The following is a 72,089-nucleotide window of genomic DNA, read 5'->3' on the forward strand; positions in this document are numbered from 1 at the left end:
TCTTGATGTTTGGCCGAATCATACTTCTTGCTAACACAAGAAGATGGTTCTTCTCTGAAGGCTTTGTTCGTGCGACGAATGAAGGATATGTTCGTGTGGATACCATAGAGGCGCGGACGCTTGAACGTGCTGAGATCTGGATCCAGAGAAAAAGGTTGCTGTCGGGATTGCGAAGGGCACGCAACAAAGGTATAATCCTATCATGTAGCTTAGTATATATTATGAATAGAAAATGTTTCTTTCCTTCGCATGGATCTGCTGGATAAGAGGATCTAGTATTTTTCCGCTGTGTTTTCACGTCTTTGGTGCGCTAGATCCCAATAGTTTAAAGCAAAACTTCTAAGGAGTTATGTATATTGTTGAAGTAAAGGTTCGAAAAAACTTCTTTAAAAAAAGTTTCAAAGTGGAATAACTTTTCAAAATATTCTAAAAGTATTTTTCAAAACATTTGACTAAAGTTTTTCAAAGTAAGTTTGTTAAGAATTTTTAAATAAATAAATTATATTTTTCTTCAAAAATCCAAAGTACTTTGAAAAATATAACTATGTAAGGCTAATTTTGAAGGTACTTTCAAAAAAATTGAGAAAAATTTTCAAAGCAAAAAACATAGAGAGATCAATTTTTGAAATCATTTTATATATAAATTCTGCCCCTTAATCTGATAGCATTAAGAAAGTAATCATTCAATTTTCAATATATCTAACCGTTAGTTACTGACTAGTAGTGTTCACTTAGTTAGTCAAGTTAAGCAAGATTTGATCCAACTCATTGTTTACAAAAAAGGATTGCTTAGCTTGATCACTGTAGTTTGCTATTTTACGCCCAGACTTATGTTGATGCACTAATATAAGCATCTGAAATTCAGGCAAGTGACCTATGCATCTCACACCATTCTATGTTTATGAATACACAATCAAGGTAGACCTAGTGTGTTTATGAGATGCTCGTTTCTTAGATCTATAGGTTCATGCTTTCTATGAGTTTGTTATAGACTAAGGCCAAAATAATTTTTCAACACTAGAGGAATGGAACATTTTTTTTTTTGAAAACATAAATAAATGATTTTCCTAGAATTTGCAAAATATTAGAAAAGTTTCCAAAGAAAATCCTAGCCTATCGTGCACATTCTGAGTTATCTTTGTAAACTGTTGAATTTAGATCCAGGTAGTGGTTTGATGAAGATGTCAGCTAAATTTGACTTGGGCTTAACAAGTTGAGTTCAATATCTCCTTTGGCAACGCGATCTCTAATAAAGTGATATTTTATTTCAATATGTTTGGTTCTTGAATGATGCACTAGATTTTTGGTTAAGTTAATTGAGCTGATGTTATCAATATGAATTTTTACATTTTTATATTCCAAGTTAAAGTTTTTTAATGTGTACATCATCTATAATAATTGTGCTACACACTCACCTATTGCTATATATTCGGCTTCAGTAGTAGATAAAGCAACACAGTGTTATTTTCTACTAAACCAACTGATAAGTGATGGTCCAAGTAATTGACATCCACCACTTATACTCTTACAATCTAATTTACAGCTGGCATAATCGGAGCCAGAGTAACCTATTAGTTCAAAATTGGGTGTTCTGGGGGTACCATATTCCTACAGTTATTGTACATTTTAAATATCTAAATATTATTTTTACATTAGTTAAGTGGGATTCCTTAGCACAGGTTTGATATCTAGCACGCATACTAATTACAAATAAAATATCAAGTTAACTTGCAGTTAGGTATAAAAGATTGTCTATGACGCTCCTATAGTATTTTAGGTCTATGGGTTTTCCATGTGGGTCACTATCTAAGATTATGTTAGTTGACATTGGTGTTTTTAATTCTTTAGTATTTTTCATTCCAAACTTTTTAAGTAATTATTTAATATATTTTTGTTGGTAAACATAATTTCCATACCTTTTGCCAAGGAATTACAGGTACCTACAGAAAGCATGAATTCCAAGTTCCTGACAACCCTACCTTCTGGGGAAGTCATGGAATCTAGTCAGTGGCTTCGGTCTGTACCAGTCAGAATTTCAGACCGAGAGCTATGTGTTAATCTGGTAGTCCTCGCTATGCAGGATTTCGATATCATTTTGGGTATGGATTTCCTCAACAAGTACAGTGCTTCAGTGGACTGCCGCAGAAGAAAAGTGATCTTTAGTCCAGAAGGTGAACCATCCTTTGAATTTACAGGAGTACCAAAGAGGAAGACCCAGAAATTCCTCTCTTCTCTCACAACTCACCAGATGTTAGCTAAAGGGTGTGCTGGTTTTCTTGCATTCATTGTGAGTACAGAGGAAGAAGAAAGACCTAAGCAGGAGGAAGTTCGGGTAGTCTGTGAGTATCCAGAGGTATTCCCAGAAGAGCTACCTGGACTACCTCCCAACAGAGAAGTGGAGTTTGAGATTGAACTGGTTCCTGGTACCGGTCCAATATCAAAAGCTCCATATCGCATGTCTCCAGCAGAGCTAAAAGAGTTACAAGAGCAACTTCAGGAGCTACTTGACAAGGGTTTCATACGCCCTAGTCACTCACCATGGGGAGCTCCTGTGTTGTTTGTCAAGAAGAAGGATGGATCTATGCGGATGTGCATAGATTATAGAGCTCTGAATCAAGTGACCATCAAGAACAGGTATCCACTGCCCAGGATCGATGATTTATTTGATCAATTGAAAGGGGCAACAGTGTTATCCAAGATAGATCTACGCTCTGGGTACCATCAGTTAAAAGTGAAGGAGAGTGATATACCCAGAACTGCTTTCAGAACCAGATATGGACACTATGAATTCGTGGTCATGCCTTTTGGTGTGACTAATGCACCTGCAGTCTTTATGGACTTGATGAATAGAGTGTTCAGTGAATACCTTGACAAGTTTGTCATTGTGTTCATCGACGACATTCTAATCTATTCCAGAACCCCAGAGGAGCATGACACGCACTTGAGAATAGTCCTGCAGACCCTTCAGCGAAAGCAGCTCTATGCTAAATTCTCAAAGTGCGAGTTCTGGTTAGAGCAGGTGGCATTTCTAGGTCACATTGTTTCAAAAGAAGGCATTCAGGTAGATCCAGCCAAAGTAGAAGCGGTCAGCAACTGGAAGAGACCCAAGAATGCCAGGGAGATCAGAAGCTTCCTTGGTTTAGCTGGGTACTACAGGAAATTTGTGGAGGACTTTTCCAGGATAGCCTCTCCCCTTACAGCCCTCACCAGGAAGGACAAGAAGTTTGAATGGTCAGATAAATGTGAGCAGAGTTTTCAAGAACTCAAGAGGAGACTGACCAGTGCTCCTATACTGACTGTTCCAGAGGGTGACAAGAGTTTTGACATCTACAGTGATGCTTCCAAGATGGGCTTAGGAGCTGTACTCATGCAGGAAGGAAAAGTTATAGCTTATGCTTCAAGACAACTCAAAGACTATGAGAAGAACTACCCCACTCATGATCTAGAGCTGGCAGCTGTAGTCTTTGCACTGAAACTCTGGCGACACTACTTGTATGGAGTCCAGTGCAGAATCTTCACAGACCATCAGAGTCTTAAGTACTTCTTCACTCAGAAGGACTTAAACATGAGACAGCGCAGGTGGTTAGAGTTGGTCAAAGATTATGACTGTGAAATCCTCTACCACCCAGGTAAAGCTAATAAAGTGGCAGATGCACTAAGCAGAAAGTCCAGGGCATCCTTGATGTCCTTATCATCATTAGCCCTGCCACTACAGAAGGAGTTGTCAGATTTCGGACTTGAAATTATTTATGGGCAACTTTCTGCATTGACCCTAGAGTCAACCCTGCTTGAGGATATACAGAAAAAGCAAAGTGAAGATCCAGATATCCAAAAGATCAAGCAAGGAATACAAGAAGAAGGAAATTCAGAATTTCGAGTATCAGACAGTGGAATTCTTTATCAGGGAAATCGCCTTTGTGTTCCCAATGATGAAGAGCTGAGAAAGAGAATTTTAGAAGAGGCCCATAGTACGCCATATTCTATGCATCCTGGTTCTACCAAGATGTACCAAGACGTGAAACAGAAATTCTGGTGGTCTGGACTCAAAAGAGATGTGGCTAAATATGTCAGTACCTGCCTGACATGTCAGAGAGTCAAAGCAGAACACCAGAGACCAGGAGGAGTTCTACAGCCTCTTCCTATACCAGAGTGGAAGTGGGAAGACATATCCATGGATTTCATAACAGGTCTCCCAAGAACCACAAATGGATACGATGCGATATGGGTGATAGTGGACAGATTGACCAAGTCTGCTCATTTCCTAGCCATCAAGGTGTCACACTCTATAGAGCAGTTAGCACAGCTATACGTTAAAGAGGTGATCAGACTTCACGGAGTTCCCAAATCTATTATTTCTGATAGAGATGGGCGCTTCACCTCTCACTTTTGGGAGTGTGTACAGACTGCACTAGGCACCAAGCTCAAGTTCAGCACAGCCTTCCATCCTCAGACTGATGGACAGACAGAGCGTGTAAATCAGATCCTAGAAGATATGCTGAGGGCTTGTGCACTGGATTTCAAAGGAAGTTGGTGTAAGTACCTATGCTTAGCTGAATTTGCCTACAACAACAGTTATCAAGCCACCATCAGGATGACACCATATGAGGCGTTGTATGGTAGAAAGTGCAGATCACCTATATGCTGGCAAGAAGCTGGAGAAAGAAGAGAAATGGAAGTGGAGCTGGGTATTCAGACTGAGATGATAGAAGAAACCACTCAGGTTATTCAGAAGATCAGACAGAGGATTGAGACTGCCCAGAGTAGACAGAAAAGTTATGCTGACACACGCCGTAAGCCACTGGAATTCCAAGTAGGAGATTCAGTCTTTCTCAAGGTTGCTCCTATGAAGGGAGTGATGAGATTTGGCAAGAAGGGCAAATTAAGTCCTCGCTTTGTAGGACCTTATCTGATTTCAGAAAGGATTGGTAAAGTAGCTTATAAGCTGGACTTACCACAGGACATGTCAGCAGTACACAATGTGTTTCATGTCTCTATGTTAAAGAAGTGTCTTCATGATCCTAGCCAAGTGATTGAACCTCAGTCAGTGCAGATCCAAGAGGATCTTAGTTATGAGAGTAGACCTACACAGATAGTGGACAGAGCAGTCAAGAGACTAAGAAATAAAGAAGTGCCACTAGTGAAGGTCGTCTGGCAGAACCAGAAGCACGAGGAAGTCACTTGGGAACGAGAGGACAGCATGAGGCAAAAATATCCAGAACTATTCTAAGTTCGAGGACGAACTTTTTATAAGGTATGGGGAATTGTAACGACCCAATTTTCCCTATTTTGAGTCCTGAATATCTTTAAAAATATTGGAAAATGCTTTTAAAATATTCTAGAGATTTTTAGGAATTTTTAGAGTATTTTTATGCAATTTTTTTAGTCCGTTTGGTATTTTTACCGAGTGGAGGAAGTTTGAAAAAAAAATAATAATAATAAGTTGAAGAAACTGGGTTTCGAACCCACAGCCTCGGGCCCAAGCAGAACCGGCCCGACCAATCGAGCTAAGCTCGTTTTGTTAACCTTATATGGAGTGAATAATATTTAAGGTATAGTATTTGATAAAATAACCCTAGGTTATAAAAAGAGGTTAAGTTAAGAGAGGAAAACCTAAAATTTTCTCTCGAAATTTCTCTTCTCTTCTCACGCGACGGCGCCGACTCCTGCTCGGGCGAAAACGCAGCACCTCCTAGGGCTCCGTTTCCGGCGGCCGGCGAGGATTTCTTTTCGGGAGTTGTTCACAGATTCGTGGTCTCCTCGTCAAGGAGAACACGCGGATAGGAAGGGATCGCCGAGACCTTCACTTCATCCAAACCCTAGAGCACTTTCCCTCCGGTTGTAAGTTCAAGAACCCAAGGTGAGTTGCTTCTCACCTGCAGTAGGAGTAGTTCCGATTCGTTTATGTTTTCTGGTTGTTTGAGTTTCCTGTGAAGCATGCTAGGGTTGCTGTTTTACTGCCGTGTACTCTAAGAAGTTAGACAAAATCCTTTTGTGAAGTTTGATCTGTAAAGAATTCTTCGATTAGACTTAACAAAGGCTTAATACTAGATTTTTGATCTCTAATCTATGAAGAACCAACTATAGTTTCTGTGGTTTCGGGTTGGTTTATAATGGTTGCTGCCATAATTGTTAAATCCGAATATGCTAGGTGGATTATGGGATCATTTTATGGTTGAGTAAGTCAGATTTGAGTTGTGCCATGTAATGGGTATAGATCAACCTTATTTGAGAGAGTCCTGTTGGTTTCTTTTAATGGCTTAATTTATTTCCTTAAGTTTAGAACCATGTTAGAACAGTTTGAAGTTAGAAGAGTAGTTAAGGAAATATTTTGCAATGAGCTAGGTTTTGGTTCCTTATATGCTTAATGTGCATGCTTAAAAGTATGATAACAGCAGCATTCTTTTAGTTGATAACTACATTAAAGCCTTAATCAGAATGCTCATGTTCCTTTACAAGTTTTATTAGTTTTGGCTTGGTTTTAATAAGCAATGAATATGAGATAGCTTGATTAAATTTTGGGCTTGTAGTTAGTTTTCTGTATTGCTGTTAGAAGTTTAAAAAAAAAGAGACCAAAGTCTTAATAGAATCCCTAATCTTTTTAAGAATTGGGATCAGTAGCATATCAAGTGCTCAAAGAAATGCCAAGGCATTTTATCAGAAGAAGTATTTAAAGTAAGATATAAAGAAAAGTATTTTATTTTTAAAAAGGGCATGTACCGGACACAAGGTCCAAGGGATGGGCTCCAAGTTGCCCTAGACATAAAGTCTAGAAGTGTCTTAATGGTTTTGGGATTAGCTACCTCAATTCTCATTAAGAAAGGCGCGCAAAGTGGTACAATGCCGGGCCCAAGTAAAGTTGAGTACTATTTTAAAGTATAAAAGTATTAAATTTGGAAACAAATAGAACAAGTTTCTTTTATCTAAATTGAAAGATTCTAACAAGATAAATTGTTGTTTCCTTTAGAGATGCATGATGTAGTTTCACTTCTATTTCATGTTGAGCATGTACCTCCTGTTTTCTTTTACGTATATGCAGTTCTTATCGGATTTTGTGAGTAGAAAGCACTCACTAAGCTTTTAGCTTATAGATGCTATTTTTCCTCCTACTGCAGATATGGATAAAAATAAAGGAAAGGCTAAAATGGCATAGAAGAAGGCGACAAGGAGACACTGGTGGTGTGTGTGTGGATGGCGGTGATGGAAGATTTGGGGACCTTGCTTTTAAATTTCTGCAAGTTAAATTATTTAGGTTTCTTCTTAAATAACTAGGAGAATTAATAAAAAAATTCAGATTCTTTATGCTCTCCCTGTTTTACTGTTTTGAAGTTGGTCAAATACTTTTGTTTTCTTGAGTTCTGGAACCATTCGGATGATTAAATGCATAGATGATGCTTGGTAAAATGCTTGGTTTTAAAATGCTCAGAAGTTCTCCTTATGCATGCTGGAAATTTTCACCTGCTGTGAGTTTTCTGCCGTGGAGAAATTTAATCTGTAGAGTTCTATATTTTTAGCCTGATTACATTACTGGACTTATTCAGATCGTTAAATGCTTTTGCTGATTACCCCTTTATACTCTGCTAGAAATGTAATCTATCATGAGGTTCGGTTTTGGATTGCATTGGTTAAACCTGGAAAAAAAAATGCCTCTGCCGAAATACTTATCTGCCTTTGGGATTCCTGTTGCATGCTGGAATTTGTTTCTGGGTTGCTGTAGTGAGGATATAAGATTAGTATTGCTATGTGCGTATTAGTATTTGACCACTTGTAGTATGCTGCCTTATGTGCTGCCAGTATTGATGCATGCTGTAGAGTATTAACATTTAAAGGTTTAAATCTGCTATGAAGTTTATTCTTGTTGAATGGAAATCTGCCTTTATTAATGAATCTGCTATTAAGTATTTAACGGAAGTAACAAGCAAGTTTCATTGCCTACATGCTACACTTGATTATGTTACACCTTTTTGCATGTTTAATTAGTAAGGAAAAAAAAAATCTTAAATGACAGCAGTTTAAAGTTCTAATAGACATGTGAATTTCTTGATATATAAATGGATAAAAGCATCTCTAGTGTTAATAGTGAGTAGCATTAGTTTTGTGAAGATAGTAGAATCGGTAGCGGTCACCCTCAGAGAAGTAGTAAGGAGGGTGGTTGTTACATTTGATTTAGATTTCTAAAAGATTATCTAGTTTGAACTTTTAGGTCTGGGTCACCTATAATTTGTTCAACTGGGTGATCTAAGCTAGTTCTTGTTGTTCTAGCATCAGTTTATGTTTGTTCATTTCATTGTGGTATATTTTGTTCAATTTCATATTCGTCAATTGGATTTTCACTTGCTCCCCCTAGATCAGTGCTAGCCCTTGTGAAATCAATTGGTTAGTATTACAGTTGAGTTGAGTTAGTTTCTTTAGTAATTTCATTGAATTTTACATTGGTTGTTTCCTTAATACTTAGGGTAGTTTTATTGTAAACTCTATATCCTCTATTGTTTAAGGAGTACCCTATAAAAATTTCATTTTATACTTTTGATGTGAATTTTTCTAAATGTTCTCTTATGTTTAGTATGTATATAGGGCATCCAAATACCTTAAAGTATTTAATGCTTGGTAATTTATTATAGTAGATTTTGAATGGAGTTTTATTATATTTTTTATTTATTGTTGTTCTATTTTGGACATAGTAGACTGTACTAATAGCTTCTACCCAAAAGTATTTTGGTAATTAATATTCATTAAGCATTGTTCTAGTGACTCTTGAAGAGTTTTATTTTTACTTTCTACTATTCCATTTTGTTGAGGTGTATAAGGACATGAGAATTCTTGATGGTACCCATTTTCTAGGTAAAATTTTGTAAACCTATGATTTTTAAATTTCCAACCGTTATCACTCCTAATTCTTTTGATTTTGAGTCTTTTTCATTTTCAACTTGTTTACAAAAGTTACTAAATATTTCAAATGTTTTGTCTTTATTTTTTAAGAATTTTGCCTAAGTAAATCTTGAGTAATCATCAATTATTACTAGACAATGTAGGTTTCCATTAATAGATTTAACCCCATGTGATTCAAATAAATCTAGATGTAATAACTCAAGTGGTGAGTTGGTTTGAATTTGATTAATTGGTTTATGAGTTAATTTGTTCTATTTTTATTGTTAACAAGCATTACAAATTGTTGAGTTTAAGTTAGGTAGTTTTAGTAGTCCTCTAACTAACCCATTTAGTTTAGTGAGGTTTCTAAAGTTAGTATGGGACATTCTTCTATACCATAACTAGGTTTCCTTTTTTTTGTGTCAGGTGACACTTATGTAAGGGCTTGGCTAGGTAAATTGTATAAATATTATTATTCCTAAGTCCTTTTAGTTTTATTGTAAGGTTTTTCATATGTTTAATCAAGCATTCATTGGATGTAAACCTAACCTTATATTCTGAGTCACACAATTGACTGACACTGAGCATGTTAAATTTAAAATTCTCAATAAGGAGTACTTTCTTAATAACGAAATTGGATTCTATCTTAATGTTACATATTCCAATTACCTTCAGTTTGTCGTTGTTTCCAAATGCTACTGTTCCTAGTCTTTTGAAGGTTAGCTTTGTGAACATTGTTTGATCGGCTATCATGTATCGGAAGCAACCACTGTCTAATATCCATTTAGATTCCTAAAATATTTAGGAGAAACAAAAAATTTAGCTTAAGTGTGAACTTATTTTAACTTGATTGATTTTATTTTAATTTGAACTTAATTTAATTTAATTTAATTTAAATTTTATCCTTATTCATCTCACCTAGTCTAAGTTTTTAGACAAAGGAATCCTATGATTTTGTGAGATTAGTTTAAGTTGAATTTTAGGGTTTGGTTTAAACTTGTGTTAAATTCAAGTTTAATTTTGGGTTCAACAAATAGACATTTTTCGGATAAACTTCTGGGCTATGGCGAGTCACCTGGACATTATTAGAATAATCATGCCTTCAAGATTTTTCAAATAATCCTATCCACTGAACTTAATAAAAAAACTTTGGTCTAACCAGCTAGGATTGGTAAGGAGTAGCTTCAGTTAGTTCCACTAAGCCAAATGCACCAAATTAAAGCTAAATCTTCCTAGACATGCATAAACAAAACTTCTCTAACGTACTATCATCCAAAACTTTTTCAGTATTATTTTTCAAGTTAAATTTTTGTCTCTATTTGATCTAATTCTACTTACCCATCTAGAAAAACTACTATTTTGGAGGTGCCAACTAATTTGGAGCCTCCCCTGAATTATTGAGTTTTTATGTTTTAGGTTTATGTTGTTTATTTTTATAGTTATAATAAACTTGATGGTAATTATTTGATTTATTTGAATTTGACTTGTCTAACTTCATTTTATTATTTGATTTATTTGATTTGATTCTTTAGTATTGAGTTAATGGATTTAGTTGGATTTGGTTTTAAATAATGAATTTCAGTTTTGGGTACATAGAATTTATTGAGCTCTACTTGCATGGTAAGGCACGCTTTCAGAATCCAAGCTTTAGTTTGTTTCTTATTTTGACTTATAAGTGATATAAATGTTTTATTTGTTGAGCTAGATTTGTATCCAAGCTTAGATTTATTATATATAGCTTTTTGGGATTTAAGAATTAAATCCAAGTTTTTAGATCTAGTGGTGAAGGTTTCTAACAATTCTTTAAGTTTGTTAATTTCATTCTTTAATATTGTATTTTCCTCACAACTTGATTTGGATTTGTACTTTCAATCTGTTCCTTAAGGTGTTGATTTTCCTCAAGGAGTGTTTCATTTTGTTTTTCATATTTAATTAATTTCTTATTTAAAAACATAATTATTCTAAAGAATTTTGAGGTTAGGATAGAAGATACCTCATTCAAACTTTCAGAAATGAGTGCAAACTCGTGACTTGATTCGTCTTCGGACTCATCGTCTTGTTCCGTCTCGCTTTCGTATTCTGGTATGGAAGTTATCAACGCGAGGTAGTCGTGATGTTCCCAATCTTTGAAGTCTGATTCTTCGGAGGACGCTTCATCCCATGTCACCTTCTCTTCTTCCTGTTGGTGCAATATCCCTAGGTCAAGGTTGACCTGGTTAACTAAGCTTGAGTTGACTCAAGCTTGAGTCTTGATGTTTGGATTTCGATATTTGACAATACATGGAGATTACAGATGTAATCGTCCGATTGGGGAGATTGTTGATACAATTTGAGGACTGACCAGTTAGTTGTGAAGAAGAGTCAAGTAGGTCAAAGGATTGACCGGATACTTGACTGATAAAGCCTTAATTGGAGGATAGGCAAAGGCAAGTCCTGGTGAGTGAAGCCAGACAGTTGGGAAATTCTAGTGAGTGAAGTCAGGTGAAAGACCTAGTGAGTGAAGCTAGGCAGTAGACCTAGTGAGTGAAGCTAGGCAGTTGGGAAATCCTAGTGAGTGAATCTAGGTGAAAGACCTAGTGAGTGAAGCTAGGCAAGTGAAAATCCCGGTGAGTGAAGTCGGGCAGTGGGAAAATCCTAGTGAGTGAAGCTAGGTGAAAGTCCTGATGAGTGAAGCCAGACAGATGGAAAGTCCTGGTGAGTGAAGCCAGACAGATGAAAAGTCCTAGTGAGTGAAGCTAGGCAGATGAAAAGACCTGGTGAGTGAATCCAGGCACATAGAGATCCTGGTGGGTCAAGGTTGACCGGACACCCGGTGCTGGGAAGCCCAAGTAGGTCAAAGGATTGATCAGATACTTGGCATGAGGAAATCCAGATGGGTCAAGGGTGACCGGACCTTTGGTGGAAGTCCAAGTAGGTCATGGAGGACCGGACATTTGGCACGAAATGGTAAGTCTAAGTGGGTCAAGGTTGACTGGACACTTGACACGAGGAGAAAAGTCCAAGTGGGTCAAAGGATTGACCGGACACTTGGTGAAGAAGTCCTAGTGGATCAAGATTGATCGGATGCTAGGCACGAGTAGTTCCAACAGGTCACGATTAACCGGATATTGGGTTTGGGAACCTTGGACTTAAGTTTAGGTAAGTCAAGGTTGGGGCAATCGATTAGCTGATCGATTGATTCAAGTCTCCCCAATCGATCAACCGATCGATTGGGATATGACCGTTGCACAGGATGCAGGTTTTAGACTGCTGGGATCGCGCTGATCTAACGTGACAATTGATTGGGAGTAAGCCCAATTGATTGGGAGCCTTAGAAGCACAAGGCATAAAGCTGTGGCAAGCCTTCATCTTCGCATCTCTTCTCCCGATTCACAGATGTTCTTCCTCGACACTCATTGCCAGTTCTTGGAAGCTCTTGGAGACAAGTGCAGGTGCACTTCTAAGGTTTATGAGGCATCAACAAGTAACAAGTGAGCAAGAAGAAGGTTTTTTATTTTTATTCTTGTATTTTTCTTCTTGCGTGTGTTGTATCTTGTTGTGTGAGTGTTGTACGAGGTTTCTCCACCTCCGGTAGTTACGTAGATGATATTTTGCTCATTGGCAACAATGTCAAAGTGTTCTCAGACGTAAGGGTATGGTTGTCCAAGCAATTTGATATGAAGGACTTGGGAGAATATGAACATATTCTTGGGATCAAAGTAATAAAGGATAGCAAGAAAAGAATATTGTGTTTATCCCAAGCTTCATACATCGATACTATCCTAGCTCGTTTTAGCATGCAAAACTCCAAGAAAGGTTTTCTACCTTTTCAGCATGGAGTACCTTTATTTAAAGAGATGTGTCTTAAAACATCAAAGGAGATAGAGGAGATGAAGGCAGTTCCTTATGCTTCGGTTGTAGGAAGCCTAATGTATGCAATGCTATATACGAGACCAGATATCTGTTTTGCCGTGAGCATGGTTAGCAGATATCAAAGTAATCCAGGACAGGGACATTGGACTACGGTAAAGTATATAGTAAAGTACCTAAGAATGACTAGAGATTATATGCTAATTTACCAGGCAGATGATTTGTTTCCTGTGGGTTACACGGATTCGAATTTTCAATCAGATAGGGACAGTAGTAAGTCAACCTCGGGGTATGTGTTTACTTTGAGAGGTAGAGCCATAATATGGAGGAGTGTTAAGTAGAAATGCGTTTCAGACTCCACCATGGAAGCTGAATATGTGGCAGCCTCTGAGGCTGTCAAAGAAGCAGTATGGCTTAGAAACTTCTTGATGGACTTAGATGTGATTCCTGGTTTGCCCAAAATTATCACAATTTATTGTGATAATAGTAGTGCAGTAGCAAACTCGAAGGAACCACGAGCCCATAAGGCAAGTAAACACATTGAGTGCAAGTACCACCTGATACGAGATATCGTAAAGCGAGGAGAAGTTGTTGTCACCAAGGTTACATCAGCAGATAACCTGGCAGATCCTTTCACTAAGGCCCTTCTGGTGAGAGCTTTTGATGGGTATGTTTAGGGAATGAGAATTAGATGTATGGCAACATATATGGCAGCATAGTCTTTTAGTATAAGTGGGAGATTATTAGGATGTATACTAAAAGTCTAGCTTTTTGTATGAACATTTATATTTTGAAATGAGTATCACTCTGGTCAAATGTTGCATGTTAATGCAATTGTCCATTTAATTTATATTATAGATAACATGATGTGTGGTGCACACAGAAGATCATGTTATCAGTTCCTTATAAATTATAAATAGTAGCTCACAACCGAGATGGATAAGGACAAACCATTAGAACGGTTGTAGTGTAATTTGGAATTAGTTTGTCTTGACAATATAATTACACTAATACACTATGTGTGTATTGAGCAAGATCATTTGTGGTTGTTCTTTTTATACTGACTACATAAAAGAATAAGACCTTTTGTTATTATGGATGTGCGTACTCTTAATCTCGATATAATAACAAACACATATACTTAGTATTGATTTCTTTAATTTATCAAAGGGTGAGATTTATTCAGCTAAATCATTAGGCCCGATAAGTTGGGAAATAATATTATTTATATGGTGTATTGTTGATTATAAAAGGAAATTGTATCCTAGTAATCTAAGTTGATGATGCCCCCTTGAGGAGCTCATAAGGATTATCATGTAAACCCTGTAGGTGGACTTAGTCCGACATGATAATAAGGTTGAGTGGTACTACTATTGGAGATAGATGTTAATTAAGTGAGTTGTCAGTAACCCATTTAATTAATGGACATACGATATTTTAAACACAGGGAGACTAATGCACTCATGATAAGAAGAAGCCCATATTGTAATATGGGATTGGTGCGGTACTTCAATAATAACTCTTTAGTGGTATGAATTATTATTGATGAACTTGAGTTGGGTATTCGGGTCGAACACAGGAAGCTCAAGTCCATTAGGAGGCCAAAACTAATTCCTCCTCTCGGTCCCTGTTGTAGCCTCTATAAAGTCTCGCATTCACCCATTTTGGTTTTGCTTCCTACCCAAGAAAGCGGTCGGCCACATCCTTGCTTGGTGCCCAAGCAATGGGCCGGTCAAGCCTTGCTTCCTACCCAAGAAAGGGGTCAGCCAAGCCTTGCTTGGGAAGGGGTTGACCAAACCAAAAGAAAAGAAAAGAAAAGGGGAGATTTTTTTTTCTCAACAGAATTAGAGATTTTTCTAAAAAGAATTACGTTGATTCTTTCTTAGAAATTTTCTAAAAAGAATTATATTAATTCTTACCTAAGAAATTTTTCTAAAAAAACTTATGTTAATTCTTTGCTAGATATTTTTCTAAAAAGAATTATGTTGATTCTTTCTTAGAAATTTTCTAAAAAGAATTATACTAATTCTTTCTTAAAAAAATTTTCTAAAAAGAATTATATTAATTCTTTTCTAGAGATTTTTTCTAAATAAAAATCTATTACTTTTTCTCTTTTTTTATTTGAGGCAAAGGGTTATAAAAGGAGAGGAAATTGTGCCATAAAAAAAACAATTCAATTAAGAATTGATAAGTTGTTCTCCACAACTAAAACCCCTCTCCTTTTCCTTAAGGTTGACGTCCCATCCTTTTCTTCTTCGTTTTCTTTCCTCTAGGGTTGGCGCCCCACTTCTTTTCTTCTTCCCTTTTCTTCCCTCTAGGGTCGGCGCTCCATCTTCTCTTGGTGGCCGGAGCTTAGAGGAAAAGGAAACGAAGAGACGAAGCACCTTGGTGGCCAATGGTTTGGAGGAGAAGAAGAAGAAGGAGGCGTTCCTTTCTTTACATCTTTTGGTAGTAGGCGGCTTGGAAACAAAAGGGGTTTGGGTGTTTTTGTCTTGGTAGATTGTCGCTCATACGACGTCTAAGAAGATGAGAGGAATACGACAGAAGATCAAGAGGTCTTTGTCTACAAATAAAAGGTACAACTAGTTATTTATTCCACAGCACAACTAGTTTTGTTTTCTTTGTATGGATCCTGAAATACCAACACAAAAGGCTAGCGATTTTGTACTTTCATTTTTGTGCTTCGATTTTATGTTTCGATATTGTGCTTTGATTGAGGTCTTTGTAGTTAAACCTAAGGTTACTGTGAGAAGTTTAAATATTCAATTCCATTGAAAGGCTTTGTCTAGGAAGTGGTGGATGATCCCATAACCAAGAAGGCCTAGTGTCTCGCCAACGACCTGGAAGCCAATCCTTGAAATAGATATTTAATCAACTTCTGTAATATGGTTTAACTTAAGAAGGACACAAGGGTTGAACTTGGAGTAAAAATGTTAAGTTTCATTTCCAATCCAAGTTTAACTTTGAAGAACGAACTTGGAGTAAAAATGTTAAGTTTCATTTTCAATCTAAGTTTAACTTCTGAAGAGCACATGGGTAGCTAGAAAAAGTTTTGTGCTTGTACAATTTTTTTTACAGGGAAAGCAGAACGGTATTCCGAGTAGCACCCAACACTTATAGTAAACCCTAGGTTTAACTACAGAGACCTCAATCGAAGCACAAGATCGCTAGCCTCTTATGTTGGTATTTCAGGATACATACAAAGAAAAACTAAACTAGTACACCGCGAAAAAAATTAACTAGTTATACCTTTCTTTGTATCTTAAAGACCTCTTGATCTTCTGCTGTATTCCTCTCCTCCTCTTGGACATTGTGTGGGCGACGATCTTCCAAGACAACACCACCCGAACCACTTATTTTCCTCCAAGATTTTCGGCCACCAAGACTCCTTCTCTTCTTCTTCTCCTCCAAGTATCTGGCCACAAGAAGATGGAGCCTCTTCTTGATGTCGCCGACCCTTGGTGAAGGAAACAAGGGGAGAAGAGAAAAAGAAGAGGGTCGGCCACAAGAGAATAGAAGAGAGTCTTAGGTTGTGTTCTCCCATAAGGCACCATCTGCCTCCCTTTTATAATCCTTGGTGAATGCAAAAAAAAGAAAATTTTAAAATTAAAACCTTCCTAGTATGTGTGGTCGGCCCTTATTTGGGCAACCAATTAAGGAAAAATTTTAAATTAAAATCTCTCTTTTAAACCATTATGGATGGCTACAAAAAAGGAAAGATTTTAAAATTAAAATATCTCTTTTAAATCTCTTTGTGGATGACTATAAAAGGAAAATTTTAAAAATTAAAATCTCTCTTTAAATCCCTTGGAGGATGGCTATAAAAGGAAAGATTTAAAAATTAAAATCTCTCTTTTAAATTCTTATGGTCGGCCCCTTGCTTGGGCACCAAGCAAGGCTTGGCCGGCCACCTCTTGGGCTCCAAGCAAAGCTTGGCCGACCCTTGCTTAGGAACCAAGCAAGGATGTGGTTGGCCCTATTACTTGGGTAAAAAGTGGACTTGGTTAGATACGAGGCTTTATACATAGAGGCTACAACAGGAACCTAGAGGAGGAATTGATTTTGGCCTCCTGAAGAGGTTGAGCTTCTTGTGTTTGACCCGAACACCCAACTCAAGTTCATCAATAATAACTCATATCACTAAAGAGTTATTATTGAACTACCGCACCAATCCCATATTACATTATGGGCTTCTTCTTATCATGAGTGTGTTAGTATCCCTGTGTTTAAGATATCAAATGTCCATTAATCAAATGAGTTACTGACAACCCACTTAATTAACATCTAGCTCCAAGAGTAGTACCACTCAACTTCATTGTCATGTCAGAACTAAGTCCACATGCAGGGTTTACATGACAATCCTTATGAGCTCCTCAAAGGGGCATCATCATCCTAATAAATAGGACACAGTTTTCTTCTATAATCAACAACACATCATATAAATAATATTATTTCCCAACTTATCGGGCCTATTGATTTAACGAATAAATCTCACCCTTTGATAAATTAAAGAAATAAATACTAAGTACATGTGCTTGTTATTATATCGGGATTAAGAGTGCGCACATCCATAATAACATAGGTTTTATTCTTTTATGCAGTCAGTATAAAAGGAACAACCTCAAATGGTCCTGCTCAATACACCCATAGTGTACTAGTGTAATTTTATAGTCAAAATTAACTAATATCAAATTACACTACAACCATTCCAATGGTTTGTCTCAATTCATCTTGGTTGTGAGCTACTATTTATAATTTATAAGGAACTGATAAAATGATCTTCTGTGTGACACCACACACCATGTTATGTACAATATAAATTAAATGGACAACTGCATTTAACTAAATGCAGACATTTGACCAATGTGATTCTCATTTCAAAATAAACATTTATACAAAAAGCTAGGCTTTTAGTATACATTCTAACAAGAGTGACATTTGCTCCTATACCTCTCACACGTCCACCATGTTTGTAAGAATTCAAGGCCTTCGTGAGAATATCTTCAAATGGTTTGGTAAAGGACATCTTACCATCCTTCTTTTGCACAATATAATCATCCTGTCATGCATCCAAATACAATAACTTTAAATATATACATATATCATATATGTACAAACAAGCAATTTATGTCTACTTTTTCTTACAATCTTATTCACTATTTGCTTCAACTCATCGCCAACAAATTCCTCTTCTTTGTTGAGTCGTCCTCTTTTCTAGAGAATGGCTCTGTTTATCTCATCGTCATCACATAAGTCACTAGACTGCATGCAAAAAACCTCATTTAGCCAACGTACTTAACACCAACTTCAACCAACCATAAGTAGGAATTTAATGTTTACTAAATACTTACTATTTCTTTAGACAAACCCGCATATCCTTTTCCAGAAAGTCGGTGAGGGTATAAGTTTACCTTGCCTCTTGCACTTTGTAGTTCACTTTTTTTCTATAAAGTGATAGATGAATTATAACCACAGTTAAATAATACACATATATCAACTAGAGTTTAAAAAGACCACATTAAAAAACTTACTATAAAGTTTTCAGACATCCGATTAATCACAAAACTACTACAATGTTCAAGTGAAATACAATGCCCTTGAGGTACCTTGTTCATAAGCTTTGGATTATTTCTATTTGGTTGGATGAATGTCCTAGTGAGGTGAGTTTTATACTGACGCCACTTTGAATTTGCAGAGCTCAAACATCCATTCCTCCATTTTGGGTCCAGTTTGTATGTCAACTACACAAACAAAAATTTTCAGTAAATAAATAAAAGAAAAGAAAAAATGCATCACATAAGAAAGTGTCATATTACTTACATTGATGGATTCCCATATCATGTTCTTAACTTCATCCGACACCTGCTTCCAAGAGTGGTAATTAATATTAACTTTTTCCCAAGCAAGGACGCCAATAAAACTCTGCAATTCAAAAACTTTTTGCCCCACTGTCTGTCCATACACATTAAATCTCATACTCTGTTTAACTCCCTGAACCCTTTGAACAACAAGCTTATTCATTTGAGTATGACCTCTCTTTGATCTTGTTGTTTGAGTCATCCCGTTTGATCCTACCTCTTGGCTATCCTCAGCACCCACATGATCTTAAGCAACAGACGTCATTTTACCTTTACCCTTATTGTCTTTTGCATTTTTTTTGTGAATTCTTATCTTGTTGAACTATCTCATCACTATGATCATGCGTTGATTTACCCTTTTTTCTAGTGGTCATAGTGTCCAAAAACCTGATCATAACAGTAGAAATTTGAAATAGTTAGCACAAGCATCAAGCATATGCAGAAATAGTTAGCACAACTATAGAGCATATCATTCAAAATCACAACAAAATAAACATTTGTATATTCAACAAAAAAACTACTAATAAACAATGAACCAAAATTTTATATGAAATATTTTAGTGTAACATTATTCAAGATCATAAACTTGATCAAGTAAATAGTCACATATATAAACCATAAATAAAGTTACCAAACTAAAAATTTTCATTATCAACCCAAATCCCATCACAATCTACACGAATACAGGGTGGTTAATTGTCATTAGTTTTGTCAATATCCATTGATGGCATCCCTTTTGTGAAGCATGGGTAGTAGATTGAAGTATCTCCCAACTTATCATCAGTGATACATTCAAAATAATCTCTATTTGGAGTTGAAAGTACAATAAACCATGTGGGATTTTAAGGGTCTTCTACATAAAATACTTACTTCGCTTGAGTGCCCAAGATAAATGGGTCAGATTTGAATCTCATTCTCTTGAGATTTACAAAGGTAAAACCATTATCATCTACTCTAATACCAGTGTTATTCTCTACCCAATTACACTTAAACATTGGAACTTGAGAATCATGGTAATTGAGCTCCCATATTTCTTGTATCATACCATAATACATCATGTCTCTTATAATTGGATTTTTATCCTTTGCACTTGCAACTCGCATTGTTTGTGCGAGCAAGATTACACTCGAGTTTTGAACAACTCGTACATTATCACGTTCTTTCATGTAATAAGTGACCCCATCAATCATATGACTAGAGTATTTTAGCACTTGCTTGCTAGGTCCATGTGCCAACAACTTCACTTTTTTTTTATAATTGATTGGAGGAAGAGGATGTTGTATTTGTAACCTATAATTCTCATAAGGGGGTTAAATTATTAAATTTATTAAAGTTAATATGTTCAAAAATAAACATGCTTTCGTATGTTCAATAATAAACATGCTAATATTTATGGTACTTACATGTTCATGGAACCAAGGAATAAAACTTTGGTGGTGCTTATCTTGTAACCACTTTACACCTTTAATAGGAAATTTTTGCTTCAAGTGTGTCATATGTTCCCTAATGAAAAAATTATAAAGAAATTAAGAGGATATTTTTCTTAACAATTTCATGAGATTATTACTAAACTAGAGCGCTTACACAATGTAAGAATCAACCTCAGCGTCATTTTCCAATACATAATGATGTAATTGTTCCCACTCCTCGTGACAACAGAAGTGCACCTTGGCACCTAACAAGGACTTAGTGAGTACTATTTCATGATATTTTGATGGAATCCCTATCATGTTCATATTATACAAAAATTCTGAGCAAAACTCTACAGCTTCAACAATATAACATTCAGTCATGCAACCTTCTAATCGATTTCTGTTCTGCACATAACCTTTCAATGTTCTCATGTATCTTTCAAATGGAAACATCTATCTATACCAAACTGGTCCACACAACTTGACCTCACACACGAGATGAACTGTTAAGTGAACCATTATATCAAAAAATGAAGGCAGAAAATACTTTTCAAGTAAACACAACGTTGTCACAATTTCTATTTGTACATTATCCAACTTTGAGACATCTATCACTTTGTTGCATAACACATTGAAGAAGAAACAAAACATTGTGATAGCATTTCTGACATGCTTGGGTAGAACACCACGGATGACAACTGAAAGTAACTGTTGCATTAAGGTATGACAGTCATGTGATTTAAGACCAACCAGTTTTAGGTCCTTCATTGAGACAATATTTTTAATATTAGAGGAGTAACCCATGGGAACCTTAATTCCGAACAATGAATTACAAAGTTTTCTTTTCTCATCCTTGCTTAATGTATAACATGCTGGGGCAAAAATGTCCTCTTCTCCCCTTTTTTAGTGCTAATTCTCTCCTAATTTTCATCTCCACTACGTTGTTTCTTGCTGCAATTTCATCTTTTGTTTTTCCTTGCATGTCAAGTAATGTACCAATTAGACTTTCGCACATGTTTTTCTCTATGTACATTACATCAAGAATATGTCGAACATGCAGATCTTTCCAATACTCAAGTTCAAAGAATATCGATTTCTTTTTCCAGTAGGAATTACCATCATTTTTCTTTGATTGAATATTTGCTCTCATTTTTCCCCATTGGCATGTAATTCCTTCAACCTTTTTTAAAACTTCATCGCCGCTTAGTGATTTTGGGGTTGTAATAAAGTCTTGTGTCCCATCAAATGCCTTATTCTGCCTTCGATAAGGATGATCTCCACAAAGAAATCGTCTATGGCCTGTAAATGATATTTTTTTTTACTATGTTTCAACCTTTTGCATAAGTTTTCTCAGCACAAATAGGACATGCTTAATATCGTTTTACAGTGCATCCTGATAGGTTTCCATATGCTAGAAAATCATTAATTGTCCACAATAGGACAGCTCTAAGCAAGAATCTTTCTTCTCAGTGTGCATCATATGCTTCAACACCAACTTCCCATAATTCTTTTAAATCATCAATCAAAGGTGCCAAGTACACATCAATGGCATTTCCCAATAGTTTAGGACCAGAAATCAACAACATGAGCATCATATATTTTCTCTTCAAACACAACCATAGAGAAAGATTATAGGTGATCATTATAACTGGCCAATAACTATATGTAGAAGTCATCAAATTATGAGGATTGATCCCATCAACTGTTATGGCCAATCTTAGATTTCTCATCTGAGAAGCAAAATCTGGCCAATTATGATCCACAAGTCTCCAACAAGGTGCATCAGCTAGATGTCGTATATAGGCATCACATACTCTTTTATCAGCATGCCAAGTTAACTCCTTAGATATTTCCTTACTCTGAAACATTCTTTGAAATCTAGGAAAAGGAGGGCAATACCATAAAATCTTTGCAGGGACTCCTTCAATTATCCTAAAATTCTTGGCCAACTTCCACCTTGACATCTCACAAATAGGACAATCGGTAAAATCCTCATACTCCTTCCAATATAGAACACAATCATTAGGACAAACATGTATTTTCTTATAAGTCATCCCCATCGCACAAAAGCTTTTCTTTGCATCATATAAAAATAAAGGCAATTCATTGTCACTAGGAAGCATTTCTCCAAATAAGACAAGTAGTTCAGTAAAACTATTATCACTCCAGCTGTATTTCGCCTTCAAGTTATATAACTGCACAATTGCATATAGCTTTGTAAATTTAGTACACCTAGGATATAGATGTTTCTCAGCATCCTCAAGTAATTTTATAAATTGATCTGGATTCTCTGAACTTTCATATGCAGCATGTACCATATCTATAGGTTTATTAGCAGCAAAATAGTTTTCACATTCTCTAGCTACATCATTCTCTTTATTTAAATCCCCTAATACAGGTTCTTCCCTATGCCATATCCGTTTTTTGTATGTTAAGTCTATACCATTGCAGTACACATATGCCCTTATGCTGTTAATATTATTGTTCCATAGATTACCACATTTTGTACAAGGACAAAGTATACTCATAAGATTAGCAACATGTTGCAACATAAATTGTAAAAAAAAACTCTAGTCCAAGTTCAAACTCATGTGATAATCTGTTCTTTGACATCTATGCTTTATTCGTTTTGTTGTACTAATGAATCAAAAATCAATCAAAATATCTAGACAATTACAACAATGAGCCATATTACATACTATTTCATATTGCCAGAATCAACAATTAACTTAGTATGACAAACAAAATTTGTACTTCATCATTATACCAATAAATAAATTTATCAATCATTCATGAATTATCAACAAAAGGCCCTATTTGAAACTATTCACATGCGTTCAAAAACTCTAAAATCATAAATATTAAAAAATTTTGGGAATTTGGTGATCAAGCATTCTTATGCTTGTAGATCGGAAGATCACATGATATGCTTATAAAATATAGTGGTCTATTAATTAACATGGTCATGAATCGATTTAACAAGAAGGTCAAAAGAAAATACTCACTTAATGATCCAAGCCTTTAAGTTGTATATGTAGCTTGTCTAAGAAGCCCAACACACAAATCCGGTAGAAACAACAACAAAAAAGAGGTAAATTTATAAGCCAGAAGACATGGTAGACAATAGCATGTTACAAGACAAGTTCACAACATAAGCATGTTATAAATTTTAAGATGCTATGTATAGTTATAGAATGGAAACAAAAGCATGTTATAAATTTCAAGATAAATTGCATGTAAGACAATAAAGATATCATGCCTATATAAAAGGAAAAATATTGGTAGTATCCACTTGATCCTGGTGGCTAATTCTTGAATTAAAAGAGCACAAAGAAAAGTGTCAAATTTTCTATATTTAAGCAATTGATTTACTCTGCAAATGAAAATACCATTATTGAATACCCAAATGGGGGATGCACCAATGTCCTCAGCAAGCTACAATAAACCATCAAGATAATAAGATAAGAACCTTAGGTGAATTATGGAATTTATTTCCTTTATATTGTAACTTCTAGTTGACCATCAAGAAATATCTTTAGCTTATGCTTCGTACAAACTAGCGGTGATAAACGTCTCAGGAACTCATATTTTTTATTAACACTAGGAATGCTTACAAAATCTCGACCATAAAATAGAATAGCATTAGTAATGAAATCTGAAGTTTTATTCACATCGTGAAAGTTTTCTATAACTCAACAAGGGTTCTGAGAATGACAAGAGAAGCAAACAACCAAATGCATGTCAGGCCCTAGGAAAGATGGACAACCCAAGTCAGAAAGTTTGCATCTTTAGGACTCAAGACATAGCAAGAAAACAAAATCCAAGTTAGAAAATCAAGAGAGAAAGCCACCTTTTGCAAGTCAATGCAGAAGCTAAGAAGTAAATGCAGTCAATATTCTTCTTTAGCGCTTCCTCCTCTGACGTCACATGCCAAATCCCTTTTCTCCCTCCATTAGACTTGATACTCTAATTCCCTCCCCTTACCAGAGAACAAGCACTGACGGATCGCAGCCTCCTCACCGTCAATCAAAGTTGAGGTGACAAAGACAAAACCTCAAACGGAAAATATAAATACAAAATTTAGCAACGAACCGAGGGGTTGAAGAACAGAGAAAGGATCAAGCAAACCAAAGGGGCCAGTCGAGACTAGGGTTGTGGTTGGGTTTGAGGATGCAAAGTGTGAGAGCGTCGAAAAGAGGGAAGAAAGGGCTTATGGGGTGGCGAAGGTTTCGGCGAAGTAGCTTTCTGAGCGACGAAGGTTTCAACGAAAACTCCTCGAGCAACTAAGGTTTCGACGGAGTGGGTTTGGTGTGAAAGCCACAATATAAGTTTAGGTTGGGAGAGAAGAGTAATGTTGAAAATTTTTTCTAAGTATAGGTGGAAAAAATTAATTGATTTTTGTTAATTAACATCAATTTTAACATTTTTTAGTATACGATGTTGTTGATAGGACAAGGAAGCGCTCATAGACACTGAGTTTTAAAAACCACTATTAAAATCAATATCTTTTATCAATAAAAGGGTGCTCATATACATTGGCTAAAAAAATCGGTGTCTATGAGCGAAAATATACGCTCATAGACACTAATTTTTGAAAAATCAATTTAAAATACTCAAAGATATCGAAAATTACTTAAAATTATTATTGTTCCACCGGTGTCTATGAGCTTTTTTCTTGTAGTGTAGTTTAGGAAGTCTGATTCAACTAAGAAGGAACCCATTAAAATCATAGTGCAAGAAATTGATCTAAGTTTCACAACATGTTCATGAGGTCCTTGGGTTACCTTCCACTATGCTAGTTAAGGGTAGTTCTTAGGGATATTTGATAGCAAGTTATAATGACACAAAACTTTGGTTTTCAATACTTTATGACATTTTGTCAAGATTATTACTCTTAAGTCTTTAACAAAATCAAATACGTCAAGAGAATGATATTTTTGGACATGTGTTTTTGAGAATTCTAATCCTTCATACACAGAACTATAACTTGGATAAGTATGATGTAATTAGCATAATAGAGACTGACATATAGGTCATGCCATGAACCAAGTAGGTATAAGATGATTATAAGGAACAGACATACTAATAATTGTAGCTACAGAAGGGTTCAGAAGATGTAAAGAAATTAATTGTGATTTTTCAGTCAATTAAGGATCACGATGTAATACTAGATGTCACTCATGATCGATTCATAATTAATAGTTAATTATTAATGACCAACATAACAGGAAACATATTGGGTCACACATACTTAGAGACCTAAGAGTGAGTTGAGAATAAGATTCTCAAAGAGAGAAAAAGATTAAGTTTAGTTAGACCAAACAAAGGGCAAATATGGAAAGTATTTATCACCATGGAAGGGATAATGGGGCATGCCTCTTGTAAGCAAATTGGACCTACTCATGAAACATGAGTTTGGTTTTGGTTCACACCTCTTGTAGGTGGATTAAGCCAATACATACGATGTAGGCTTAGGTTTAGGCTTGGGCTTGGGTTATGACGAGTTCCCCAAATTTTAATGAAGAGTTTTATAAATATGGCTTCATAGAACAAGAGGATTAAGATTGTCTTAAGGGTTTTGTTCCTATTATTTTGGTTTGTGTCACTCCCTCCCAAGGAGTTACCGCCACCCTCTCCACAAAATAGTTGCCGCCTTTGTAAGCTCTTGCCAAAGCTTTAGCCAGACCTTTCCTTGGTGTCATCTTGTTCCAAGAGCCAACCAAAGGTTAGCCGACCTTCCCTATTCATTTGTTCATTCAAACAAAAGGTGATCGGACCTCCTTTTGGTGCCGCCGAGATGCAATTGTCGTCGGGCACCAAATTGAGCTCTAGGTTTTTTTCCTCTCTCACGTTGTCTCCTTTGGCTAGTACCAAATGGAGAGAAACAACTTGTGGCTTATTAAGTCATCTTGAAGACAACTCAGCATGGATATTGATAAAGGCAAATCTTGCGAGGTTTACTAGTTGATGCTATTTTTGTTAAACGCCATATGACAGGTATAATTTATAAACAAAGTTTTAATCTATGGTTATATCTTGCACATGTGTGTGTTTGTAGATGTGTGTTGTAATAATTTAGAAACTTATTTTGTTTTTGCTGTATGTTTTTCAAAAACATGTTTACACATGCATAGATTCACACGTAGAAAATCCAACATAGATAGTAAACTGCAAGAAGCTTGATAGTTGGTCTTGAAAACAGGTGATATAATCAGGAGCGACTCATGTGGTCAATGCTCCGGTATTGGAATCTTGATCCTATGATTTGTTGGGATACCGTAGGATTGCCGGAGTTGCGCTTCGATGCCATTGGTGTACACGGTTCAGTGGATCTCATACCATCGATTTGAGGGATTGACAATGGCCATTGAGTTGCAAGGAAAGACATGGATGGTAGAGAAAGGATCAAAAAGTAGAAGGGAAAAGAACAACGAATTCACTATATTACTAAACTCAAAGAATGTGTAGGCGAAGATAAAGATGCTAAAGACGAAGGGAAGCAAATGAATGCAGCGTTGCTTTCAGATGACCTAATATGCCCTAGTGACAACACAGTAGAATTATCGTATTGGTTCACTAAATCATTGGATGAAAAGTTGAGATCTCTTCGAAGCCGTCAGATCGCTTGGCTGGATAATCGCGATCAAGACACAATCTCTGCCAATAAACATAGCAATAGCAATTCATGAGACAACACATCAATCTTAAAGATGGTTCAAACATTGTCATCAGATGTAAAGGTTATGAAGGCACCAACGCATCCCCGCCATCGAATATAGAGTTGAGTCAGCAACAACATCATCTCATGTCATTACATTTAATGCGGTAAAGTGTTCTCACTACCTGAGGAGGATACCGCATGCTGCCCATTAATGTAGCAGTTTAGGGTGCCAATTATCAGCATGATACATGAGCTCGCATATCTTGTCCTTCGCATGTGAAGTTTTCTCTTCCCAATGACCTACATTCAACTAGTTGTTCTTGTGAAATTCGACCACCTCAATTCAACATTCTGAGAAGATAATCTCAAAGAGCGAGTGACAACTCATTACAGTATAGTTAATCAGACTAGACCTCTTTCAACTAGACTTGAAGGGGAGGTCTGTTATTTGCCGATTTTTTACAGCCCCCAAATGTCCCATGGGATAAGAGTCAGTCAAATTCAAGATGAGGTGGAAACACATGGGGAGCAAGACTTATCTTAGGGGGGACTCAAATCTAACCCACCTGGACCTATGCACCCATTCCTAAAAAACTCAAAGTTTGATTAAACGCTAATTTAACATCTCAGTCTCAGATTCCAATATCCTAGCTCAGGTTAAGTTGTCGATATCCTCCATGACTCTATCTCAATCTTAGATCCTAGCATCCTAGCCCGACTTCAGTTGTCAATATCCTCCATGACTCTATCTCGGTCTTAGATTCTAGTATCCTGGGTCGACCTCAGCTGCTGACATCCTCCATGACACTTTCTTGGTCTCAAATCTCAGCATCCTGGCTCGGCTTCAACTACCAACATCCTTTATGACTCTATCTCAATCTTGGATCCCATCATCCTGGCCTGGCCTCAGCTGCCAATATCCTCCGTGACTCTATCTTAGTCTCAGATCCCAACATCCTGGCTCAGCCTCAGCTATCAACATCCTCCATGACTCTATCTCGATCTTAGATCCCAGCATCTTGGCTCAGCTTCAGCTACTAATATTCTCCATGACTCTATCTCGGTCTCAGATCCTAGTATCTTGGCTCGACTTTAGCGACCAACATCCTCTATGACTCTATCTCAATCTCAGATCTCAGCATTCTAGCTCGGCCTCAACTGCCGACATCCTTCATAATCCTATCTCAGTCTAAGATCCCGACATCCTCCATGATTCTGTCTCATTATCAGATCCCGCATCCTGGCTCGATTTCAATTGCCAACATCCTCCGTGATTTTATCTCATTCTCAAATTTTGACATCATCTAGTTGGTTCAGCTTCAGCTACTGACATCCTCCATGACTCTATCTCAGTCTCAGATCCTAACATCTTGGCTTAACCTTAGCTACTGATATCTTCCATGACTCTATCTCGGTCTTAAATCCTAGCATCCTAGCTTGGCTTCATCTACCGACATCCTCCATGACTCTATCTCAATCTCAAATCCCAACATCCTAGTTTAACCTCAACTATCAACATCCTCAATGACTTTATCTTAATCTTAGATCTCAGCATTCTGGATTCGTCTTAGTTGCCGACATTTTCTATGATTTTATCTCAGTTTTAGATCCCAGTATCTTCCATGATTCTGTCTCATTCTCAGATCTCGGTATCCTAGCTCGACCTCAGTTACCGACATCCTTTGTGATTTTATCTCATTCTCAGATTTTGACATCATCGAGTTGCTCAACCTTAGTCACCTACACTGCCCCTAACTCAACCTTGGGTCCTAGCTTCATCTCCTCGTCTCCTCATCTTCATATCTAGTCTACATCGCGCATTCACGCATGGTTTGCTTAAAGCACATGAAGAGCAGTGCAACCCCTCATCACTAGGATCATTCCTCCTCGAATATTTTAAGGCACGTAGCGTTGGTTGAATGGAAAAGTAATTACTAGGTTACCAAAATTGGTCTCCTAGATTCTCACCTATGAACACATGTCGCTTTGTGAAAGGAAGGGCAGCTAACAATTGTGAGATTTGGTTCGCTTGTCAGCTGATACGAGGACAATGGCCAGGGAACATACAGCGTGGAGGTGTTCTCTTAACAACTATGTAAACACTCACGAATGTAATAACAAGGGGATTCCATTCATTCAAAACCATAGACCAAGTTTTCTCCATCTTTTTCTTCTTGCATATCACCTCAAGTAAATCTTAACTTGAGTATCGGAGTGACTCCGAGATCTGTCCCATGATCAGTCTGACCCTATTGTGGAGTACATTTCAGACTTGTTCATCTCAATCATCAGCGGTCTTTGGAGAAAGTGGACGTTAGCAAGTTCATTTACCAATAGCTGCACCCTTTGTGGTATTTGATCGGAACACTAACGAAAAAGATTTTTAAGATCATGACTCGAGTGATCTCTACAACTCCACTTGATAAGTTATTGAGCTGAATAGTAATATTCTAATCAACTTGGAAAATCCATCCAGATCGAGTCAGTATACTCATCCTAACAATGAGTTCTTAATTATTTCTTCCAAAGAAGTCAACGGCGTACAAAGAGACTGAAGAATTATGATAACTGAGCATCAAGTCAACGAATAGAGTAAAATTAAGCAACTTGGATCATCCAAATTCCAACATAAAATTGATTGATTCCTTTGTGCTCTGCTCTGCATTATAGTGAAATGATTAAGCTGCCTTGTCCTGGTTTTGCTTCCCCTCCCCGTGCCTTTCCTTCTTGGAGGTGACGATGCCGTCGGTGCCGGCGAGCAAACCGTACTTGTCCTTCCTGGTGTAGATGGTGCACTCGAAGCCAAGGGTGACGGCGAGCACCCGCTGAACGTAGTTGGCGACGTCGATGGGTGACTTGCCGCCGGCGCAGGTGACCTCCCTCGGCAGCTGGTTCAAGAACGTAATCTCGTACACCGGCCGCGGGTTCATGAAGAAGAAGTAAGGGTCGAAGAGCTTCCACCCCCTGGCGCTGGTGCCGTGGAACATGCTCTGCTTCGTGTTGATGGCGACGGGGACGATGCGGTCGGTGAGCTCCGCGAAGAGGGCGGAGAAGCGAAGCAGGAAGGGCTCGCGGCAGGTGGTGCCCTCGGGACAGATCACCAGGTCGCCCTCCTCCAGCAGCCGCCGGATGTGGGCGGCGTCCTTGTCGCGCTCCCGCGTCAGCGCCACGGCCTTGATTGGCGAGATCAACTCCGAGAACTTGCTGATGCTGTAGGTGACGCAGCTGATCTTGCGTCGAAGAGCGACGGCGGTGACCACCGGATCCAGCACCGTGCGGTGGTTGCAGACGAAAAGCACGCCCGGGTGGCCCTTCTTGGGCGGCGGCGGCGGCGTGCCCTTCACCACCAGCTTGATGCCCATGAGGCGGTAGTTGTGGAAGACGATGCGCTCGGGGAGTGGAAGGTTGATGTAGACGCGGAGGAGGGAGAGGAAGAAGCCAAACGGAATCCACAGTAAGGTGAGCAGGGCCACCATTGGCGCCGGCTTCTGGACGAACCGGCCGTCGTGGAGGATCACCCGGTTCAACAGCTGGTTCTTCGGAACCGGTTTGAGTTTGCTGTGCGGCACCATGTAGGCTTCCTGAACCGTAACAAACCGCCCAATTCAAATTTAGGAATTGAACCGTACTAATGATACGAGTTTTATCGATTTAATTAAATATATATTGGATTTTATTAATATAATTGTTTTCTTATTTAATTATTTGGATAATTTGTGAGGAATAATTTTGATCGAACCTTGCAAATGGACATGAAATCGTGGTCGGTCTCGCGGTCGCCCATGCCCACGTCCGGCGGGGCCGCTCCGAACTCTCTCTCCACCGCCTTCCTCTTGAGGTCTCCGATGAGCACGCCGGGGTTCTTAACGAAGCCGGTGGCGCGGCCGGACTTGGTGACCTCCAGCTCCGTTCCCAGTACGGCGTCGGCCCCGAGGAACCCCCGCACGAAGGGCTCCACCATGACTGTGGGGTTGGCGGTGACGACGCAGCGCCGGCCGCCGCAGGCGTTGAAGACGCGCCAAGTCTCCGGGTGCACGTCGTCGGCGTAGAAGCGGGGGAGCACGGAGCGGGCCACCATCTCGATGTCGCGGAGCCTGAGGCGGGCGACGGCGATGAAGACGAGCGTCTTGATGGCGAGCGACTCGGAGAGGAAGATATAAGTGAGGTAGACGAACGGCACGGAGAGAAGGAGGAGGACGCCGCGGAGCATGCTGCCGGCCTCCACCGCCACCAGCATGAAGTACGGGAAGGCGCTCCGCGAGAGCAGGAGCGTGCCGTCGAGGTCGGCCGCGACGGAGTGCGCGGAGCGCCCGCGCAAGCCGCATTGCTCGACGCCCTTGAAGCGAGACGACCCCATCGCGACTGATCTCTCCGGCACCGGTAGTAATGGACTTGATGGTGGCGAGAAGAGGAGTTTATAGAGTGGCGATCGATGTAATGAATTGAACGACGACCTCTATCTCTTTGTTTTCTTCTTCTGACGTACGGTGGCTTCAGTGCGCAGGAATTGAATTGTGCCTTGAGATCACCGGCCGATCGCATCCCACTAATTTAACACTCTCGTCCCCACGGTGCAGTGTGGAATATCTCTTGCATGTGCTGTGATAAAGAAGCCGGCCCGTGATTTATCTCATTTTTGAGATAGTGAGGGCCATCCTTCTCGAGCCTGTGATCCATCTCCTTTTTCAGATTGTGAGGGCTATCCTTCTAAACCGAGATGAGGATTTCATCCTTTTTAATGCCAACACTGTCCCTTCAATCCAACCGATTCAACTATAGCAAAGTAGCAAAGTACTCCGGTGATTTACATTCCTATATTTTGTTACAGGACTGATATACTAAATCATTTGAGATGAACAATGATCATGTTCAAAAGTTGAGTAAATGAGCAGCCAGTGAGGTGGCATGAGTGTTAACGGAGAAAAGACTTTGAGTTGGGAGATACAAACCTTGAGCCGGAAGCTATGGATACGCACACCACAAACAAAGCAAACAGAGACATTGGAATGAAAACCAGGGAGGGCGTCGCTAACACAGGCACTCCGAAGCTCAAGTCGGAACTGTAGCGAAGCGAAAATGGAGAAAATGATGAACAGTAGAATAGTAGTATGGATGTGTGTGCGCATGTATATGTACCTGGCTAACATAAATGACCTCTTTTATACCACTTCTTATAATCTCTGCAAGAATGAGGCAATAGAGAATGTCTAACGTTAGAATATAATGTATGACAACCTTTATATGCCAGTAATGAAATATTCTCTAGTAAATAGTTGTTACTTTATGATAAGTTGTTACGATTTTATGACAATATTGTCTCCTAGAGGGGATCCGATCTGTCTGAAGCCAATCAAGTTTAAGCTGAGAACCATACCAGTGTGCAGAGTTGGAAGCTAAGTCCTGTACGCTCGACCGACTCTGTGTTAGTCCGAGTTTATGTTGGAAGTCTTACTCATGAGAAGTGGGGAGTTGAGCACCGTAGGTCCGGCTGACTCTATGTTCGCCCGGATTTATGCTACAAGCCCTATTCATAAAGAGTGATAATCTGAGTCTCGTAGATTCGACTGACTCTGTGACCATTTAGATTTATACTGGGAGCCTTATTTCTGAGAGGTGGTTCAGTAAGATGCGTACACTTTGATTTTGACTATTATCTCATCTTGATTTTGATAGTGACATCATCTTGATCCCATATTACTCTTAGGGTGCGTTGTTCAAGTCATCATGTATAACTTTGGTTATGTGATTACCAGATAATCACATAACCAAGGTTATGAGAAATACAACATAACCAAATGTTGTTTGGTTCAACCTAGGTAATGCAACAAAAACTTGTTTGTTTGAAGGTTTTAATGAATACCCTAGTTTAATATTTTACCGTATTACCCTCAATTACAAAACCAACTATACATAATAATAATAATAATAATATTATTTATTTATTTTTTAATGTTTTTTACTTTTTTTTCCTATATATTTTTTTACTTTTTTATGTGTTTTTTTATTTTTTTAATGTTTTTATATTTTTATATTATTTATATTTATATTTTTTAATTTTTTTTACATTTTTTAATTTTAATTTTTATTTATTTATTTTATTTTTATTTTTTTTTATTTTTAAAATTTTAAAATTTTAAAATTTTTATAAATTTTTTAAAAATTTTTTAAAATTTTTAAAATTTTTTAAAATTTTTAAAATTTTTTAACATTTTTAAAATTTTTATTTTTAAAATTTATATTTTTTATATTTTTTATTTTTTAAAATTATTTATTTTTTTAAAAAAATAAATTTTTAAATTTTTTAAAACATTTTTTTATTTTTTTACATTTTTTTTTTTTTACATTTTTTCTCTTTTTTTTCATGTTTTTTCTTATCGGAGGGTATTTTTAGTAAAAAAAATTCGTTAACCCCGGAATCAAGAAAAATCTTAGTTTTCTAAGGTTTTCCGATTCCGGGCTGCATGAGCCTTTTGCTGACGTGTCGGGAATGAAACATTACTTGGGAATCATCGAATACCTAAACCAAACAAGATTTTTGTTGATAACCTTGGATGGATAACCAAGGTTATTAAGAATAACCCCGAACTAAACGCACCCTTAGAGTTATTCACACCACACCGTATCAAACAATATCACGTTTTACTCCGACTGCCCCTTCAATCCAACCAATTCTTTCATAAGACTAACCTTTTTTAATCGGAAATTTGAAGAAATGGACCACCATTTTGGCTGATCGAGATGCAGGAATAGGCGCAATGTCGGAAGAAATGCCGCATTAAGGCGCTACCACCCGACACACGAGAAAGAGAGGGAGACAGAATTATTTGGCTGGCAGGCGAGTAGATGCAGAGGTGCAACTTAATTTCTTTCACCCATTTAATTGATTACTCCACATGCCTCCCATGCACTTGTCTCCTCCCTTTCTCACTGATTGATTAATTTCATTTGCTAGGTTACAAAAAGTGGAGTGGAGTGGCGTGGAGTAAATGAAAATTAGATCGAATCAGCTACTCACCCATTATTCTTCGTACGTCTGAACATTTGATTGCAGTGATAAAAAGTATGGATTAAAAAAGTTCACACGCACCATAATGAATTATCTCACTCTCATGCTTTAGTTAACCAGAAACTCGGCAACCAAATGCGAGAGGGACACTGGATTTAAAAAACCGCAGATAAAACTACGATATGCTTGTCGAGATCCAAAGTGCATGCGTCGATGGAGAACCTTTACGTGGGCTAGCTCTTTAATCGAGGGTTAGGTGAGGATGCATTGGCATTAAATGTAAATTAACCAGTGGTCCAAGCAGACGGAGATGAACGCCATCACTGTTGGATGCCGACTCGAGATGTTTCCGCGACGAGGTAAAAACACCATTTTTGTGGATCTACCTCGACTGCCATTGAAGAGAAGGAAAAGATGCGAGGAAAGGAAAAGGAGGTTGAATTGAAGAGGAATGCAGCTAGCTGGGCGTGTCTTCAAACTGGTGCAACAGCCAGTGAGGCTGCAAAATACTGATATAATCGAGCGACTGATCAGTGCCATGCTTCTGATGAAGAACTACCTTAAATTGCATGCAGATTGATTTGTTCGATAATTGGAGTTGAAATAAGTAGCCGCATCTGTTAGAGCATCCACGACTCATTTTAATTATAATATTAATCATCTTATTAAAAATATGGGTCCACTACAATAGATTTATTATAACAATATAATTTTTTTTCATCCAGGTTCTATTTAATATTAACTCCCATATTTATGGATCTCATAATCCATTCAATCATCTTAAAATTATATCATATTAAATAAATATATTTAAAAATATTTAAATTATTATTATTTTTAATAATAATCTACTTTATAAAAAATAATTTTACTATTTTTAAAAATAATATTGAAAATTTTTAATATACTTTTTACCGTTTAAAAAAGAAAGAAAATAAATTAAATAATAAAAAGAGAGAGGAATGAACGTTTGTATATCCCTCTTAACACTCCCTCTCTCTCCTGTCACAATGGAAAGGGAGTATTAAATGGGCATTATAATATTCATTTAACACCCCATTGAAGATGCCCTTAGTGCTAGCTAGGGTTAGAAATACATGGGGGAAATGTTTCTGTTTCTTTTTGAAAAACACTCATAATTGGTATTGATTTGTCCGTATGGGATGAAATGACTCGATAAAGTAACTATGACCAAGTACTTTTGATCAGTGGTCAGTATCGACTTATCGGATCAGACTTCAAGATTTTCTTACTTTAGGTCGACTTTCTTCTATATGGTTGGGCATTACTAAGTGTAGAGTGTTTGTCCTTTGGCGGCTGGCTAGAGGAGGGTGAATAATCTGCACTGTCACGCCGGGAGGAGTCCCTGTCCGAAGAAATTTCGACAGCATCTCCCCTGTACGGCGGACAATCTGAAACTTCCTACATAACCACATACCTCAGCCACATGCGGCTGGAATAATAACAGAAATAAACAAACATATATATAACCATCACACGCAGTTAATAATAAACACACTGTAACAATGAACATATGATTCAAAAACAACCCTACTCAACTACACTCGTAAATCTCAAATCCGACGATAAGATTAACTTACCTTTTCTGCCGTCCAGGCAGGCATGTAGTAGAACAAATCCAAACCATACAAAAATCCATCGACCATATGAATCCATACAATATCCAAATCCTCAAATAGAATAAGTCTAACACAGTCTAAATAAGAAACCCAAAAGATAAATACAGCTTGAGATCTGCAGGGGACTAGCAACTGGAACTCTCTCCTGACAGCATTAACCTGAAAAATAACAACAATGGAGGCGGGGTGAGTCCAACACTCAGCAGGTACAATTGATATGCAAAGTAAAGAAATAACACCTAACACTAATCATGCGTACAGTCTCCTGATATAAGAAAGATAAAAATATGCATCTGAAGTAAACAAGAGAGGAACTGTACTAACCAGGACCTGAGTATAAGGACAAACAGTCTGAGTGGTATAGGAATCCTGTATGCATGTCAAACATAGGTATCCAAACAATATGCAGCATATAAATGCAGCAAGCACAAACACAAGCAATAAATGCATCATGCATATGATGCCAATGATGCGTCCTGGTCACCCCTGACGCCAGTCGATCATCTCACACACAATAGTGAGGCCGAGTGGGTAGGGCTGTGACAACCGTGCACTCTGTCGTCACTACTCCTGATGAGTGACCGAGTGGACGGGATGCTGTCGGAGTACACCTATCCTCCTACCCCAAATCATAAATGGGGGAGCGCAATGCTCTCATCTCCCGGTACACGATGACGGGGAGGAATCCCTGCCGGATAACACGTTGTGTCACACTACCCATGAGCGGACCAACGGTGCCTAACAGAGTCCCTGCTGCAACACACTCAGCCTGAATCGACCACTAACCCATGAGTGGTGGTGTGTGCAGATCCATGTAACTGGCGATGTGCTCAACAATAATGGAGCGGACTATCGCACAGCATGTAATCATGCAAATGGTGCATGACACTAACCACAAAATATCCTGACCTAATCCACATGTATATAAAAGTGCATCATAGGTCAATGAATCAAAACAATCCAAAGGTACACAGAAGGTATAAAACCTAGGTCCTGAACATGGTCAAGCATGGTATATCACTACCCCTATAAGCATGTATAAACAGGTAAAGTATACATGAGATGCAAAACCAATCAATCAATCAAGCATATACCAAGATTTGGGTAGTGATTAACCGAAACAGATAAGAAACACAATTAATGCAACATGTTAATTTCATTACTAAGCATATCAAAGACAAAAAGTCAAAAGTACCCGCCTCCAATAGGATATTCCAAATCTGATCCAAATACGACGTCAAGATGCTCGTCTCGCGTCAAAGTCCTGTAATACCAATAAATATAATTTACTTAACTAAATTTCTTATAATTAGTTAAATAAACTCTCCAACCCTAAATTAGAGCAAAAACCCTAATCAACACATAAACCTAAATCCATCTACTCATGAACAACTATCTAACATAATTGAATCAAACCATGATCCATAGCATGTATAAAATGCTTAACTCCTTACCTTATTCCTCAGCCTTGTTGATTTCTGGAACAAGGGGTGCTGCTGGTTGGAATTTTCTGCTAGAACCAAGTAAGCCCACAGAACACAAACTCCCTGTTGAAATACTTCCCACTGATCATATCATATTGAGACGAATAGTTGGGAATCACAAATCAAACAACAACTCATCTTACAATCTAACCTTACCTCAGGTGTGTCAATCTGTTGACAGGGGAGTGATGGCCGGAATCAAGCAGAGACAGCAACAAACTCTTGATGCTGTGATAGCCGGAACCAACTAGGTCACTGTCTTCCAACAATCAAATCCAAAGAAATCACACTACGAATGCATCAACTACCCAATCAACTACTAGTGCACAACTAAAATTTCATCCTGATCCTTACCTTCATCCAGTAACTCACTGGAATAGAGAACGAAGGAGTTAGGGCATCGGTGTTGTTTCCAGCAAGGGCTTTGGAGGCAGTAAACCTGAGCGGAGGGGCGACGACTGCATACGGATCCCAAGTGGTGTCCACGGCAGAGCCCTTACCGGCGTCGGAAGTAGAGGCTAGGGCAGAGGGACGGCGACTGTGAGGAGAGCTCGGCTCTGATGTGAGTAGATCGGAGAGAGCGTCGGCACCTAGGACTCGGCGTCGGGTTGGAGTGACGGCGACGCGGCTAGAGCTCGGTGGACCTGGTGGCCGACGTTCAAAGAAGAGGAGAAGGAAAGGCCGGCTGCCGGCGCTAGGGCACAGGTGACGGCTATAGAAGGGGTGGCTCCCGGCGGTGTTAGGCTCGGGTGACTGACGGCTAGGGCACAAATTCGGTGGGGAAGAAGGAAAGGCTCGGCGAGGGAGAAGTATAGAAGAGGGGAAAAATGGCGTCGGCGTCGCAGAAGAAATGAAGAGAGGGAGAAGGAACTGCTCGGCGCCGGTTAGGGCTCGGGAGAATTCGGCGAAGGAGAAGAAGAATGGCACGCGGGGAAATAAAAAAAAATGAGGGAGAAAAGAAATAAGAAAGGAAAAGTAAATAAATAAAAATCAACTTTTCCTCACTTAAATGGGTAGCCTAAACAGGCTTTCCCGGGCTCCGTTTTTATCCCCGTTAACTCGTCCATACGAACTCCGAAAAATTCCCGAAAAATTTCGAAAAATTTCGAAAAATTCCTTTATTCATATTCGCCTATTTTCCGATATTTTACATGCACAATAAAAATAAACAAAATCCCCTTTTTCGATCTTATAGCTCAATTAGAATAGACACTTGCATAAAAAGAAATAAGAGACTGATTTTAAATAAGAGGCAAAAAAGATTACTTGGTTTGCAATCAGAGGATTGTTAATCCAAGAAAGTTGAAGCTCACTAAATAATCTCCTTCGGGCAGAGAAGCCTGTTACAACAGTTAAAACACTTAATTACAGAACCAAACTAAAGAGGAATCATTTACAAGTGTTGTTCTGACTTATTAGGATCATGACTGTATATTCACTCTATGTTGAAGAAATTGATGTCGGTGAAGAATCCCCTCGAACAGTTGTTAGTGGCCTCGTGAAATATATTCCTCTTGAGGAAATGCAGGTTTATTTTGCTTCCCTTTTCAAATTTTCTTCCATTTGGATGTGAATTTCCTATGTTCTCTAAATCACTAGTGCAGAATCGGAAGGTTTGTGTCCTTTGTAACTTGAAGCCTGCAACCATGAGGGGCATTAAGTCACAAGCAATGGTCTTGGCTGCATCAAACGATGACCACACAAAGTTAAGTCGTTAACTCTGCCTCCATTCTTACAAGTCTTTGCTTTTACTAACCTGTTAGTTTTTTTAGTATTATAATATTGGTTGGTTTACCTGGGAAATTATCATCTTTACATGTGATCATTCATCAAGAACGACTAATGAATTCATTTTGTTTCCAGGTTGAGTTAGTTGATCCACCATCATCAGCCAAGGTTGGTGAACGAGTGACCTTTCTGGGATACTCAGGCGAACCAAACAGCGTCTTAAACGCCAAGAGCAAAGTTTGGGAGAAGCTGCAGGTTGATTTGCAGTCTAATAAAGAGTGGTTGCCTGTTATAAGGATGTGCCTTTCACAACATCTGCTGGTGTTTGTAAAGTTTCGTCTATCACAAATGGAGCCATAAGGTAGACAATCTGCCTTTTTACATTAAGGTCCAATGCATTATAAACCAAAAATTATAACAAGTATGAGGTCAAAAAAAGTATTGAACAACAAACATAAATCTTAAATGAGTTTCATATGCTAAATAAACTCCATCAAGAAACTACTACTTGATTAAAGGATAAAATTTCTAGTCTTAGTGAAAGTGCAGGCTCAACTTGCAACTTTAATCAACTTATTCAAGCAATAGCGAATACAACTTGATCAAGGGCTTCATGTAATTCCCACTAGTGGGTGATTCTTAATCAACAATTATTATCTTAAAGGAGAGATCAAGGGATTCTCGGATAAATCTATTGTAGCATTGCATAAACTAAGCTAACTAAGCTCTGACAGATCTTGTTTCGCCATTAAGTTTCTAGAAACAAAATAAAACCATTAGTGTGTTTAAGAAAACAAAGACTTCTAATCCACTTATCTGTCAAGCGCCCAAGAGGTATGTGTTTCATCAAGACTAATAATCTGTGAATAAAGTCAATAGGAGATTAAGGACTAAGATTAAGGGCACTTTCAAAGAGGAACAATTATAACGTCAAGCATAAGGAAAAATATAGAATTAAGTAAATTATACAGTAGCCCAGCACAAGTGACACAATAGACTTCTTCCAAGACAACTAAGATATTAACAGACTTATTTTGCACTCATTTCTATCTCAAGAATATTCCATTAAGAGGGAAAAAGCTAAACTAGATGCAAACTAACCTTTCCATTCAGCATTGCAAGTATTTCTTTGATTTGCTCGATCTCTACGATTAGAAAAATGAGAAGGCAATAAGAAATAATCATAAGAAATCTAATACATAAAGGAGTATAAAAGAATCTGACAATGTTTACTCGCATTGGAAGAATAAATTATATCATTGGATTATAGCACCAGAAAAACATGCTAATTACATCAATTTTTAATCTCTAAAGTCAACACAAGGATGTCACTAGATGCTAACCAATTTGCACTTGTCACTAGATGCTTGAAAGATCTTAAAGTGAAAAACTATGGAAAATTGGCAAATATTAATCAAAGGACTACATAATGGAGAGAAAGAATAGCAACATCTAATAGTTATCACACATTGCAATAAACTATGAGAAAGGTAGCACACAGATATAATTAGAAATTCTTGACAATTCTAACATGCTTAAAAAAAAAATCAGTATGGGGAAGTATTAGCAAATAAAGGACTAGATCTAATTAAATGAGTCAAAGAAATCACCTTCTCACGTGTCTCTCGTTCTACTGTGAAATCTTACAACATAGTTATATAGATCCAATGGATCAGAGCCAGGTCAAAAATGTAGTAGATAATCTTAATTCATTACAGGAAAGATGTGTGATGAGAACCATACCCGCTGTGGGTCTCAATTACTTCAAGCTGGTGGAGGGCAATCCAAAGCACTCGCTTATCTCTATAATTCAATATTCCAAGTTCGCATATCTTGGATGTTCTAACATCTACACCTAGAAGATATCCAAGCATAACAGGTCAATGTCAATGCATATTGAAGCTAGAAATAGCAGTTTGAAAGGATAGCAAAGAGATTCATCATGTGCATTGAGCTTGTTAGCACTTCTAAGGTAAAGGTGCCACAACAATAATCTTTTAGTCTATACCATGAATCCAAACATACATCTTATAGGGAAATTGAATCTGCTTGGAGCTTATTCATGAATAAGCACCTGTTGTCAACAATAATCATATTGAAGCTTTGGAAGCATCTTATACATACACAAACAAAAGGGAAATTGTAGATGAATTAAGGCATGCTTGTACTATAATACCTTGTCTTCAGGCACATGATCATGTGAGTGATCTCCATGCCCTTCCCAAGGATGACGCCAACCCTGAATAGGTGTTTGTACAACAGTTATATTGAGATGACCAAGGTATAGGATGATATTCATAGTAAGGTAATTTACCAAGACTACTGGTCCATCTTGCTTGGCCCTATAAAGAATCCAAAACCTGCAAAGGAATGTATATTCACATGGATCATCATGGTTATGTTTGAAAAAAATGAAAGCATTATTTAGAAAAAACCAGCATTTAAAAGACATTTTTTTAATCTGTCATTTGATTTAATGTTTGCAAGGAAAAAGATCTCGGCAGAAATATTATTGTAGAAATTGGATGAAAATTGTTATTTGTTTCATCATATTTGTGTCAAAGTCAGTAAAAGTCGTGAGGTGTTGAATTGAAATGCCCACATAGTAACCCATAGGGAGAAAAACATGTCAGGAATATATTACTTTTGCAATAAGAAAAACACCAGAACTATCTCTCCACTTGAGCATATTAACAAACATGATCTCTGCCTTAGACATGTTGAAGTTCCGCAATCACAAAAATCTGCAGAGAAGAATAGAAAGCTATAGCATCAATAGTAAAATTCTTTCACACGATATAGAACTAGGACATGTATGATCAATATAATAATAAGAAGGATTCAAAAAGAGAAATTTCTTCCAGCTACTTAACAAATGTATTCTAGCCATACCGGAGAAGTGTATGGTAGTCATCATACTTCTCAGGTAGCTGACCCTTCGATAGTAGTGTGTCCCTCAACGACTTCACCACTTTCTCCTCATTCGGATCGTGGACGCCTTGGAACATCGTTGGAAATGCATTGCTTTTGCTGACCTTAGTGAGCGATTTCTACAAGGACCTGAAGGTCAATTTTGAAGTCAAAGGGGGCTTCTTCTTCTCGGGCTCCGGAAAATGCCAATGTGATTCCAAAGGTCCGTAGAACGTGTTTGTCCTTCTCGTCTGCTTCTGTTCCTCAGTGGTCGTCGAATTCCTCCTCGAAGAGTCACCATTGGACCTGGCTGTAGGATAGTTACCCTTCCACCAAGAACTCATTTCGCTTACCAGCTTTCTTTATCTCCTAAATTTCGCAGAATGCCTAGTTTTGACAGAAGATGGAGGTGGAGGTTGGAGGGAAAAGCCTGGCTTCCCTGGAATAACTTCAAGCGCTGAGTGGAAGCCATGGAAAGGAGATCGCCCTCCATCTTCAAATGATCTGTAGAAGAAAAGGAAAAAGCAAAGAATATGAAAGCGTGCGATGGACAAAGGAGCGATCGAGTCGAGAGAGGAATAAAACAGAAGTGCTGCTTGATCTTAGCAGTGCTCCAAGGTCGTCGAGGTCGCGGTTGGTACAATCCGTGGCTGCAGATCAGAGGTATGCGATGAGGTTTAGGATGCGTCGACAAAGATCGCCACACATTGAAAACCTCTAAGCCTTCCATTCTATTCCAATCCCACAGCTGCGCGCTCACCATCACCATAGAAAACGAGAGAGCAAGTGAGAGGTTTTAGGGATCGAGAAGGTAAAGGGGCAGAATGCAGCGGCAAAAAATTTCAGAGAGAGGGAAAGACAAAACGCAGCAGCGGTAAAAAATTGCGAAGGGGAAAAAGCGGCGAAAGAAGAAAAACAACGCTATTCAATAACACTTAATAGACAACGATTTTCAAAAACCGTTATCGTAATCCCAAAAAAAGCGCACATAGACAACATTTTTCAAAAACTGTTGTCGTAGCCTTTAAAAACCGTTGTCGTAGCCCCAAAAAAACATAAATAGACAACGGTTTTTAAAAACCGTTGTCGTAGGCCAAAAAAATTGCTAAAAGACAACGGTTTTTGTTAAAACCGTTGTTAAAAGGTAAAAAGACAACGATTTGGTATAAAACCGTTGTCGTTTGAGTGTTGTTGAATGCAGATTTTCTTGTAGTGAGTATTGCTTTCCTCTGACGATGCTCCCCCTTCATCGATGCTCTTGATGCTTATTGAGGATGAGCTTGCTTCATCTTCACCTTCTTGGTGACTTTCCACTAGCGAAAGTCCGACGATGCCTTTGATCTTCGATTCGGACAACGTTTTGTCCCATGTCGCCTTTAGATTTTGATGCTTTGTCTAGACTGGTCTTTTGTCCTTGTTCTTGTCCTTGCTCTTCAATTTAGGACAATTGTCTTTTATATGTCCTTCTTCATTGCAGTGGTAGCATTTTATCTTTCTTCTTCTTCTTTTATCTTGCACTTGATTAAATTTATTAGTTTTAAATAATTTTTTAAATTTTCTTACCATCAAGCAGCTTGAGCTTCCTCCTAAGTCTAGTCAAAGGAGACCTGAGTCTGACTGACTAGACTGTTGTGTTTTAGGTCAGACTTCCCACTCGAAATTTAGTGTTGGCATGGACAAGTAACCTTACCACAGTACCATTGTATGCTTCGGGAATCTACAAGTCAGACACCATTAATGTGGGCGATATGTGTGATGACATATCCGGATAATGATTGGCGCATCTTATCTTGTAATTAATACTAACAAGTTGATGGTCACCACGTGTCAGGACCTTGCCAGGTGATCGGTTCGAGATGATTGTTGAGAGTTCATGGATTCGATCATATGATCCAACGGCTCAGAATGATAGCCCTCCTTTTCATCTCCCAGATCTGACAGTTAAAATTTTGATCCCTGACTATATTAGGGCTAGCAACAGAAAAATGTCATCATTTTCTTTGCCTTCGTCTTCTTTGCACTCTAGCCATCCCTTTGTTTCTTCAGTAATTTATAATGTAAGGCTTTGTCTCTTGTTTTGTTTTCGTGTTCTTATCACATCGCTTCCCATCTCCTTTATCTCTAAGATTAACCATGACCTCTGCAACCTCCACTTTCTAGTATGAGTTCATGATATCAGACATTAACAAAGGTGACTTAGACCAAATAAGGTTGCAATTTGAGATTACTACATACCACCACTTAATAATCTCGAATCCTCTCAATTGATCTTCTCTTCCAATTATGGGTTTGTAACCCTCTTTTGGTGTCAGATACTAGACGACCTTTGATTTCCCATCTCGATTTTCTTTGTCAAGGTCTCCTAATACTTCAATATTCTCGTTTAGCAACCGACTTCCAACTCTTTCTGACTACTCTGCAGAATAGTTATCATATTTTGCTTGTATTGAATACCCCTCATACCCCAAGGCTTTCATTATTTCTTTTATGCGAAGAAAATGAGGGTCGGGGTCTTCTACTTCATGGAGACACCCTCCTATAGTTTTAAGGAAGATTCCAACTTCGAATAAGGGATGGATATCCCATTACGTATTTGTTTGACCTCCCACTCCATTCACATGGTTAACTAATTGATAAATGGAATTACCAAAGTCATTGAGTTTGAGTCAATTCAAGTTTGAGCCAACTTATCGCATAACAACAAACATTCTATCCAGTCTTCTGTTTGATGTCAAATTCCTACTCAAGGAGGATCTTCTCTTCTACTTTAGATTGAGCCCTATTGATGCTGAGCTTGAGTCTTGCTTTAGTAAGAGTTTGTCTATCTTTGTCTTATATGATGGCTAATTGAACATTCTCTTTTGTATGCAGCTCCAACAATGTTTAAATCCTCCATGAACAAAGTCTTAAAGTTGAGCAAGTCTGAGTTGGAGGAGTGTCGTGCTCCTCCCACTAGCTCTTCGTGCGATGTTGCGGCTAACATGGAGGAGTTGCTACCATCTTGCCCTTCAATGAGGGTCGTGCTTGTTTCCTATGAGGAGTCAAGGGAACCACTTAGGATAAATAAAAAAATTTATCGACCTCAGAGGCCTTTGACTAACCTAAGCTTGTTGGCTATGGCAAGGATGCCTCCACGTTCTCTCAGACGACGTTAATTTATTCCTCTCTAACATAGCTGCCAAGTGAATTAGCAAAGAACAACTATCGTGGAAAAGGTTGTAGATAACATGGTGGCAAAGGGGAATCACAACTTTCTTACAAACACACATCAAGAGATTAGAGTGGACATAAAAATTAAACTTGGCATGACCACTCTAATGCTCAAGTTAGCACATGGACTAGGGAAAAGTAAAAAACGTCGAGCAGTAGAACATTTTAGATGACTATATTATTAGAGGAATTAATTTATTGTGTATATCAATAACTATTTAGTTTTCTATATTGATTTTGTAAATATTTTAAGATAACAACAAATCTCATTGATTAGACAACTAATTAAATTTAAAATATTTGATTAATTATTTACTATGATTGGAAAATTAATCCGATCTCATCTTGTACTTGTATATATCTAATCTTTATAAAGAAAAATACGAGTCATTATTCTCAAATCTTATATGGTATCAGAGCGACGACTTTGACATGTCTCTCTCCCTCTCTCAAAACTCTTTATGTTTTCTACAATTATAATGACTTTCAAAGGCATCTTTGCATCTTCCACTACTCATACCACCATTCAAATACTCAAGAACCAAATAATCCTGTTGTTACTATCAACACTAGAAACATCACAAAATTGACCGCCTCCAATTACATCACACGGAGCCTTCAAATCCGAAGTCTACTAGAAGGATATGATTTCTATGGCTTTCTTGATGGTTCTCATCCTAGTTTCGTAACAACTGTCACTGTTAATGATAGCTTGATTGCAAATCTTACATGCTCAACATGGATGTGCTAGGATTGTCATATTTTCAATGCACTCCTTGGTGCAATATCTCTATCCATCCAACCTCTTCTTGCCCGCACTACCACCTCTCGAGAGGGTTGGACCACTTTGGATAATACCTATGTCAAACCATCTTGTAAGAACATCAAACAAATCAAGGATCAATTGAAAAATTGTGTCAATGGATCCAAGACGATCTCTAAGTATATGTAATTCATAAAAAAATCAGACCAACGAACTTTCACTTCTTGGAAAACCTATTGATGATGAAGATCTCATTAATAAGAATCTTGATGGCCTTGGGGAGGAATACAAAGAAATTGTTGCTCCAATTAATGCTCGTGAAATATCTATCTCCTTTGATGAAATTCATGAAAAGCTCATCAACAAGGAGGCATCTCTCCAACAATCACAAGCATCACCGTAACCCTTTTCAGCCACTGCTAATCCTTTCAATCAATGCAACAATCAATCTTAGCAACCACCTCCTCCCTCTTGGCATCCTTCCACAACCATTGTTCACAGTCAAAACAACAATCCAATGCTCGGCGCAATGACTGACCTCTACCATGTCCATATCTTGGGTATTGCCAAGGATGTGGTGCTCAAGGGTATATTGCCAAATGGTGTTCTCTTTTTCAACTTGTCATCGTTCAGCTCTCATTGGCTCCAACAACACAATCACAGACTCCACATCTTACTTCACCATGGCAACCGCGTGCACACTTTGCATCTCTTGAGACAACCAACACCCATATGGTTGCTTGACAATGGAGCATCACACCATGTCACCACAAACTTGAATAATCTATAGCTTCATACTCCTTATGTAGGATCTAATGACTTATGATCAATGATGGCGCGGGTCTTCAAATCACCCACACCGGTTATACTACAATTCCTACTCCTACTCACACTTTTAATTTACAAAACATTCTTTGTGTGCCTAACATGAAAAACAACCTCATTTCAATCTATCAATTTTGCAATACTAATCACATTTCTATTGAATTCTTATCTACTATTTTTCATGTGAAGGATTGGGGCAACCCTTTTATGGATAATATTAAAGATGGCGTCTATGAGTGACCAACCTTCTCTCCAAAACTACCTTCTCCTCTTATTGTCTTTCCAGAATGAAGACTACATCGTCTGAGTAACATTCTAGATTAGGACACACATCATCATCTATTCTTCAACATATTATGCCAACCTTTTCTTTACCTTATTCTATGCCACAAAACTCTCATTGCAATGCATGACTAAGCAATAAAAGTCACAAATTTCCTTTTTCTATATCTACAATTGTTTCATCTCACCCTTTACAAGTTATATTTTATAATGTTTGGACCTCTCTTGTTTATTTTGTTGATGATTTCAAATATTATATTATTTTCATTGATCATTTCACACGTTACACATGGTATTATCCCTTAAAAAGAAATCTTATATCTATAATGTTTTTCTCCACTTTAAGGCACTAGTAGAAAATTACATTAAATTTTCCATTGTCACTCTTTACTCTCATAACGGGGTAGAATATCAAACTTGCATTAGATCACTTTTTATCTCTTAATGGAATTTCTCATCTTACTTCTTCCCTACATACGCCTGAATATAATGGTCTCTTTGAATGTCGACATCGACATATTGTTGAAATCAACCTTTCTCTCCTCACTCATGCCTCACTTTCGATAACATACTTGAATTATGCTTTTACCACTCCTATATATCTCATTAATCGCATGTCCATATGTACACTCTCTTTCCCCTCCTTATGAGTCTCTCTTCCACTCCCCACCAAACTACACAGAGCTTTGTAGCTTTGGTTGTTTATGTTATATATTGTTTTGTCCCTATTTTAGTCACAAACTTGAGTCTCAATCGATCCCTTGTATGTTTGTTAGGTACTCCCTCACCCAAAGTGTATATCTCTATCTTGATCCTGTCAAAATCTACATATTTCGTCATGTCAAGTTTGTGGAATCCATCTTTCTATTCAAACTCATCTTCATCGTCCTAGTCCAAAAATACTTTAAACTTTGTTTCCATCAACATCATTTCTTCCCACTAAGGTTGTTCTACTCACCATGCCCTCAACAACCTTTCCCCTAGCTTGGCTCTATCTCCTTGTCCATCTCCCATCAACCATTCCACAACCTCAGTCAACCGCATGCTATCTAAAATTTCACATCACATTACCGAAAACCCATTTGATCTTAGCCAAACTTTCATTGACTGAACCCCTTCCTCCAATTGCCTTCAACATTCTAGTGTAGGATCAAGACGTGCTAGAGGGGAGGAGGAGTGAATAGCACTGTTGGATTTTTCATGTTTTCACAAAACATAGAATGCATAGCAGAAATAAAGAAACGACAAGCAATCGTAAACACCAAGATTTATTTAGTTCAGAGCCTGTGGTGACTCCTACTCTAAGTCCCGCACTTGAGAGTACTTTCGTTCGGCAATCACTATAGTTTCAGAAATTTAAGTACAGAGATGAAGTACAATGATAATGTAATTAAAATACAATGAACAATTATACCGACGACTCTAGAATTTGGAGAGGCATGCTTTCAGTCGTCAGGGTTACGTTATAGCTTCGTAGACTTGTCTTTGGAGCAGCACGCAAGAGCAATAGATGTTCTGAATGTTGTTAATTGAAGTGATTGGTCGAGGCCTCCTTTTATAGCCAAGTTGAGTCTAATCCAAATCCACTGATCTCGGGATCAGGTTTAACTCGACGCTGATTGGTCGACTAATCTTCCCTATCAGTCAACCAAACCTTCTGCATCTATCCAGTTTCCCGTCTATATGTTGTCGCTTCGGATAAAGCCTTCGTTCAGTCGACCGATCCCATCGTTCGGTTGACTGTTCTCGTCGTTCGATCGACCGATCCTATTATCCTCACTGGCTTATCTGGTATGATCAACTTGGTCCGATCAAGTCACTGCTTATCCACTATTCGATTGACTAAACTCGAGGTTCGATCTACCGATCCCTTGTTTGAAACTTCACTTTGAGCTGGAATTTGATTTGTTTGCTTAGGGGTTCGGTAGAGCGATCCGGACGTTTTGTCGACCGAATAAGGCAAAATCCGAACTTGTAAATTTTTTAGTTTCCATTAAAACAAAGTTAGAATAATAGGCAAGCAATATATAAAAAGTAACTTTGATAGCCTCCGAACTATCTGATCTTAACTTTGAGTTTTGCTGAAACTCTAGGTCGGATTGACGCCTACTGTTCCCTCTTTGGAGAGCGCATCCTCACCTACTCCTCTCAGAAGAGTTTATCTTGTGCCAGACTGGTCCTCCAGATTGTTTGGACTTTTGCTAAGTGTCCAAAATGTCAGGACTTCATGTTGAACGTCTGATCTTGACCCGTCTAGTCTTCCACATGGTGTCCATGATGCCTAGGATTTTTACCTAGAGTCCTTGACTTTAGGATTTCGCCCAACATCCTTGACTCGCCAATACTTTGCCCAATCCCTTGGATTAGGACTTCATTGTCTAACCACAACTAGGACTTTCTATAACCTAGGGTTATCTCTCCTAGGACCTAGAGTTACCTCCCCCTAGGGTTTCTACCTGCCTAGAATCTACTATGAGTACTTTTATCGAAGAACACTTAGGGCTTTTCTGTAAGCTCAGTCACACTTGTTAGATCACAAGACATCTTAACTTTTGACTCTTTGTCATTATCAAAATTCAAGTTCGATCGTCTGGTGCTCCTTACACAAATAATCTCCCCCTTTTGTATTATGGTAACTTGATTCAAAAGTTAAGTAAATTATATAGCAACATATAGCAAAAGTTAATAGATTCATTCATAAATAAAATAATTAACTTGTTAGCTCCCCATTAGTCCCTTAACTTTCTCTCTCCTCATTAACTTTTGAATATTCTCTCCCCTGTTCACATATATCAAAAATAATTTAGGGAGGAAAACACATAATTTCAAAATAAAACATTTTAGTTTTTTTTAAATACTTTGAAACAAATTTTAATAGTAGAATTTTGCTTTGAAAAGCTTTTGAAAAGGGAGAGTTAAAAATAATTTCAAATAGACTATGTTTTGAAAATACTTAGTATTTTTGTAAAAGTCTTGAAAAAGAACTTGACTTTTAAAAATATTTTATTTTTGAAAGATATCTTTTGAAAGATTTAGTTTCTTTGAAAGTATACTTAAAATATTTAAAGAAAAAAATAGCTTTTTCTTTAAAAACTTAGCTAAAATCTTAGATTTGAAAAACACTTTGTCAAGTAATTAGCTTTTAAAGAATTTCAAGCAAACTAAGCACTTAGCTTTTTGAAAAACTTAGTTAAGTAAAAGATTACTAAAAAAACTTATTTAAGCTTTTTGAAAAAGATTTCATAAGAACTTAGAAAAAAACTTTTTCAAAAATTTATTTTCCAAAAAACTATTTAAACTTGTCTTTTAAAAAAAATTAAGGTTATTTTTCAAAAATGGTTAAACTTTCAAAAAATAATTGAACCAAAGAAAAACTTAAATTCCTTTTGAAAAATACTATGGCATTTGAAAATAAAAATATTTAACTTAACTCCCTTTTTCTCCCCCTTGATTAATGCACAAAAACATTTAGGTAACTTATTTAAGTTTGAGAATCCTAGAGTCCAAGCACAAAAAATTAAGAACATATTTAAAATAATCATTTTTTTTTTATTTTCCATCTCACCCTTTCTAAGTTATCAAACAAGTTAAGTTTATGAGTTTGTATGAGATGGAGTTAAGCTAATTTCGATTTTGAAGTTGATTTTAAGTTTGAATTTTTGGAAAAAATTTAAGTCTAAATTTGAATTATAAAATAATTAAGTTTTAATTTTGAAATATTTAAATTTAAATTTTGAAAATATAATTAAACTTAAATATGAAAATTGAAGTTTGAATAAGAAAATTTAAGTTTGAATAATTAAATTTGAATTTGATAATGAGTTTAACAATTTAAGTTTGAATAATTAAATTTGAATTTAATAATTTAAGTTTGAATAAGAAAATTTAAGTTTGGATAAGAAAATTTAAGTTTGAATAATTAAATTTGAATTTTGATATTTATATTTTCTTTGTTTTAAATATTAATTTAGGTTTAAGCTTTAATTAACTAATTTAAATATAAATCCATCTCATCCTTTTCGAGATTGTCAATTAGGGAACCTTATCTATTTTGTAAGATGATTAATTTTATCTTCAATTTAGATTCAAATATAAGGATTCATGTACACATGAGTTAGACTAAGATTTAATAGTTAGTCAATTAAACATTCATTTCAATAATTAACTTCCAAGCTGTGACGAGACACTAAGCCTTCTTGGATAGAACAATAACTACTTCTAGACAAAACCTTTTAAAGAAATTAAATGTTTAATTTTTTTTTGAGAAACATTGTTCTAACTAAATAAGTGTCAATTAGGCCTAAGTCCTTATATATCCTAATCTAAGCATGTATAAGGAAAAAGCAGTAAATCAAGCATCAAATAAGTCTATTTAATAATGAAAATAGTCTTTTTATTGGCTCCTCCTGGATTATAGCATCAATAAAGTCTATTAAGATAATGGATTTAACTTTAGGAATCCAATATTAATCAAGTCCAACTTGATTAGTCAGATTAGACTTAAGGACCCATGCTTGAACTAGGTTCTTAGTTGATCGATTCACTAAAGATAAGTAAGATTTGAATCGATGTCTAGCCTTGTATCCGAGTCCAATTCGGTTGTATACAACCCTTTGTTTTCCAAGAATCAGATCAAGGTTCTTGAAATCCAAAGTAAATCATTCCAACATGTCCTTAAGTCCTTTGACTTGAGTTTTCAAATTAGAATTTTCTTCCTCAAGTTGTTGGACTTGGGTTGAATTTCTACTTTGAACTGGTTTTTAGTCAGAGGACTTGGGTTAGTCTCCTCTTTAAGGGATTCAATCTCCTTTTAGAGTGACTTGACCCAGATATTAGACTTAGCTAATTTTCTCAACAAGTATACAATTAAGTCATATAATTCATCTACTTGAGTACTAGTGACCAGAGAACTTATAATGTTGTTTGGCCCTTCAAAAACGGATACAGATCCATGACTTCTTTTGAACTCAGTTTCTGATTCAGCTTTGGTATGTAAAGTTTTTCGAGGCTAATTCAAGAGATTCGGAGCCCTGAGATAACTCTAGCCTTTCCAAAAGAATAGTTTTATAAGATAAATCTAAAAGAGCTTTGTCTTTTAGAGCTTTCTCTCTTGAAGTTGGGACTCACTTCGTTGTAATTGGAGCTCCAAGTTTTTCATTTCTTCTTCTCGGGATTGTAGCAAGTGACGATAATCTTGTAAAGCCTTCTCTAGCCTAGCAATGAGCTCAGCTTGTGAATTCACTTTTCCTTGTAATTGAGTGAGTTCATCATTAGGAAGGTTGGGAGTGGTTTGTAATTCCTCCACTTTATCTTTCAGAACTCTGTTGATTCTTTTTAGATCCACAACTAGTCGGCCTAAGTGTAAGCTTGAGGCATAGAATTGGGTAAGGTAACAATATAATTACACTTTGTAGCCATAAACCAAGGAAATTTAATCAGAAACTTATTGCAATAGCTTAACAGTTGTGGTCATCAGCACGTTTAGAGATTGTATTCCTTTTCATGTGTGTTTGTGAGTGTAGTCATGACTCAGCTAAGGAACCTTTTAGCTGGAGTAGCCCATATGAGGGAGGAGTAGATGTTTGTCCTAATTGGGATGGTAGCCCATGGATTTATTTAAAAAGGAGGGAGGAATTGGTAGAAGTTGGGGGCCTTGGGGAAGAAGTAAGAAGAAGTTTAGGTGCTGGCGGGAGAACCTGAGAAGGTGGATCAGGGGGTGTATGACTGATCAACATGGGATCTTGCTCAATGGGTGTTTTGGTGGGTATAGAAATAGCTGATCTCTTACAAGGTGCTCTCTTAGCATGTGGCCTAGTTGGAGAAGAAGTAAAAGTCTGAAGAAGGGGCAGTGAAGTCATAGGGACGTCTGGTGCCATCTCGAAAGTAGAAACGACTGAAGGAATAGTACGAAACATAGGGATAAGGAGGTCGGGTCTCATCATATTGAGTGTAGAATAAAAACGAACATGTGTAGAAGATGCAGGCTCCTTACCTCTAGCGTAGGAGATTTTGGAGGAAGTAATAGGAATCTACTCAATAGTAGGTATGGAGGATATAAGTGGACCTGATGCTTCAGTACGAGGTTTTATATGCCTAACCATGAAGGGATTTCCCTGCTCGAGTGAGCTGGAGGGTTCTTTGGTTGGTGCAGCTGGAGGGAGTAATCTGAGAGAGGAGGAGGGACAGTTAAGATGATGATCTCTTAGTAGGTATTCTCCTAGTTTAATCAAAATTGCTCTGGTCAGGCGAGTATTTCTGTACATGAAAGCTGGGAGGATAGCTTCAGCTAGAAAAACAAGAGTCATAAATTCCTGTTAGGAACGATCTGAAAGTGACAAATAAATATTCATAAGGAAAGTAAACTTACCAAAGGAGACATCTAATTCTGTGTCGGTTGGACTAAGACTGAAAGCGAATAATAAACCTTTTGTGATCAACGCATGTAGGTTAAACTTCACACCCTTCAATTTTTCTGTAGAAGAGCGAAGAAGTCTATAAAAATATCACCAAAATGGGGAAGAGGAGGAAGGTTCCGCTTCCAGGTTATTGGATATGATGATGGAAAGGGAAGGCGTATGAAAAAAAATCTATCCCTCCACTCTCCTTGAGGTGGAATTCTAGTGAACAGAATGGTTTTAGGGCATGATTAAAACTTAAATAAACTATCTTCTATTTGATGGGGAAGGAAGAAATGGTGAAATAGGCGAGGAGATAGAGAGAAGTCAAGTAAGAGAGAAATAACAACAAAGCCAACCATAATAAATTGAAGGATTAGGGAATGAGTTGATGTAGGGTAAGGTTAAAATATCTACTAACATCAACGAAAAAGGGGTCAATGGGAAATCAAAAATCAGATAAGGCTTGTTCCCAGAAGATCGCAACGCTCTCCGAAGGAGGACGGTGAGGATGGTCCTCTAGAGTAGGGATGGATTTGTACGAAGGAAAACCGTAGTTTCACTGAAGTTCATAGTCCTCTTAGGTAGTAAAAGTGGAGGAGCATCGAGTGTACCACTCTTTGGATGTTGACATTGTTAGAAGAAAGGATTAGTAATGAAGAAAAGAGAAGCAAGTAAAAGGAAGAGAATGATAGATAATCAAATTAGAGGAAGAAGATGATGTGTTAACATTTTTTTCCTCCTTTTCTCTTTAAAAGCCTTAGCCAAGTACCAAAAAAGGTGTTTTAAGTGGAAACATTAGATTAGGGCAATGGAAAAAGCGGGATCAGTTGTAAGTTGTTAGATGGATAAGTAAGTGGTGGGTATAGTGAGACAAGTACCTTTAGGAGGTAAGGTGTACATGTGTTGCTAATAAGAAACCATCATAAGAAATTGACGCAATGGGTTACTTCCCCAAGAAGTGAATGTTGTTGCCAAAATCAAGCTCAAAAGTTTTGGAATCCCAAGGAGTGAGTAGTGGAACAGGGCGAGAATATTCTATAGTAAATACAAGGCAGGACTTGTATTCTTATTGCATTAATTATTCTTGAACTTGCGTAGGCATACGTGAACTTAATCAGTCGTCAAAGGTCAGGCGAGTATTAAAGCTGAGCAAAAATAGGCACAGGAGCTAACAAACCCGGTCAACTTATAAAGGTCGAGCGAGTGTTATGTACGGGCGATAGTAAATGCGAGTTAGAGTAAATGTGACTATCCTCCAGAAGATGAGTAAGTGATAAACCCAATAAGGATGAAACAAATCCCAATCCTGTTAGACATTAAAAGCTAAATGAAAATTAATTCTGATTAAGGGTAAATAGGAGTTCTATCAGGCAATAATAGAATCAAACTAGCTTTAGAAAAAATCAACATAGCTTCACTTGATTATATAGATTTTCATTTATGAGTAGCTAAAACTAGTGATAAATTGTATAAGTACTTGAAGCATCATAAGAAAATGTTGGTACTTAGAATTGTTAAAAGGATTCTCCAATACAATGATAAGTCAGAGGTCACATTAACTTAGGAAATAGATCGGGGGTCTGCTCCTGAGCAGCCTCCTACGGTCAAGGAAGTTGGCAGGGGGATCGGAGGCTAGATATCCTTTCTCTTTTAGTTGTTCTATGACCCCCTCAGTCCCATGATTAAAAGATTTGATAATAGATGCCGCAATAGGATCATTGAAATCGGCTGATTAAAGAAGTATCCTTTTTCTCTCGGCCAACCGCTCGTCTTCACCTGCTTGATAGTTTTTTAAGGCATCTTGAGACGCTTTCAGTTCAGCCTCTTTAGTGGAAGTATCTGCTTGAGCTTTGGCTAAGGACAAACATAAAGAGGCTATTTTGGTATCCTTAGAATTTAAATCGGAGGCTTTAGCAGCTAACTCAAGAGCATGGGCATCTTTCAGCGTCTGTAGTTGGGAGGATAACTGAGTATTCTCTGTAATGTGCTTATCCAATTTTACTGTTAACTCAACACGAAGATTGATCTCTGATTGAACCTGAGATTCAAGGTTTCTTGCAGCAGTTTTCCACTGGCTCAAGCTTTCAGATTCAACCTTGAGTAGTTTGTGAGTCTTTTGTAGCAGTGCAGATAACTCAGCTAGTTGTTTAAAGGCTTGGGTGGAAGACACTTCAGGAGTTGGTTGCTTCAGCGTCTCATTTTCTTGAGCTAAATCATATAGTTGGCGGGCCACGCTCATGTTGGTGACCCAGCGCTGTGGAATGAAAGTCATTAGTAAGGTACCTAGAGTGGAATAATTAAATAAGAGATATCTTACCTTAGTTTCTTCAAGAGAAAATTTATCCGCTAACTCGGTAGATGTGAGTCCTTCAATTTTTTAGCGAGTCTCCGCCCAAGCCATTATTAAAGAACCTCCTAGTAGTATAGGGAAAGTGGAAGAAGGTGTGGATGAGGAAGACAAGGAGGTTTGAATTTAAGGTGGAGAGAAAATAAGAAACGGAGGATCCTGAGTTTCTTGGCGAGGTAAACAGATTTGCTCCTAAAAAGTCATGACAAACCCAAGATCTGAGCTAGTGCTTTGTGTTAGGTGGTCTTCCTAAAACTAGACAGGTGGTGAAGCAAGACTAGGATATAAGTAAGATAATGTAAGTTTAGGGGAAGTAGTAGGGATATCTCCTTGAACCGTATTGTCAGGGGTAGAAATGGCTCATCTTTTGGGAGAGGGCGCTAGAGTCAATTTGTGCCCTGGACGTTTTCCCATAGAAGCAATCTCTTGCACCCTCTCTTGCATCCCCAGAGGAGCGACTTCTGGCAATAAAGGTGAATTTGTAGGTATTTCTTCCGGAATGGCTTGTGAGCTTGATGCAGCCACTTGATGGACGGTGGTCTCATTTGAAGGGATAGCAGGAGGCTGATTTTGCTCGGCTTGGAGTTCTTGCTCTTTGGCCAAAAGCGCCTCCTCTGCCAGACTAATTTTCTTATCAACCAAAGCTTCAAATATAGCATCCACTACATCAAATAAAGAGTATTTTAGTTAGTAAAAAATAGTGATGAAGGTGTCATAACTTACCAAAGGAGTAGTGCAATTTTTTTTTAACAAGGTTTAAGCCAAAAAGGTATAAAAGGTCACTGTGTATCAATTTGTGAATGTAAAAAATGATGACCAAGTAGTTTATTGGAATAAACAGAGAAGGTTGGTTGTTGGTGAAGTTCTTTTATGTCAGGTAGAGGGGGGAAGATTACCATGAAGTAGTCCATGTAACGGGTCCAGGAAATTTGATGAAAAAAAAGTGTGACTTCCAACCCTTGAAGGACAAAGGCATCTCCTCAAAGAAAATCATTTTTGGGCAGGATTGGAAAATAAACACTCCCGGTTCTGATTTTTAGGGTAGGAGAACATGAAAAATCTCTGAGGCGTAGGAGGGATGTTAAAGAGATGAAACAATATGTATAGCCCACATAGATATCGGAAAGTATCTGGGGTGAATTGTTGCAAAGGAATTCTAAAGTACTGGCTTATCTCTGCTAAGAAGGGAGGAAGATGAGGATAGGCATCGGAGCAGGGAACCTTAATACGATACTCTTTAAGAATTTCATACTGAAGATGAATGGAAGTCCTATCGGCGATACCAAAAGATGAATGAGTCTGAGCGTACCAAGGAACCAATGATTCCTCAGCCATGGTGAAACACGGAAACAACTAAGGGATAAACGACTTACTGAGTCCTTACGGAAAGGAGGTAGCAGAAGAAGGTCGAGAAAATGAAGGGGCACCAGGTGTTAGAAAGGGTCGAGAAAAAGAATCACTGGGAAATAAGTTGAAGAAGACGAAGGGTAAAGAAATGAAAAAGGATTAGGGTTTTAGTGTACTGGCATAGCTAATAAGGATTGTTGTTGAATTGAAATGGCTTGTTTAGGGAAAGTCATTGATTTGCTGAGGAAAATATGTGATATGACACTGGTAAAGAGGCATGTGAATGGTTGTTTCAAGAAATAGAAGAAAATGCTATGTGGCGCTCACCTATAAATGGGCATTTATGATGGACATGACAGACCAAATCATGTTTGGGCTGAGGCGTTATATCTTCATGCACCTCCAAGATTCTTTCTCAGTTAAAGGATCAATTACTAATGAAAGAATTTCAAAAAGTTACTTAACTCTATAGGCGTGAAAATAAAATATAAAATAATAAGGTAGATGAGTAAGTAGATAGAACTAAAACTGGTATCTCGTCAGTCGGCTACACTTTCTTCAACTAGACTTGGAGAGAAGGCTACTGATATGGGTTATGATAAGTCAGCCCCTCGAAGTGGAAGTCAAGGATGAGAGGAAGAAGGAGATGCTCATAGCTAGTTGAGTGTATGATCAGTAGGGCACAAGTTGACCGAATAAAAGGCTGAGCAAGCACAAATGTGTGTGTATACGCTTGGATGGGCAAAGCCTGACCGAGCTTACAGGCGCTCGACCTTATAAAACTTCTAGTATATGAGCGACTGAGCAAAGGACGAACAAGCACGAATGTGCTTGTATGTGCTCGGATGGGTAAAACCCGACCGAGCTTAGAGACACTCGACCTTATAAAGCTTCTAGTATATAGTATATGAATGATCGAGCTAAGGATGAATAAGCACAAACATGCTTGTATTCGCTTAGACGGGTAAAGCCCGACTGAGCTTAGAGGCGCTTGACCTTATAAATCTTCTAGTATATGAATGACCGAGCGAAGGCTGAACAAGCATAAATGTGCTTGTATTCGCTCAAACGGGCAAAGCCTGACAGAGCTTATAGGTGCTCGGCTTTATAAAGCTTCTAGTATATGAATGACTAAGAGAAGGTCGAACAAGCACAAACGTGCTTGTATGCGCTCGGACGGGAAAAGCCTAATCGAGCTTAGAGGTGCTCGACCTTATAAAGCTTCTAGTATATGAATGACTGAGTGAGGGTCGAACAAGCACAAACGTGCTTGTATGCGCTCGGGCGAGCAAAGCCTAACCGAGTTTATAGGCACTCGACCTTATAAAGCTTCTAGTATATGAATGACTGAGCGAAAGCTGAACAAGCACAAACATGCTTGTATGCACTCGGACAGGCAAAGTCCAACCGAGCTTAAAGGCGCTCGGCCCTATAAAGCTTTTAGTATGTAAATGACCAGTCAAGATTGTTGGTTAATCCTAGGAAAATGTACCGGTTCCACTGTACAAAAAAATTTTATACAAGTGTCGAACCTTTCCTTAAATAACCTATTGTGTTCTTTAGAAGTTAAATTAGGAATCACAGACGAAACTTAACATCATTGATTCCAAATTTAACTTCTCTGTTTTTAATGGTTTAGATTTGAATCGCAAGTGGAACTTAACACTATAGATTCAAATCCACCTATGTTATTAATTTCATTAAATATTAATTTCCAAAATTGGCTTCCAGGACTGTATGACGAGGCACATGACCTTCTTGAATATGGGAGCAACCACCACCACCTAGGCAAAGCCTTTTAAGGAAAGCTAATATTTAATTTCCTTAAATAACTCTAGGTTAACCAAAAAGAATAATCAAATCACAAATTCGAAAAAGAAGAAAACACAAACTCGAAAAATAAATTCGATAAACTAAATCTAATTGCCTCTTGTATTTAGAATTCTTACAAAGAAAATAACTAGTATGATGCAGAAGAAAACTACTAGTTATACCTTCTCTTTGTAAGCTAATGACCTCGAGATCTTCTGCCATATTCCTCGCCTCGCCTTGGACGTCGTGTGGGACACGATCCTCCAAGATGAACACCACCCAAAAGCTTCCTCCTCTTCTTCTAAAATCCAGCCACCAACACCACCAAGGAGAAGAGAGCAAAAGGGAAAAGAGAGAAGAAAGGGAGGGCCGACCACCAAAAGATCTCCAAGCAAAAGAATAAGAGTTGTGTCTCATGAAGCCCCCTCATCCGTTCTTTTATATTACTCGCTCAAGGCAAATAAGGAAAAACTTTTAACAAAAAATAAAATCATCCAAGAGTTTTTTCTTTTTCTTTTTAATTTTTCCTTTTCTTTCCTCTTGATTGAATCAATCACCAATTTTGATTTTGTGATGATTTTAATTATTTTATTATGGCCGGCCACTTGCTTGGGCACCAAGCAAGGTGGCCGGCCACCTCATCAAGAGGAATAAGGAAATATATTTTTAAAATTTTACAAGAAGAAAACCTCTTATAAAATTTACAAGCTCTCTTTCCTAAAGCAGGAGTTAAAAAAGGAAAGTTCTAAAAATTAAAACCATGTTTTAAAATTTAAAACTTCTCTTATAAAATTTTCTTTTTTAACATGATGATAGAAAATTTTAATTTTAAAACTTATCTTTCTTTTTTTCTTAAACCATGAGGATGGTTAAAAAAGGAAAGTTTTAAACTCTCTATTAAAACATGTGGTCAAATTCAAATAAGGAAAGTTTTTAAAATTAAAATCTCTCTTTTAAAACTTATAGTTTTATATAAAGAGAAGATTTTAAAAATTCAAAAACAATCCTCCTTGTTTGAATATTGTGGCCAACCCCTTCATGCTTGGTCACCAAGCAAAGGGTCGGCCCCTATAAAGAGGATGTGGTCGGCCCTTGCTTGGTCACCAAGCATTGGATCGGCCCACTTCTTGGACACCAAGAAGAGCCTTACATTTGGATGGACTTAAGGCTATAATGAGGCTACGACAAGGACCTAGAGGAGAAATTGGTTTTGGCCTTCCGATGAGCTTGAGTATCTCGTGCTCGCCCCGAACACACAACTCAAGTTCATCGATAATAACTCATTCCACTAGAGAGTTATTACCGCACTACCGCACCAATCCCAAATTATATTATGGGCTCCTTCTTATCATGAGTGTGTTAGTCTCCTTGTGTTTAAGATTACAAATGCCCACTAATTAAGTAAGTTACTGACAACTCACTTAGTTAATATCTAGCTCCAAGAGTAGTACCACTCAACTTCATTGTCATGTCGGACTAAGTCCACCTACAGGGTTTAACATAACAATCCTTATGAGCTCCTCTTGGGGACATTCTCAACCTAGATAAGTAGGACACAGATTCCTTCTATAATCAACAACACACACTATAAGTAATATCATTTCCCAACTTATCGGGCATATTGATTTATCGAGCTAAACCTCACCCTTTGATAAGTCAAAGAAATAAATATTAAATATATGTGCTTGTTATTATATTAGGATTAAGAGCACACACTTCTATAATAACCAAGGTTTAGTTCTTTTACTAAGTCAGTACAAAAAGAACTTACCTAAATGGTCCTACTCAATACACTTAAAGTGTATCAGTGTAATTTACTAGTCAAGATAAACTAATACTTAATTACACTACGACTATTCTGATAGTTTGTTCCTTTCTATCTTAGTCGTAAGCAACTGTTTATAATTTATAGAGAACCGACAACATGATCTTCTGAGTGTGACACCACACTCCATGTTATCTACTATATAAATTAATTGAACAATTATATTTAACAAATAAATACAGGTATTGACCAATGTGATTCTTTTATTTCAAAAATTAAATGTTTACAAAAGCTAGGCTTTTAGTATACACTCCAACAATATGATTCAAAAAAGATATTCTTAATATGTCATCGTCATAAGTGACCAGTCAAAATACATGTAGATTATTTTATGACAGCCTGACAAGTTTGGTGAGAAATATTCTCTCAAAGATTTTTCAATTGTAGGGGTACATTCTTTTGCATATTTCATCAAAATGAGGTATCATAAATGACAACAAAGGTACATCTGGGGTATGAAAAATATTTCTTGAAGAATTATTGAGAGAGGTTCAGGTTGTACTTTCTTCATCTTCTAACAAACTCTAACAAACCGGGGACCACCTTATGATTACGAAGGTTATATGAGGTAGTATAAAAAGGGGAGTCTTGTCCGCTGACAAGGTATGTTGATGCTCACAAACTCTGGCATCTAAAACTCTACGTCTTCGTACTTTCATGATTGTACTTCTGCTTCTTCCACTTTGAAGAGAGAGAACTGACTTGAGCGTCGGAGAGCCTAGCTAGGGATTTCCACCCTAGTCTTAGGTTGCTAATACTTTGTTGGCTCATCTCACTGTATGCAGGATCATTGAGAAGCTTCTCTGGATCTCTAAAAGTTCATCTTTCTTGGAGTCACCATTCATCGGAGCCAGTACGCCTTCTCATAGATTTTAGACAGGATCAACAACGAATAGAGGCAAACTCTGTTCGCATTTTCTTATCATTCCAGACGCCTTCTAGCAGCAAATCTTCACCATTTTCTTCCTTTTTTTTCCTCCCAAACATCAACAATGCCTCCTCGGTACACTCTAACTTAATATATATAGTTAGTTTTGTCTATTTCTATGTTTCTTTTATAAATTTTTGTGTGTATATGCTACTGTGCTCCTTTTGGAAACCATGAAATGTTACTCCTAGCTTGAGTAGTACCCCATCTACTAATGCTAAATTTTCCACTGAGTGACTTAGGCTAAATTTTCTACAGCATACATATATTACACTTAAATGTAGGTTTTTAAGTAGGTCCTTTTTCACCCAATACTATGCCCCCATTATAGAGGTCATTGACTATTACCAGTTAGATAGGTTAGTTTACTGTAGTCATTTAGTAAACCAAATCTTGTGTGCCTAGTTTATAATAATCTTGTTAAGATTGATGACTTGACTAACTCCACTAGAGTTGGTGGAAAAGACTTTAGCTTTTCCCCCACTCTATTGTATGATAGCTTAGGACTTACTAGGTCTGCCTATTCTTTTTTGTGTTATCCTAGTAGGGATTTACCATTTGGTGAGCCCTACTCTCATATTATATTAGATACTATCTGTAAGTACCCCAGGGTAGTTTTGATGTGATCAACCAAGTTCAGTTAGGTCCTGTAGTATTTTGATTATTGTGTCTAAGTGTGTAGGATCTTAAGAACACAAGAAGTCGAGTGGAAGACATAGCTAGCGAAAAGGATGGCACGGGAAAGGAGCTAACGGGCTTAGTGCATCCGAGGGACGAAATTCTGCGGAAGAGTACACCGGTGGACAAGAAGAACGTGCGTAGCATTCGAGGAACGAGAAGTTGGGGAGGAAGGTTGCTCAAGGAAAAGGCCTGAGTTGGGTCTGGGTGAACTCAATTACGGACGGTCGGAGCATTACCCAAGTGAGCGGAGCAAAAATAGTTAACAAGGGAAGCTAACCATTTTCGGATGATCAATGTCGAAGGCGCCTTCAAAAGGCTTGGAAGGTGCCTTCCATGAACAATATGAAGGCACCTTCAAAAGACTTGGAAGGTGCCTTCCATGAACAATATGAAGGTGCCTTCAAAAGACTTGGAAGGTACCTTCAGTGAACAATACCAACCTAAAGTAACCGTTTGATGCCGTTGAGTTGTGGATAAAATTTTATCCACTTGAAGGCGCCTTGAACCCTTTTGAAGGTGCCTTCCACACACGAATATGATTTTCTTAGAGCTATAAAAAGGTCCCTGGAGATAGGAAATATTTAATAACTTCTGTATTAACTTCCTAGCAACTTTTTGATCTTTTCAAAGAGTGTAAGAGGCTTCTCCGCCTTGATCAAAGGAGATAGTTTTAGTGGAACTTTACAACCGCCTTGGATTAACAACCACCTAGATTGTAACCAAGTAAAAGTCATAGTCTCTTACTTATTTCCCATTTAAGTTGTTATTTTCTTTATTGTTGTTGCTTAATTAGAATTGTGCTACTAATATAAGTCCAAAGAACGAGAAAGGTTTGTTTTATTTTTAATAGGCAATTCACCCCCCTCTTGACGGCCCCGCTGCCCCAACAAGTGGTATCAGAGCCCAACCACCTCAGAAGGACTAACCGTCGACTAAAGCACCGAAACGATGGTCGGACCAACAATCTTTCCATCGAAGTTTGTGGGAGAATTTACGTCTTGGAAGAAGCGCATGGAGGTATTTTTCAAAACTGATTTTGAAATATTGTTAATCATTAAATATGATTTTGTAGTTCCCAAAGACTCCCAAGGAAATGAAAAGGAAGAACATCAATGAACCAAGAAGGAGCAAGCAGACTTCGTGGTAAATGGAAGAGCCGAGTTCCACCTACTCAGCGTACTTCCACCCCAAGAAGTAAATCAGATCGAAGATTATGACTCAGCAAAGGAACTTTGTGAGAAGTTCCTGGAGTTGCACGAAGAAACTTCCGAAACAAAGCTTGTGAGATGGGACCTACTTCGGAACCAGCTGACAAACCTCCGGATGGAAGAAGGTGAAACAATCGCACATATGTACTTGAGGATCAAAGAACTCATTACTGGACTAACAAATCTCGGAGAAAAGGTAACGAACCGAGATTCATTAAGGTACGTTTTAAATGCATTTCGTCGGACACCTAAGTGGACCTCTATAGTCGACTCATTTTATATATCTAAAGACCTTAAAGTCAGTTCATTAGAAAATCTTTTTTCCACATTTGAACTTCACAAATCTAGATGTATAGAGAAGAAAAGGGAGCCTAGTCAGAACATTGCCATGAAGGCAAGAACAGACAATCCAGACTCCGAAGCGTCATTTGATGAAGACGAAATGGCTCTAATGGTAAAAAAATTTAGTAAATTCATTAAATCTAATAAATTTAATAAGTCACAGGCAAAGAAGCACTCTCAGAGCAAGAGAAAGGTCTGATGCTACAACTGCCAAGGGGAAGGGCACATCAAAGATGACTGCCCATAACTAAAGAAAAATAAGAAGGACAAGGGAAATAGACCAACAAGATTCAAGCACAAGAATTTGAAGGCCATATGGGATAAATCGTCGTCCTCTGAGTCCGAGATCGAAGCTTTCTTGGGACTAACCTTACTGGCCGACCATAAAGAAGAAGATGAAAGTAGCTTAGAGATGAGCGTCTATGAAGGAGGAGGATCATCAGAGGGAGGAAAGTTGTGATGAAGGGGGAGCATCAGATCACGAGGTAAGTGAGGTACGTTCAGTATCTCTAGAACAGTCTTTTAATTTTATCAAAATGCTTTCTAAAAATTTATGCAAATTAGAAAAATAAAATGTGGATTTAAAAAGAAAATTAGCTAATGCATGTCCACTAGAACTGTTTGACAATTTGAAAATAGAAAACGTTAAATTAAAAGAACAAATAGAATTTTTAAAAAGTGACTATGCATGTTCATCTCCAAATTTAAATTTTAGAAATTACAGATAGCTAAACTAGTATATAAGGAACCATAGGGGTCAAATTAGGAAAATCTCTAAAAATTATGTTCCACCAAAATTCTTAATAAATCTAGTAGGTAGGAACCTATATTGAGTTCCAAAATTTTTTTTAGATTAAATTTTCAAATATTTTTGGTTTAACTAGAAAAATATTTTTTGGTTGGAAATTTTTACTGTGCTATTTGATAATTTGATCTACTAATAGAAAATTATTTCAAAAATTTTCTAATTTTTGTTGAATAATTTTTTTTACAAAAAAATTATTATATTGTTCGATTAAAAAATATTTTGTAGAGTTAAATTTTCCAAAAATTTATTTTTTCTGTGAAATAGTATCATCTTCTTTAATTATGAAAAAATTTTCAAAATATTTTGACTATTGGATAATTTTCTATGAATTTATTAACGAATATGGTATTTTGAGTATTAAATATACTTCTCTAAATTATCTTTGAAATCTTTTATTTTTTTACCTATCATAAAAAAAATGTTTGACATTTTTCAAATTTTATCTGATTTATTATGAATTATTTTTCAAAAAGTTAGTTTTTAATATTAAAAATTCAAGGAAATAGAAATAGAGAACTTTAATTTTTTTAATGTTAGACAATCTATTTACCATATCTAAGAAATATTTACAAAATTTTTAGAAGTGAAAAATTATTTTTGAGAATTATTTTTAAAAATTAGCTACTTTACTAAAATAAATTATTTTTGTTAGACTGAATAATATCTTTTTGTGAAAATTCTTCTACTAGTCTACCTTATTCTTCTTAAATTTGACAAAAAATTTTAAGATTTTTTGAAACCTAAAAGTAATTATTAAATTATATTTTGTCAAAACAGATGCTTAGTTATTAAAAATAGAATATATTTGAAAATTAATTAAGAAAAATACTAGCATACTAGATATTAGTAATGTACCCCTAGAATTTTTTCAAATTTGTTTATCTATTTTTGTATTTTTTTCCTATTTTTTTATGTGACCAAAGGGAGAGAGATAAGTACAAGTTAAGGAAGAGTAGGGGGAGTTAGAATATTTTTCTTTGCAAATCGTTAATTCATTGAATTTACAATGGACTTTACTTATAATCAATTTCTTTCTTTTTAACCCTAACTTGAATTTAGGTTGATGCACATAAAAAAAGGGAGACATTGTAAGTACTTCAGGGTAGTTTTGATGTGACCAACCAAGTTCAGTTAGGTCTTGTTGTATTTTGATACTTGTGTCTAAATGTGCAGGAGCTTAGGAATACAAGAAGATGAGTGAAAGACACAACTAGCGAGAAGGATGACACAGGAAAGGAGTTGACGGACTCGGTGCATTCGAGGGATGAAATGTTGCGGAAGAATACATCGGTGGATGAGAAGAATGTGCGTGGCAGTCGAGAGATGAGAAGCTGGAGAGGAATGCTGATAGAGGAAAAGGCCAGAGTTGGATTCAGGTGAGCTCAATTACAGATGGTCGGAGCATCACCCAAGCGAGTGGAGCAAAAATGGTTAACAAGGAAAGCTAATCATTTTTGGATGAACATTATCGAATGCGCCTTCAAAAGGCTTGAAAGGTGTCTTCCATGAACAGTACAAAGGCACCTTCAAAAGGCTTGGAATGCACCTTCAGTGAACAGTACTAGTCTAAAGTAACCGTTTGTTACTGTTGAGTTGTGGATAAAACTTTATTCACTTAAAGACGCCTTGAACCCTTTTGAAGGCGCCTTCCACCCACGGATAGGATTTTCTCAAAGCTATATAAAGGTCCCTAGAGCTAGGAAATATTCAACAACTTCTGTATTAACTTCCTAGCAACTTTCTGAGCTTTTCAAAGAGTGTAAGAGGCTTCTCTGCCTTCATCAAAGGAGATATTTTTGGTGGAGCTTTACAACCGCCTTGGATTAACAACCACCTAAGTTGTAACCAAGCAAAAGTCATAGTCTCTTACTTATTTCTCTTTTAAGTTGTTATTTTCTTTATTGTTGTTGCTTAATTAGAATTGTGCTACTAATCCAAGTCCAAAGAACGAGAAAGGTTTGTTTTATTTTTAATCGACAATTCATCCCCTTTTGCCGGCCCCGCTATGCCAACACTATCCACATATATTTTTTTTTGGGAGGAGAGACTACCTACTATGATTGACTTTAGGCCTCTCTCTCTTAGGGTTTAGGACTATGTCTTGTATAGAGTTCTAACCACCTATATTTTGCCAATCACATCAGATGCTTGTAATACAAGTCTGGATGAAAAATACCAAAATGACAGTGATTAGGTTAAGTAATCTATTTTAATCAAACACTAACTGGATACATTAACTTAACTTAACTAACCAAGTGAACACTACTATTTGCTGATAGTTAATTAGTAACTAATGCTTAAACATTTAAGGATAATTTCTAGGTGAATATTTTTCTTAAATAATATCAGGTTCAAAGGGAGGACATTTGAAGAATAATTTCAAAAATGTATTTTTGAAACTTCCTAAAATTCTATTTTTGAATTTGAAAATTATGTTTGGAAATTTTTTTTATTTAGAATTTTTTTCTCAAAGTAACTTAACGTATTTTAAAAATATTTCTAAGTTAAAAACTCTTAGTTAAAGGATTTTGAAAATATTTCTAAGTTAAAAGTTTTTGTTTAAAGTATTTTAAAAATATTTCTAAATTAAAAATTCTTGTTTAAAGTATTTTAAAAATATTTCTAAGTTAAAAAAAAACACACACAAATTAGTATTTTGCAAAAGTTAGCTTTTAAAATCTGTTATGAATTTTGAAAACTTTTTCCAAATTAAGTGGAAAATTTTCCAACATTAAACTCCTCCTTACAATTAACTTACAAGTTTTTATGCTTAATTTTGAAAAGTTTATACTAACTTGTGTGTTTCCATACTCTGGCATACTTACTTGCAAATTTTTTTGATGAATATCAAAGGGAGAAAGTAAGGGTTACGTACTAAAAACTGAAAACTTAAAAACTGTAACCATAAAATGCTCAAGAGAATGAAACATAACTTACTTAATTTTTTTATTTCTATTTCTTCTACATTATTTTTCTAACTTTAATTATTTTTATAACTTTAACTCAGGTTGTCATTGCATCAAAAAGGGAGAGATTGTTAGTGTAATTTACACCAATGGTCAAACTTGAGTTTTGATAAATGACAAATAAGTTAAAGTTAGACGTATTGCGATCTAAACTTGCTACCGAGTGTGCAGAGTTAACTAACCCCAGTCAAGATATTCGATTCTTGATTGATTAAAGACTGAATGTGTGATTCCGACAAGTTAGGATGTTCGATTCCCGATAGGTTGAAGTTTAGATGTGGGATTCCGACAAGGGTCGAGATGTGCGATCCTTCAAATTTTTGTTCTCAATTTTGAATTTTTCATTTTCAGTTTTGATTTTGTCGAGATCTTCTAATCGACAAGATATAGCTAAGGTTGATTTTAACTTTTTATTTTCTTTTTCTAATCTATAGCAATTTTTCGATAATAGTTTTATAAACTGAAATGACTTGTCAGGAAGAAGCAACCATACCTGACTTACCTTATTGATCGCGCAATCTGAAGCTCCCCCTGAAGTGTTGCTTTCTTCTGATGTCTTTCCCCCTTCATCGATACTCTCGATGCTCATTTCAGACGAGCTTGCTTCATCTTCATTTTCTTGGTGACTTGTCACTAGCGCAAGTCCGACAATTTCTTCGATCTTTGATTCGGATGACGTGTCATCCCACGTTGCCTTTAGATTATACTTGGGCCGGGCTGGTCTCTTGTTCTTTTCCTTGTCCTTACCCTTGTCCTTTAATTTTGGACAGTTATCTTTGACGTGCCCTTCTTCATTGCAGTGGTAGCATCTTATCTTTCTTTTTTTTTGTACCCTGTACTTAATTAAGTTTATTAGATTTAAATAATTTTTTAAATTTCCTTACCATTAAGGTCGTTTCGTCATCGTCTAGTGATGCCTCAGGATTTGGTTCGTCGATTTTTTGCTTTTAAGGCAATGTTTTGCCTCGATTCCCTTTTTAGATCTACACATCTTGACTCATGAATTTCAAAGGTTGAAAAAATCTCTTCTAAAGTGCTTACCTCTAAATCATTAGAGATGAAGTACGCTGATATGGGTTAGGTTTTTTGGGTCCCCCGATGAGGAAAGAAAAGGAGGAAGAAAAAGCAAAAGAGATAGGCTAATATCGGTCGGGACATACCTTCATGATGAAGGTAGGGTAATATCGGCCGGGACATAACTTCGGGAAGGAGGTAGGCTAATATCGGTCAGGACATACCCCGATAGGAGGTAAGCCTATATCGACCGAAATACGCCTCCCAGGAGAAAGACCCAGATACTTTAAAGGAAGTAGGCTAATATCGGCCGAGACATACCTTCAGGAAGAAGGTAGGCTAATATCGATCGAGACATAACTTCGGGAAGGAGGTAGGCTAATATCGGTCGGGACATACCCCGATAGGAGGTAAGCCTATATCGACCGAAATACGCCTCCCAGGAGAAAGACCCAGATACTTTAAAGGAAGTAGGCTAATATCGGCCGAGACATACCTTCAGGAAGAAGGTAGGCTAATATCGGTCGGGACATAACTTCAGGAAGGAGGTAGGCTAATATCGGTCGGGATATACCCCGATAGAAGGTAAGCCTATATCGACCGAAATACGCCTCCCAGGAGAAAGATCTATATATTGTAAGGGAGGTATAATAATATCGACCAGGACATACCTTCAGGATGAGGGTAGGTTAATATCGGTCGGGAATATCCTTTCGAGAGGAGAGCCAGTACGGGCCGGTCGATCAATACCTTGGAAAGATACTGAATAAAATGCAGCTTATTAACATAGAAAGGGGTGTAAATAGAAGCCGCATGATGAAGGATCATAGATGAATATTTCAAATAAGATAATTAATGAAGATATCTGTAATATGTAAATACATGACAGGTGTTATATTTTGGCGGGAAATATGCTTCCAGATTATTTTGCAGGTACTAAACGACAAAGAAGGTACATCTGGGGTACAAAAAAGATTCCTTAAAAATCATCTACCACAAGTACGCAGCTGACGTCACCTCATAACGAACTCTAACAAGCCGGGGTCCACTTCATGACTACGGAGGTTATATGAAGTGGTATAAAAAGGGGAATCCTCTCCGTTGGCTAGGTAAGTTCACATTATTGCGCACATTCATAACCCTAATTTTTCCAGCTACTGTTCATCATCTTCTTCCTCCTTCTTCCACACCGAGAGAGATCACTGACTTGAGCGTCGGAGGGCCTAGCCAGGGATTCCCACCCCAGTCTTAGGTCACTGACGATAATGTTGGTTGGTCTCTTGTGCGCAGGAAGTCTTGGAAGCTTCGGATCGGAGTTTCTTCTCTTCAGAGTAGGCGTTCTTCTTCGTCATCGGGTCTTCATATGAGGAAAATCTCCAACGACTTTATTCTTTCCGGATTCGCTTTGGATTTCTCGGATCGGTATTCTGCAGACGTTATTCTCCATCGGCATGACATTATTCTTCATCAGTACGGTGGGTTTCCGTCTTGTCCAGCTTCTCAGACAGGATCAAATTTGGCGCCGTCTGTGGGAACTTCACCTGAATCTGAGACTACATGTGGAAGAGGCTGGAAAATCAAACCTACTTACTATCAGTCGTGAGGATTTGGATTCTCTCATCAACTCTCATGTACAGAAAGCCTTGCAACAATAACTTCAAGCCCACACTGGAGCTACTCTGCCAACAACTCATAATCCGGCAATATCCACTACCGAGCATCGGAAAGGAAAGGAGCTAGAAGAAGAGGAACATGCGTATTTTCCTCCAGCTGCTGTTTCTCCGACGAGACGTCCACGAGCCTTTCTTCGTACACCTATAGAGCAGGGAGGTAGAAGGCCTGTGTTCCAAGAATCCTCTGGTGAAGCACCCGATAAAGAAAAACGTAAGATCAAAATGATAACTAGTGATAGCTCACCAGAGAAAGTCATCTCCCCATTCTCTCAAAGTGTACTAGAGGATCCGCTTCCTAAACGGTATCAAAATCTTCAGATCGGGGAATATACTGGAACAACAGATCCAGAAGATCATCTGTTGAAATTTGAAAACGTGGCATTATTACAACAATTTTCTGACAGGGTGAAGTGTAGGATGTTTCTCACTACCCTCGGAGGAGCGGCACAGCGCTGGTTTAAGAGGTTGCCAGAGAAGTCTATTCGAAAATTTAAGGACTTCAAGAAAGTCTTTCTACACCATTTCTCCAGCAACAAGAGGTATCATAAGACCCCTTGGAGTTTGTTTTCAATTAAACAGGCATCTAAAGAGTCTATCTGAGCATACATCAAAAGGTTCAATCAGGTAGCTATTGATGTACCTAATGCTACTACCGAAATATTAGTAAGCGCTTTCTCTCAAGGTTTAAATGATAATGATTTCTTTAAAGATTTGGTAAGAAATCCCCCTGTTAATTTTGATTCCTTGATTGAGCGGGCTACCGAGTTTATTAATGTAGAAGAAGCTTAAGCTACTCGTAGGAAGGAAGGTACTACCTCTTCCCCTACCCAGGTTAAGGAGAAAGCTCCGACCCCCGTGCCTCCACCAAGAGGGCCTAGAGTAACTCATCCACCTCATCGACAACCCGAGTATCGTCCACAAGCTGTACAACACGTGGAGATACAACTAGAGGCACCGAGGAGATGGTGCACTTATCATAAAACTAGCAGTCATCATACTGAAGACTGTTTTGTTTTGAGAAATAAACGAGTCAATCGGGAGCGTTATCAGAGGCAGAATTATTATCGACAGCAGTACCCCAGGCAGCAAAGCCCATTCAAACTGGAATATCGCCCGGTCGAACCTCGGCAAGAGGCAATACCCATCCCGGCCGGTACCAGTCAGGTGTCAGAAAAAGCAACTTCTGAAGCTGCGACGATTAGGCAGGAAGAAAACAGAAACAATGCTGCTCGAGGCAATATCAATATGATTGCGGGCGGACCCACTGATGGGGATTCTAATAGAGCCAGAAAAGCACATGCCCGAAGATTGGAGATTCATGCCGTAGGGTGCAGCATGGAACGAGCAGCCGGTCCTGAAATAAGTTTCGGACCCAGAGATCTTGAGGGGGTAGAAATACCTCATGATGATGCCCTGATCATCAAAGTTGTGATAGCCAACTACGCCATTGCTCGTACCTTCATAGACACGGGCAGTTCCATCAATATTATATTCAAGAAGGCTTTCGATCAGCTACAAATTGATCTAAGTGAACTTCAACAAATTGTTACTCCTCTGTATGGATTCACAGACAATGAAATACAACCTTTAGGTTAAATAAAGTTGGTCATTTCGCTGGGAGAAGAGCCTCTGATGAGAACCAGAAGATCTTATTTTATGGTTGTAGACGCTTCATCCTCTTATAATGTGATATTGGGTCGACCTGCCTTAAACGAGTTTAGGGCGGTCGTTTCTACTTTTTGTCAGAAGATCAAATTTCCTGTGGATGACAAGTTGGAGAGGTACGGGGCGATCAAAAGACAGCCCAAAAATGTTACGTAGAGATAATTCGAGCTGAAGCTAACACCGCCCGAAAGATTCAAAGAATGGAGGTTAACGCCATTCGGGAAAAGCAGCCCGTCCTGGTTTATGAAGAGAAGGAAGAAGTTCAGATCCAGGCCGGTCGACCTAAAGCTACTACGTATATTACGGCTGATCTTGATCCTACTCTGAAGGCCGAATTAGTACAATGCCTGAAGAAGAATAATGATGTATTTGCCTGGACTCCCAAAGAAGTCTCGGGCGTTTCTCCTACCGTCATGGAACATTCCTTGCATGTCTTCCCAGATGCCCGCCCGGTCATGCAAAGAAAAAGAAGTTTTAGCGCGGAACAAAATCAGATCATCAAAGAAGAAATAACCAAATTTATGGGGCAGGATACATTAGGGAAGTACAATTTCCAAGCTGGTTGGCTAATGTAGTGTTAGT

General features: G+C 37.6%; 2 protein-coding genes and 1 long non-coding RNA gene across 8 annotated transcripts; 1 reads left to right on the forward strand and 2 right to left on the reverse strand.

Moving 5' to 3' along the window:
• The first annotated feature begins 7,164 nt into the window (after positions 1-7,164).
• LOC122040849 lies at positions 7,165-14,707 on the forward strand. The gene is made up of 3 exons (XR_006128734.1): positions 7,165-7,329; positions 11,181-11,183; positions 14,693-14,707. It is a non-coding gene; the product is annotated as an uncharacterized LOC122040849 (long non-coding RNA).
• A 3,008-nt stretch (positions 14,708-17,715) lies between these two features.
• On the reverse strand, positions 17,716-24,307 carry LOC122040846. Of its 6 annotated transcripts, none has more exons than XR_006128733.1 (6): positions 23,835-24,307; positions 18,535-18,959; positions 18,321-18,455; positions 18,066-18,158; positions 17,860-17,976; positions 17,716-17,773 (listed from the first exon to the last, which is right to left on the reverse strand). XR_006128733.1 is itself a non-coding variant. In XM_042600304.1 (6 exons), the coding sequence occupies exons 3-6, from the start codon at positions 18,772-18,774 to the stop codon at positions 17,929-17,931; spliced, it is 516 nt and encodes a 171-aa protein (XP_042456238.1). In that variant the 5' UTR covers positions 18,775-18,959; positions 23,835-23,981; positions 24,077-24,307; the 3' UTR covers positions 17,790-17,928. The 6 variants fall into 6 exon arrangements, 5 of the variants coding, with proteins under 5 accessions (XP_042456238.1, XP_042456239.1, XP_042456236.1 ...); XM_042600304.1 differs by lacking the exon at positions 17,716-17,773 and having other exon boundaries at positions 17,790-17,976; positions 23,835-23,981; positions 24,077-24,307; XM_042600305.1 differs by lacking the exon at positions 17,716-17,773 and adding an exon at positions 22,990-23,027 and having other exon boundaries at positions 17,790-17,976.
• Positions 24,308-29,136: 4,829 nt separating this feature from the next.
• Positions 29,137-31,277, reverse strand: LOC122040850 (glycerol-3-phosphate 2-O-acyltransferase 6-like). Its single transcript, XM_042600307.1, has 2 exons — positions 30,385-31,277; positions 29,137-30,226 (listed from the first exon to the last, which is right to left on the reverse strand). The coding sequence occupies exons 1-2, from the start codon at positions 31,000-31,002 to the stop codon at positions 29,324-29,326; spliced, it is 1,521 nt and encodes a 506-aa protein (XP_042456241.1). The 5' UTR covers positions 31,003-31,277; the 3' UTR covers positions 29,137-29,323.
• Between the last annotated feature and the right edge of the window lie 40,812 nt (positions 31,278-72,089).

The sequence above is a fragment of the Zingiber officinale genome, chromosome 2A (genome assembly GCF_018446385.1).
Source record: "Zingiber officinale cultivar Zhangliang chromosome 2A, Zo_v1.1, whole genome shotgun sequence".
Taxonomy (NCBI): domain Eukaryota; kingdom Viridiplantae; phylum Streptophyta; class Magnoliopsida; order Zingiberales; family Zingiberaceae; genus Zingiber; species Zingiber officinale.

What these genes read in the sequence shown, in the direction of transcription:
- LOC122040846 (XM_042600304.1), bottom strand. Translation starts at nt 18,774, where the DNA reads ATGACTCAAACAACAAGATCAAAGAGAGGTCATACTCAAATGAATAAG. An exon ending in TGATATGGGAATCCATCAAT is followed by an intron (nt 18,456 to 18,534) that starts GTAAGTAATATG and finishes TTGTTTGTGTAG; the next exon opens with TTGACATACAAACTGGACCC. An exon ending in CGGGTTTGTCTAAAGAAATA is followed by an intron (nt 17,977 to 18,065) that starts GTAAGTATTTAG and finishes TTTTGCATGCAG; the next exon opens with TCTAGTGACTTATGTGATGA.
- LOC122040850 (XM_042600307.1), bottom strand. Translation starts at nt 31,002, where the DNA reads ATGGGGTCGTCTCGCTTCAAGGGCGTCGAGCAATGCGGCTTGCGCGGG. An exon ending in ATTTCATGTCCATTTGCAAG is followed by an intron (nt 30,227 to 30,384) that starts GTTCGATCAAAA and finishes GTTACGGTTCAG; the next exon opens with GAAGCCTACATGGTGCCGCA.